The sequence below is a fragment of the Coptis chinensis genome, chromosome 5, assembly GCF_015680905.1.
Source record: "Coptis chinensis isolate HL-2020 chromosome 5, ASM1568090v1, whole genome shotgun sequence".
NCBI classification, from domain to species: Eukaryota; Viridiplantae; Streptophyta; class Magnoliopsida; order Ranunculales; family Ranunculaceae; genus Coptis; species Coptis chinensis.
In genome coordinates, this window is record NC_141460.1 from 69,531,483 (window position 1) to 69,603,571 (window position 72,089).

The 72,089-nt window shown below is 37.4% G+C and overlaps 2 protein-coding genes, 1 long non-coding RNA gene and 1 pseudogene across 3 annotated transcripts; 2 read left to right on the plus strand and 2 right to left on the minus strand.

Annotated features, from left to right (window-relative positions):
• Nucleotides 1–4,823: 4,823 nt before the first annotated feature.
• LOC147498603 (uncharacterized) lies at nt 4,824–5,585 on the minus strand. Its single transcript, XM_086563283.1, has one exon. The coding sequence runs from the start codon at nt 5,583–5,585 to the stop codon at nt 4,824–4,826; it is 762 nt and encodes a 253-aa protein (XP_086419409.1).
• A 2,252-nt stretch (nt 5,586–7,837) lies between these two features.
• LOC147498604 (eukaryotic translation initiation factor-like) lies at nt 7,838–15,949 on the minus strand (annotated as a pseudogene).
• Nucleotides 15,950–16,133: 184 nt separating this feature from the next.
• On the plus strand, nt 16,134–18,057 carry LOC147498605 (uncharacterized). The gene is made up of 3 exons (XM_086563284.1): nt 16,134–16,184; nt 16,522–16,867; nt 17,714–18,057. The coding sequence occupies exons 1-3, from the start codon at nt 16,134–16,136 to the stop codon at nt 17,791–17,793; spliced, it is 477 nt and encodes a 158-aa protein (XP_086419410.1). The 3' UTR covers nt 17,794–18,057.
• Nucleotides 18,058–25,118: 7,061 nt separating this feature from the next.
• LOC147498606 (uncharacterized) lies at nt 25,119–40,065 on the plus strand. The gene is made up of 3 exons (XR_015195525.1): nt 25,119–25,870; nt 31,012–31,110; nt 39,878–40,065. It is a non-coding gene; the product is annotated as an uncharacterized LOC147498606 (long non-coding RNA).
• Nucleotides 40,066–72,089: the final 32,024 nt, after the last annotated feature.

Consider the following 72,089-nt stretch of genomic DNA (forward strand, 5'->3'; position numbering starts at 1 on the left):
TAGGAAGGATCAAATAACCTTTTTCAAATCAACAACTAATGATAGTTTCACATGAGTAGGATTAACTCTCCACCTTTTCTTTCAAATTTCTATTTTGGTATTAAGTGCATGTTTTCAAACTTTAATGTCTTTCTTAATATTTGTGTAGGAAGGAAAACTTAGTATCAATATTATAACCTTACTCCTTAGTTCCCTTTATTGTAACATCCAATGTGTAGTTGTTCTAAACTTTAGGTTAGTTCGAATCCTTATTCCAACTCTACGAAACGAAGATCGTGAGTAAGGAACTTTGAGTGCTTTTGCATCAATTTAGAGAGTTCAAACCTCTAAGTAGTAGTAAACAAGCTTATATCAGAAGACTAGGAGCACACGACATTCATCACAGACCAAGGTCTGTATTGCTTTAGAGTCATGCCATTTGGTTTGAAAAATGCAGGTGCCACCTATCAAAGGATGATGAATACAATGTTTGCCGATCTGATTGAGCGTATGATGGAAGTTTACATAGATGACATGGTAGTCAAATCCAAAGAAACGCCCGACCACCTTCCACATTTACAAGAGGTATTCGATAGGCTCATAAGGTACAAACTGAAGTTGAACCCATCAAAATGTTCTTTTGGGTTAGTGTCTGGAAAATTCTTAGGATTCCTGATGACTCGACGGGGTATTAAGGCAAACCCTGAACAGATTTGGGATATTCTCGAAATGCCACCCCCATCGAATAAAAAGGAAATTCAGCAGCTCCCTGGTCATTTGGCAGCCCTGAATAGGTTTATATCAAAGTATTCGGATCAATGCAGACCATTTTTTCAAACTTTGAAAGGTGCCTCAGTTTGGAACGAGGACTATGATATGGCTTTCAAAGAAATTAAAGCTTACTTGGTATCACCCCCCATCCTCATCAGTCCGCAAACTAGCCAATACAATGTAATTTATTTGGCTGTTTCTGAGATCGCAGCAAGCGCAGTATTGTTCGTGGAAAACCCGGAGGAGCGCCCAATATACTTCATTAGCAAAATGTTAACTGGATCAGAGAATATATATTATAAAATCGAGAAAATTGCGCTTGCCCTGGTGCATGCAGCACGCAGGCTTAATCCATATTTTCAAGGACGTGTTATTAAAGTATATACATAATATCCCCTTCACAAGGCACTTGGACGAGCCGAAGAGTCTGGCCGCCTCGCTGATTGGTCTAGCTATCTAAGTGCTTACCACATCTTATATGAGCCTCGCACTGCAGAAAAAGGTCATGCATTAGTTTCTCTGATGGCGGATTTCCCGGTAGAGGATATCGTGGTTTTGCCCAAGTTAGTCAAGGAAGAACGGCTGCAAGATTTTCCCAACCACCAACCTGACTCCGTTGAAGAAAATTTCATTAGAGGCGAGGCGTGGGTTGTGTATACAGATGGTTCAAGTAATTGAAAGGGGTCCGGGATCAGTTGTGTGATAGTCGACCCAAACAGCAACCGAATCGAAAGGTCTGTCCGACTTTGCTTTCCTGCTTCCAACAATGAAGCCGAATATGAAGCCGCAATATTTGGAATGAGAGCGGCGCTCAAAATGGGCCGGGCAAAGGAAATCAATATGGTAACGGATTCTAAGCTAGTTGCTTGTCAGTTTGGAGGGTCATATCAAGCACGAGATGAGCGCATGGCGGCTTATTTAGATGTTATATGCGATCTCGCTGCAAAATTCTAGTGCATCTCAATTTTGCAATGACCAAGGAATGATGTTTGGCACGCCGATGCATTATTGGTCTACCTTTCAGTAGCAGTTGATTCAATTGAACCTCGAAATATCAGGGCAGAGGTCCAGTTAATGCCTAGCATCGATCTCCCATTGCCCGATACGACTGACGTCTACGCTGCAGAATGCAAGGCATTCACGCAGATTTACGCAGTCATAATGCGCAGTAGAGCGCGGGACAAGCCCCAGGAGCATCCCACTCAGGACTCTCCACTCTACCATGAGCAGGACACTGACATCTCTCCCACTATGGATACTGACTCTGCAACGGCGGAAAGTGAGGTTGTATCGGAGGAAGACTCCGCAGCTGAGTCTGAACCAGATCTTGCTGACAATACTTATGAAATACCAGATTGACGATTAGTTTTCCGACATCGAGGCAATGAAACTTCTACTTCCTAATTGGCGTCGGAATTTGGTTGAATTCTTAACAACTGGAGAACTCCCCATAGACAAGGCTTTATCTGACAAAGTCAAATGGGATGCATGGCAGTTTGTGTTGTTACCTACTTCGGAGGGGGGGATCTTGCCTTTACAAAAAACCCATGGGTTCAGGCCCACTCCTCCAGTGCCTTACTTCGGAACAGGGACAACAGATTTTAAAGGAAATTCACGAAGGCATCTGTGGAAATCATTCGGGTGGTAGGAGTCTCGCTCACAAAGCTTTCACCCAAGGATATTGGTGGCCATATGTGCAAAAAGATGCCAAACAATTTGTCCAGATATGTGTACCATGCCAGAAACATGCTCGAATCGTTAAGCTTCTTGCAAATGAGCTTCATCCCATACTTAGCCCTTGACCATTTGCTAAGTGGGGACTCGACATTGTGGGTCCTTTACCTAAGGCCCCAGATAATGTAAGGTTTCTCTTGGTCGCAACTGATTACTTCACAAAGTAGGTTGAAGTTGTATCTTTGAGTCAGATTCAGTCTGCAGATGTCAAATGGTTCATCTGGCGCGATATTGTGTGCTGATTTCGAGTCCCAGCTGAAATGGTGTCGGACAACGGCCGACAGTTTGATTCTACTGAGATCCACATCTTCTGTAAATCCCTGAAGATACGGCATAACTTCTATGCGCCCTACTATCCCCAGGGAAATGGACAGGCGAAAGCAACGGATCATGTTATTCTAGATATGTTGAAGAAAAGGCTTGAATCAGCTAAAGGAAACCGAGCAAAATAGTTACCGGGGGTGCTTTGGGCTTACAGGACAATCCCCCATCGTTTAACAGGAATATCACCCTTTTCATTGGCATATAGAGTGGAAGCAGTACTCCCAACTGAAATAATCACTCCAACAGCGCACACCCAAGCCATCTCCACAGAGACGAGTGTTGACATCTTGGCTCGTGACAAAGCCATGGTGGATGAGCTTAGAAATGAAGCCCTGCATAATCTCATGACTTACAAGGACTCTATGAAGTGCAGTTATGATAAGAAGTTGCGCGCACGAGCATTCAAACCAGGCGATTGGGTCTTACGTACAAGGCAAAGGAGCAACGAAGAACCCAACAGAGGGAAACTCGGTGAAAACTGGGAGGGCCCTTTTATCATTGAAAGGCTTGCATCCAAAGGTTCTTATTTTCTCAAGAACTTGACTGGCGATGATTTAACCAAACCCTAGAAATTACTTATCATTAGTTCCACCAATAAATTTCACATACATTGTACTTTTCTTCCATTTATCATCAATAAATTTCATTTCCTTTTCCGGTTGCGTTTTAATTTCAAATTAGTCACTTAAGGTTACACTTATTAATCCCAGGCGGCGAAGGCCATACTGTACTTCAGTTTCAGCTTGCGTAGTGCAATTGGTCTACGCCTGATATCATTGTTCGACGAAGTAAACCCAAGAACGATAATGTGTTGTTCTTGGTTTATGTGGGATTGTTTAGATTACATCAAGCGTATACCCTTGGTGGCGAAATCTGAGCTACACTCAGTTTTAAACCCAAAAAATGGGACACTTCTTGGTTGTCCTTTGGTTTCCCACAAGGATTATCTGCTGGAGCATCTTCGCAATGGAACTATGCTTGCTCTTCAAGTGACTTAGTTGCATTGACATAGTCGCGGCAACGGTAGACCACCGTCTCATATTTTATGAGGATAGTTGGATATTAACCATATCCTAGCTACTTATTGACAGAATTATTATCTCTCCGAATGTCACTCACTAGAGCTAGTGGCAGCTTATCCTAAAGCAGGTCCTCATCTTCTGTGGTACTGACAATAAGGTTCCTTCTTTGTGACGGACCAGATGTTGTTCCTAACAAGTAGTGTATATAGTCAACTTTGAAAGGGAAACGCAGACCAACGAGAAGTTGGTAGTAACTAACACTTCGCCCTGTCTCACTGCACCCATTAACGTTTTTCCCCTCTCACGCGGTTTTCGGATCCCAGTGTAGTCAGGTATGTTGAATCTATTTCGGATATCTTCAGTTGTTAGTACATTCACTGTACGGTCCATTATCACATTGTCTCCTGGTACCCATCATTGCATTGGTGGTGCATATGTCGTACTGCATTCAACAACAAGTTAATACGCTTCATACGGTTATGTTCTAATTCATCTATTTAGCCCATCACCTTAGCCATTTATTCCGTTTCATTTTATTTTTACAAAGCTAAGCCTTTTAAAAAGCCCATTCGGTCCAAATAGATTTCATTATTCATTTTCGAAGAGCCTTTCAAATATTTTCCAAAAGGCCCATCCAAAAAAAAAAAAAAAAAAAAACAGCCCGCTTATCTTATTCTCTTGCTGCCCTATACCACCGGCACCGGTGGCCGCCCGACAACAGTTTTTCATCAACCTTCAAGCACCGTGAGGGGGAAAATCTGTCTTAAGGATATAGTGTATCTACACTAGGCTCGAATTTAACTAAGAAGTACAAGACACGTACAAGACAATATGTTTGTATAGTTTGGTAATTGGTAAAGATAAGTACAATTAAGTTGTATATTCCTAACTACTTAAGACAGATTTTTCTTTGGTAAATTAAGTTTATTCGTTGAACTAAATGTGTGTTCATGATATATTTGTTATATCAATTTGATTTTCTAGCTTGTTTAGTTAACAATAAGTATATATTTGGAATAAATTTCCTATAGTATCAGGGACATGCATCATGCCTACAAAATGGTTTATCACACAACCTTTCTTGTCGACATATCGCAAACAAATAGCCATTTGCTCCTTAATCGACGTATCACAAGCTTCGTCAATCAAAACGACAAATAATTCTTCTCCAAGGTCTTTCATAATAGCATTAACAGTTTCAACAGCAGCTGCATTTACTAAAGCCTTCTGAATATCAGGTGATGTAAATTTGAGATTTTTCAGAGCATTGTTAAGAGCGACATTGTCAACAACTTTACTATGAAGAGCTAAGAATATTAAAAGCTTAAGGAAGTTTCCCTTGTTTTTAGAGCTTTCAGATTCATCGTGACCACGAAAAGCTAATCCTTGGCGTAAAAGAAATCGGATAACATCAAGAGAAGCAGTTAAACGAAGTTGATAGTTAATCCGTTTTTGGTCCAAATGCTTGACAATTAAGTTATTGATGTGTTGGTCTTGCTTCATTAGATGCTCACTCTTCATACATGCTTTGTTATGAGCACTATTATGGTTCCCAACATGATCTTCAATCCTTATACAATTTTTCCAACTCCTAAACCCACCATTGATGAAAGTATCCCTATTATCTCCAGACTCTCGGCTCCACGAGTAACAGTGTAAGCAAAAAACAACATCCGTATGTGTGAATGCTATACTCCAACCAATTTCCATACATAGTGAAAAAGTCTTTATTGAAACGCCAAACCTTATTTCCATCTTGTGTTGGTAGATAGTGAGCTTGAAATGGTTGACTAGGCCCTCTTAGCAAGTTCACCCTTCTAACAGCTTCTTGATCTTTGGATGATAATCAGAAACTTTAGGTCATAACCCAAGGTCGGATTCAAGATTCGACACATCAACCTCAATACAAGTTAGACTTATCTTTTTCGATCTAGGCTCCATCTACACTTCCTCATTGTTATGAATATTTTGAATAGGAGCCACCAGATTAGACACATCTTCACAATTTCTTTTTTGAAACAATAAACTATCGATTTTCTGATTTTCATTATTGAAAAAAAAAAAAAAAAAAAAAAAAAAAAAAAAAAAACGTTTACTCTGAGACAGAGAGAGAGAGACCACTGTAGAAAATAAAAAATGGAGAATGAAGGTTGAAGAGAAGAAGCTTTGAATAAGTGTAGCAGTAGCAGGCTAGCAGCACCTGGTTTGAATTTTTAAAATCAAAATGTTTAAAAGTAAAAACCCCATTTTTTTTACAAGAAATTGGTCCCAAGGCCCAATTTTGGGGAAAATGAAGTCTAGAGGACACATTTTTTTGTGAGTAACTCACAAGGACAAATTTTGGGGAAAAGTAACTCACGAACCCACTATTTTAAAATTAGTAACCCTCAAGGACAAAATAAGTTGGCCTCGCCTTTTTACATTTTTTTAAATGCCAGTTATACCCTTCCGTGAAAATAACCCTCAAGGACAAATGGCTCGAATTTAAAATAAATATTTTCCAATTTTACCCTTTCTGTTATTTTACTATGAACAATGAGTGTTCATACCTTCTGCTGGTGTATGAACAATGATTGTTCATATCCAAATAGGTGAATGTACCTTATACAATATATTGATGTATGAACATTGAATGTTCATGGATGAACATTGAATGTTTATACCCAAAGGACTATGAACATTCAATGTTCACACCCAATCAATGTTCATACCCAAAGACTATGAACACTGAATGTTCATACCCAAAGGACCAAGGACTATGAACATCGAATGTTCATACCCAAAGGACTATGAACTTTGAATGTTCATACCCAATCAATGTTCATACCCAAGGACTATGAACATTAAATGTTCACTATGAACATCGAATGTTCATACCCAAAGGACTATGAACATTGAATGTTTATACCCAATCAATGTCCATACCCAAGGACTATGAACATTGAATGTTCATAGTCATTCAATGTTCATACCCAAAGGACTATGAACATTGAATGTTCATACCCAATCAATGTTTATAGTCCTTGGGTATGAACATTCAATGTTCATAGTGAACATTCAATGTTCATAGTCCTTGGGTATGGACATTGATTGGGTATAAACATTCAATGTTCATAGTCCTTTGGGTATGAACATTCGCTGAAAACAAATTAAAAGTAGTCATGAACAATGATTGTTCATGTTTGATGTATGAACACTTTTAATGTATGAACAGTGATTTTTCATACTCCCAAATAGGTATGAACAATCCATGTTCATAACTTGATCAATGTTCATACCTATTAGATCATTGTTCATAGCTCCAATAGGTATGAACACTCATTGTTCATAGCTAATGTTTGTAATTGGGGGTATAAACAATGAGTGTTCACACCTGCTTAAAGGTATGAACAATGATTGCTCATACTAAATACACCAAGTCGTTTCGTCTGGGCCGGGCCGTTAATTATTTCGCATCAGGGGTATACTTGATATTTCATCTACCCGATCCATTTTTTATTTCGCATCAAGGGTATACTTGACCTTTCATCTACCCGATCCTTGTGAGTTACAAAAAAAAAAAAGGTGTCCTTGAGAGTTACGTTTTCGGCAGTTTTGTCCTTGAGAGTCCCTCCCTGTTTTTTTTATCTGTACGAGGAGGCGAGAAAGTAAGAAACCCTTTTTATTTTATGTTCGGTTCAATCGGTTGGGCTTGGGTGTTTTGTTCTCGCCCACACATCCCACACTACTTGATTAATGATTTATTATATTATAAAAAGTCAAGGTGTTGGACGTACTATTGGGATTGGCCTACAGTGATTAAGTGATGCACTGATGCATAGTATTTTTTTTTTGGGACAATTTCACCTGGGGCATGTGCCCCATGTCACTACAACGTGGCTCCGCCAATGGCGATGTGTGGGTAATTTATATGTACTAGCATCATGCATGTGTGATGCACATAATAACAATACAAATTTACTAAGGTTGAACGCACTTGCGCACAAAACAAATGCCCAACGAAAGGCCTATCTATCTCAAGAGAGAAGGCTCTTGCAAGCCTGGATCTCTTCGGCTTGTGCCTCCAACACTACCTGACCAGAAGGATCTGCACTAATGCACTCGATGGTGCCATCAAATATATCCTTCTGGATGAAATCATCTTCAACCTTCTTCAAAACCTCCTTCACCACTTTAAAGTCCAAACACCCAGAAAGGACCAGCTTCTCCATGATCTCACCAAAATTGTTGGGTGCTTTGGGTAAATCAATGCCAATCTCATTCAACTAAAACCCATATAGTAGACATCTAGTACCAATGTCACTGCCAATTAAAATAATCCTTGTGAACAAATACTCAAGGAGTTTCATAATAGGTTCTACCATGCGAGGGCTCATATCCAGTCCAACCAAAAAGGCCTCCTTTAATTTATAACATCCAGGTGGAATTTCGTAGCATTCAGCTCCTCCACACATTGTAGAGCTTCATATAGAATGCGAATGCCAAAGTATTCCTTGAGAAGAGAGACTGTTTTCTTACGAAGTTCATCTGGGATTATTTTTGCAACCGGAGCTGGTCGTTTCTCTGCCGACAATACAGGTGCTACTGAAGTGACAGGCTTAGTAGGAGGACTGTATGTAATAGGATCAATAGTAGTAGCTGTATTGGAAGGACGACCAGGCGAACCTGCACCACTACCTTGCAACAATAGACTTGTTCTCCCAATTATTATGCCACCACAACCCTGAGTTAGAAGCTTTGAGTTGACGACTGTTGGCTTGTTGGTAAAGGGAGCCTGGACACACACAACAGACTGCATAGCTGAAAGATCACCCCTTGGCATCGAATGATTGCGTTGGACCTCCCAATTGTCATTATTATCAATTCCTGGCATCCCAGGCATCTTCCTCGCTCCAGGCATTCCTAGCATTATACCCCCTGTGCCAGGTCGGTTGGGGGAAACCTCCTGTGCTCAAACCCCTAATTGCATCCACACCAGTACCACGATTAACCCTCATGCTAGCAGTTGCACCTGGACACAACCCAAGAGTCTTTTCTACGTCAAAATGAATTTTAGTGATGGTCTTAGCTTTGATATGTCAAAACAAATTGGGTAGAGTAAGTAAAGAAAGATGGACTCAAGTATGTAAGACTTTCATGAGGAAAGGGAATTGAGGAAGTATACCTCCTTGTGGCTGGGGACCCACTTGTTTGCTCACAGATTCAGAACATCACGAACCATGAATTTCAGCCGTTGTGCCAGTTGGGGGTGCGTGGTAAGATCCTTCATTCGGTTGAAGCAAGCATCATTAACACGTCGAGACTTGGGGCTTTCATCCAGCTGCTTGTCAATGGTGTTGAGAAACTGACATAGTCTCAACATTTCCCTCATTCAGACAAATCTTAGGATCTTGTCCCAACAACTCCTGTAATCAATCATCATAATAGCTCATTAGAACAGCTTAAGAAACTTACACAAAAAACACATCATCAAAAAAATATGGAAAAAGGAGGAGTGACTAAAATGTAGAGGGTTCTGATAACAACCTGAACAATGTGGTGTATAATCGATCTTCTCGGGCACCATCTTCTATTTTAAAAGTTCACCTATATGACGGATGTTTCCAAGAGTGCGCAGCTTCAATTTTCAGCACCTTCAAATGCTTATTGACAATTATTCAAGAGGACACGCTTGAAGTTATATCCTTCTCACCAGGCTCATCATAAGGGAATGGTGGGAGTTTTTCATTGAGATTGGAACAAAGAATTGTACATGTAACATTTAGATGTCACCTACATAGGAACAGAGAAGGTTACATTTACATAATGAATCAAATCCACAACAACAAAAAAGAACTCTAAAAAAAAAGGAAGAAAAATGAAAAAGAAAGAGGAGATGATGGTGAAATCCAAGAACAGAGGGTAGTACTCTATTCACTAACCCCAACTTTCTACAGTCGCTTCCTTAAGTGAAACAAAGGAGTCTATCTCATCTTTAGTATAGAAAATAGCATGATTTTGAATAGGCGGATAAAGTATGAAAATACTTTTCCCTTTCTCCTGGTTTTTGATCAGTTACAGATCAATTTATTTGCTTCTTTTTGGATTGACAGATATAAACAATGTCAACTATTTCAAGATTGCAAAGTGTTTGTTATTATAGCTAACCATCTTTTTTAAATGCATGATTTTTTGTACAAAACAATGCATGAGTTGCATAATCCTGTTCTGCAATTAACTTTAGAAATAAACATATCCAGTAGTATAAGATGTACGAACTATACATAACATAATTCAACAACAACAACAATGTCCATATATATATAAGAAATAAAAACATAATTTTATCAATAATGAATTAATATCAATATTAAATTGACAATAATGACATAATAAATTAATAAACAAATAAAATAAATTATAATTGTAAAACATTACAAACCAATGTTTACCCGAAACGTGTGACCATCGACATCCAGTGTGATTGGCAAATAATCACCAGTGAATCTACTAAATTCCGACTCAATATGCTGCCTTAGTAGAGAGAGCAAATGGTTTACATCTACGCCATACCCAACAACAGTGACACCTAAAGCAAAAAATTCAACGTGCATAAGTAACGAAAGCTAACAATACAAACCTAAATATATCAAAGTCTAAATAGATATTTACATGAATGCTAAAGGTACTAATGTTTAATCAAATACAAACAATAGAACTCAAGTAATTAATTACCTGAAGGCTGTGAACTTTGAGTGTCAGCTTGGATAGATTTTTCTTGGGGCTGAAATTGGCTTGATTCTTCAACATTAACTATATATATATAGTAAGATATAAATAGACAACTATATGAATGCAAATGGTAATTATAAATAATAAAATACAACATAAACTAAGTAATCAATTACCTGAATGCTGCCAAACCTGATTACTTGGAATGTATTCTCTTTGGGAATGTAGTTGGCTTAGCCCTTTGACGTTGGTAGGTCCTTCTTGTAGTGTACCATGATCGTGTTGAATTCGGTCACCAGTCAAAGCATTCTTTCGACGTCTATAGTATTCACGATATCGTTCCCATTCAACTGATCATTGCTCATCAGTCATTCGCCGTCTTCTCTCTCACTGATGCAAACATTCGCATTCTTTGTGTCCAGAAAATTGTTCTTCAGTCATGTATTGTCGTCAGTTTTTTTGTCTCAGTCGCTGCGGCTCTCGACGATAATGAATTGTGTTAAGTACCAATGCGTTTTCTTGGACAGAGTTATACGTACATTCGAAGTGCAAATGAATTAAGCTGTGGCCAAAATAACACACACAACTCGATCATTAAGTACAAACACCACTAAAATTAAAATCAATATACAATCGCATTTCACATTGTTTCCTAAAATCTATAACACGTAACCCATGTTACATCCAGAAAAAATAGAGAAACTCTTTATTGTCAACTCCTCATTACATTTTCTTAGTCAAAGTTGCTCTAGATTATCTGTTTGTTCCGGCATTCAAACTACCATTCTACCAACAACACATCTAATCGCAAAGTAATATGGTATACTTACGTATTGTAATTTCACTATCGGGATATAGTTTTACAATGCTATTATGTGTCTTGTAACTTTTTGAAATACAACTATAAGATCAGTTCTGAAATGAAACTAATTAGAACTAACCATTAGTTTTCAAGTTTGTCTAGTGGCAAGCACAGATAAAATCTGATGATAAGGACCATCAGTTTCCAAGTGTATAATAATTAGATAGAATAGGAGATATATATATTATAATAACGGCATCTTAGATATGATGCGAAGAAGCGATCACTTTTTCCCTTTATGTACATACATTTCTTAGTTCTCCTACATTTGGCTAAAGCCTTTTGTCTCTGGTCATCAATTTTATTATTGTTAAATGATACACTACTTAGATCTCTATTTCCTCATAAGTTCTATTAGTTTATTGGAAAGGGTTTTAGTTTGATTGTACTAAAGCTGTGTTCGGCTTATTGTGAGTTGAATCTTGTTTCTCATAGTCAACTATTCATCAACAAAGAAATAATGAGTCCATTGTAAAATTTAACCACCAACCCAATAAAACTCAGAACATTGAAATTTGGAACTAACACAACAACAAACATAATATGGACGAAAAGAAAACAAATCAACAAACAGGGAGAATGATCGACAGGACGAACCTTCGATTAACTTCTTTTGTTGAAAGCTTCGTATTGATCTTCTCTACAAATCAGGACTGGATAATCTGGATTGAATATTGTGTATGCATTCATTTAAAAGCAGTGGCGGAGTCAGGAAATTAAGTGAGGGTGAGCCACCACAACCAAGCATACATTTTTTTTAAACTAATATTTCAAACCCAATCACAAAATTTATTATTTCTTTTAACTAATATTTCAACCACCATCTTCAGTTTCTTGGTGACTTCGTTTTGAGGAGGATCTTATTTTAGCATTACTAACATCTTCTTATGATCGAGTTCAGCATTGGTTGAGTTAGCAATGACTTTTCTTTGATCAAATACTTTAACATAGTTATTTTGGCTGAGTCCAATGGTTTGGACCACTAAAACAGCAAACTACAATAGCACAGTATATGCGGTTAGCGGGATAGTGTTGTTTGGCCCAATGGTTTTTCTTTTGTAGCTGCCACTCTAGAGAAAAAAATTCTTTTGTAACCGTCATTCACACTGGCGTGTGACTCTTTGTTTTTTCACGCCTTTCCCATTTTACCCTTTCTCCCATCTCTCTTCCTCTTCTAACCGCCACAGTGATAGACGTGTATATTTATTTCGAAATTAAGTTGAATTCTACCCGCTACCCACAGAGGCGTGTAGATTTATTTTGAATTTTTTCTGTGGCCGCCACTCGTTCTGGCGTATGTTATATCGTTAAAATTGGCTGTAACGAAATTTATACCGATAGCGTTAGCGGTTGGCGATTTCACGCACCATTGGATCACAATTTACGTGATATTTGGTGTTTTGCCGCACCATTGGACTTAGCCTTCAACAATACTTAAGTAGCAATTAATCAATGCAATCTATTACTTTAAATTTCAAGATAAATAAAACATCAAGTTTAAACCTACAAAATACTAAATAAAAAAAAACCCCAATAGTTTAGAAAATTTATTTAAAACTTACCACAACATTCTCAAGAGAGTGAGAGAGCGAATCACCAAAAGAGAGAGTACGTTAGGGGTTTTTGGTTTTTATTTATATATTTATTTTAAATAAGAGAGAGAGTGCCTGAGGTTAATATTTGGGGTTTCTATTTTCAAATTATTATTTTTGGGGAGTGAGAAAGAGTACGTGTAAGGGGGTTAGTGGGTTACTGTTCTTGGGGGCTGGGTTTGCTTTGCTTTTTTCTTTTTTTCTTTTTCTATTTGCTTGGATTTTGGCTACGAGGGAATAGTGACTAACAAATAATATTTTTTTTTTGGTGGAAACTGGAAAGTGAGGATCGCCAGGGCGTACCCTAGCCCCCCTGGCTCTGCCACTGTCTAGAAGATGTGGGGGTTTATTTTTTTTATCAGGCCAGGCGAGAAGAAGAGAGAGTTGGGTTTCCTTCCCTTCGTACTCTCGCTCTCTCTAGAATTTTCTTTTTTTCGTTATATCCGTTTGCGAACTGACAATTATGCCCCAACATTAGACAGTGAAAAGACGACAATACCCCTGTGACGTGTGTGAAAAATATTGTTCATCAACCCCCATATTTTTCTATATATATATATATATATATATATATATATATATATATATATATATATATATATATATATATATATATATATATATGATCCGGGAAACAAACACTTGCATATATCTTCATTTCGGTCTCATATAGTTGCATGCTTTTTCATCTGATTTAAGGCTTGATATATGGGTGGGAAGTGAAAGTCTCGGTATCATTTGATTTGGGTGTGTGGTATGTAGCTTGATGCATTGCTACGTATTTGTGGCTGTGATTTATGAGGACCTCCTTCATTGCTTTTCTCTCACACAGGTGGGGTGTGGCGATCCTAGGGGTGTCTCTTTTTGCCGAATTTCCGATTTTTCCGAAATCCGACCCGAAATTGGTCTGGCTTTGGGTGTAGTTTTCATGGGCCGATTTTCCGATTTCCGAAAATTCCAAAAAAAAATTGGATCGGATTTGGATATAATTCTAAAATCCGATCCGATCCGAAATTTCCGATATTATTGCCAATTTATTCTGAAAATATATACTTCTCTCACTATCCACTTGATTAGATCTCGACCGTTCATTCATTTTTTAGTTTTTACTTCCAAAACAAAACAAAAACATAATAACTAGCCGCTACTTCCCCACTTGAATTGGACCACTCTACTGTCATTACACCGTCTGCTATAACAACAATGATATGAAAAAAAATGTTATTGAGTCATACAATGACTTCCAGACCAATCCAAAAGCCAAATTCCAATAGATAGAATATTATGTAAAGCTATTTTGAGTCCAAGACCATAATCCATTATTTATGCAGACACTTCACGCTTCAATTTCCACACACGAAAAAAGATTGAAACATTACAAATACCCAGACCTCAACAGAATACAATGCTTGCTATTGGTGGCTGCAGGTTCTTTTTCTGGTTTTTTCTTGGATCACTTGTTTGAATGAAAATGGGTTTTCTCAATAAACAAGTGCGTATTGTTGTTGGTACATTGGTGTTGTGGACATGGTTTTCTCTCCCTACAATGAACATTGGCGATGATATTCCAAAATAATAATGAAAAGTAAAGACATCTTTGAAAATTTACCAAGTATTCAAATTTCCGAAGTTATTCGAAATTTCGAAAGTTCAAATTGGAAATATATTTTGAATCTGAAAAAAAATTGGATCGGATTTGGCTAGCATATTAGGTTCCGAATTTTTTTTGGAAAAATTCCGAAGGAGGTTAATCCAATCCGATCCGATCCGAAGTCACCCCTAGGGGATCCTAATATCATGTTTTAGGTCATAGTCAGTGGCTCCCATAGGTAAACATTCCTGGACAAGTGTGGCTAGTCCTTTTTGTTATGATAGAAAGGAGTCAATGTCCGTAATGTTATTTCAAGACATTAATAAAATCTCAATTTTACTGATAAAAAAACAAATCTGGGGAAACACTAATCCATCAGATGACACCTCTCGATGTGATATACAAGCCTCCTAAGTTTTGCGATGAACATAATATTGGCAGACTGAAAATCCAATATTTTCATATAAATTTAACACATTTAAAAATAATATTTGGCACTTTTTGTACATTGTTATGCTTTTCAATAAGCTAGATCCTGAAAACTTGGTCTAAATTGGCCCCTCCGTGCGACTAATATTACACAACACACTATTGAATGCGCCTGGGATCGATGCACATTCAGTAGAACATTCAAAGTTGATCTCAGCTATTCTACGTTTCTATGCACAATCAGTGGTATGTAACTATGTACTATGTAGTAAATGTAGCATATTCTTTGTTGTAAATAAAGAAAGGATTTTTTGTGCTATTAATTAAAGCAGAAACACACATAACTAATTTTTTATCCTGGTGCAGATGATCCAATTAAACTCCAGCCTCCTCACCAAAATTGATGCTATACATACTGCTAGCAATAGTGCTTTTGAAATTTTAATTAAGTTGGCAACAGTAAACCATAGACAGATGCACCAACGAATTGATCGACAATTGTAGCAACATTGAGAATGTAAAATGGAAACTACATTATGAAGTGATTAAAGGGTATTTATAATCATTTAACATAAATACAGGACAAGAAGAAAAGAAAACTAAATAAGGACTCATGCGAAAACCTTGTAATGATACAGGACAGATTTTGTCCAACAAAATGAAACATTCCTGCTCCCTGCCCCAGTCTCATTTCTCACGTTTAGAAGCCATGAACAATCTGAGAGCATTTGTTCTTAATCCAACGAAACCCATTTCTGAAAGAAGATTTAACTTTCCCTTCAACAGAATAAAATTTGTACTGAGCAATTCTCTTTTTTCTCTTCGCTTCAGGATTCTTGAGGCTCCATGAAGAAGGTTTCTTCGTCTTGGAAATGCGCTTCAGCTGTACTGGGTTCGGACGAGCAGCATCATTAGAAGAATGTGATAGAGCCATTTTAAACGTCTGCTTCGCGCTATATTCTTTTCCTTTTACAATTTCTATCTTCCGGCTTAGCCCATACGCTTCGTAACCCGCTCGGAAGTCGACCATAGCGGTCGACCAGCTAGCGTGACAAAACGATGATACACCAAGCAATGAGGAATGAGAGAGAGGGAGAGGTTTATGGTTAGTTTAGGGAATGAGGGGTGGAGAGAAAGTGAGCTGGAATGAGGGTGGTGTGGTGGACAAAGTTTGTGGTGAACCTCGACTTTCTGTCTCCGTGTTTTTGGGGGGATTTATTTATGGGGACGACTATAACACATCGCCCAGCACCAAAAATAGTTACGAAATCGGCAAGAAAATATAGTGAAAATAGGAAAATAATACAAATACCAAGATATATGGGCGTGAACAGGAATAGAAATGAAAACAAAAGACTCGACCAAAACAGGCTCTCTAAACAGCACACTTCTCTTTTCTCTCTCGATGGTGATCGACGTTGATAGTTTCCGACTAAATCACATCACAGGCGCTTCACAAATTAAAGACATTTTCCCAATGACATCAGAGAAAACTGTCTATTTTAGAACTATGATGAGAAATCTGTAACAGAAGAAGAAGATCATGATGGTTCAGGGTCAGGGTCATCTTCAAAAGGAGTATCCAGAACAGTGAGTTTAACAGATGAAGATTTTGATGACTTAAAAGGGTGTGTGGATCTTGGGTTTGGTTTCAGTTATGATGAAATTCCTGAACTATGTAATACTTTACCTGCTCTTGAACTTTGTTATTCTTTAAGCCAGAGGTTTTTGGAAGATCAGAATCATTTGAAGCCAAATGAAGGTGCTGGTTCTGAGAATGGGAATGAGTCTAGTTCTAATTCGTCCAATGCGTATGCGGCGCCCATTGCTAATTGGAAGATTTCTAGCCCTGGTAAGGAATTTCACTTCATTTCTTTGTTTTTGGTAAAAAAAATGAATCTTTTTTTTGTTTAATGTTAGCTAGTTTTTGTAAATTATGATTGAATTCAGTAGTAGATTGGTATGATGGACATTGTATTGGAATCTTCTTGTTTTGATTCCTGAATATGATAATAATGATGAATATTGTTTGAATCAGTCAGGCTTCATGAATAATGTGAGGCAGTGGATTTGGTTTAAAATAGTGAAAATGTTGGTGTTCTGAAGGTTGTAGGAACTAGGAAGGCCCCCTTGTGTCTTCACTTCAACGGAATTGAGATGTTCTGCTCGTTTTGTCTTTTCCGTTAGATCATGCCTGCTTTTGCGTTTATGTTTACAAAACTCTTTTCATAAAACTCTCTGTGCATGTTATCAATTTGCGTTCTAGTTTGATTCTCAATGACTCAATTCTGAGTTCAATTAGAGTACGTAAAAAGTGGAGTCGTCGTCTATTGATCTATTGATGTTGACTCACTTGCTTTGCTTGATGAACTTCTTTAGCGTCTTTGTTTAAGAGAGAATTGCGCATTGTCTGGTTTACTTGCAAAGAACGCGTAAGAGCATAGAAGGCTGTCTTTTTAAAATTGTTGATGACCAAGAACATAACCAAATGAAGTGTTCATTACTGGAGAATTTCTCCACCTCTATAATATTTCCACTTCCGTTTCTAATGTTAGGACATAATTGACATATTGCGTTGGGTCCTGTAAACAGAATTTCTTATTTGCATTATGCAGTTTGTAACAGTATACTAAACAAGGCTTGCCGATCATTGAATCTCCAATGTACATCTGTTAAATTTTTTGTTTACTTTTTTCAGGGAACCATCCAGAGGAAGTCAAGGCAAGGTTGAAATTCTGGGCACAGGCAGTTGCATGCACTGTTAAGCTGTGCAGCTGAACGTCATTATGGAGCATTGGTTGGTGAAGAACGGCAAACTTTATTCTCTTTGGGAGATTGCTGACCTTGATCTGATCCATCTTGGTATAGCGGGGTTCTCAATCCATGATTTCAACACCAAATCATACTGGAATTTGATGTATTTTATTTGCTTGAGAATTTGCAACAATACTTCAGGGGAAATGTTGTTTGAGAATTTGCTTGAGAATTAATAAAGCAATAGTGCTATTCAACATGATTAAATAAGAATTATTTTTTTCTTTAGGGACTGATGGAAGCTACAAGAAAATGAGATTAAAAGTAGGAAGTCCACGCAACTTACCCCTTAAAAATATACCTACTTTTCAACTGCAATGGTTGAGTAGCTGCAAAGACTGAATTCATTTGAAAGTTCTTTTTATCATACTGAAATCTTTGAGATCTCCGTTTGATGGTTTCTTGCAAAAGGTTGAACCAACTTGTTTTGTCAGACTGGGATATATCTGATATCTCTAAGACTAACGGCAAACCGCATTGCGTGCGCTTTCGCGGTGTTAAAATCGATAAGTTTCCTGCACATTCGTAGAGTATACGAGAGCTGCTTTAAAGAACTCATCGTGGTTCTAAAGTAGACAAGTAGACAGTTTTCTCTGATGTCATTGTGAAAATGTCTTTAATTTGTGAAGGCAGTGTAGAGCGAGAACCTCTTGCCTTTTAGGTTTCTCAAAGGAGTTGTGTGTCCTCCTACTCATATATGTATTTAAGCTCTGTGTTTTTTTTACTGGTGGTTCTCTTTCTCTTTGATATTCAGTGCGTGTGAAGTGAGCAACTCTTTCACAACTTTTTGATAAGTTGTTACCAAGAAGACTTACTCTGGAGTCTGGATATTGTCATCTTCATAGAAGAGAACCACAAAAACCTTTGCAGTTTGCGTTGGCAAATCGTATAATTAAGAGAAATTTAATTCACTAGGCAAAATATTACAATTGTCATATTGAATCACTAATACTCTTTTGAAAAAATATACTCAGACAACATCAAGTATGAAACAAAAATTGTCATGAGTACAGTTAGCCCTTTCCATTCATTTACAAAAAAAAAAAAAAAAAAAAAAAAAAAAATATGAACAAAATGTTATATTTTAATCCATGATGAAGTTAGCTGGCTTTTTCGCCAAAATTAATTCCAAGTCATTTCCGCCATTTACACGTGAAAATAATAGAATCAAAGTCATAGATACACCAGATTACACTAGCTATTGCGGTAATAGAAAAAAACACATACCAAACAAAAAGAATTTGATTCTTCTAGTTTTAAGTCAAGTGATTACTAATTACAAAGTCACAACAATGAATCCTGAAAGACGAAAAAAAAATGGCGTAAGTAGAGTTATAGTGTTATAATATGAACAAGTTTTACTGTAGAATACTAATATAATCACTTGCAACGTAACATATTGTTGAGATCAATACTTGCAATTCCATGAGGTTGTTGAGGCCTCAAGAAAAGATGTTCAAAAGTTCCCTGTATAATAACAAAAAAAAAATAGTTACATATATGTTTGTATTAAAAACTTTGCCACATGCAAAGGTTTATTGGTAACAAGAACTTCAAATACTTGATAAAGTTGGTGAATTCCTCTAGTGGATGTCGCATTATGTTGTATCTCAAAATTATTTCCGACCAGAAAAGACTCCTATATATAGTCACCATGAAACCATTTATGTATCTAGCTATTATGTCAATACTTAACTGTTTTATCTATTTAAGTGAGAAGGTTGCATTGCATGGTACCTGACTCAAATGGAAAGGTTGATGACTAAGCAGAAAACTACGAGTACCAGTCCCAAAATACTCCTAGTAACAACAAACAAATTTCAATATAATAACGTGTACAAATGCAACAACAACTACCGGCAAAAAAAAACAATTATAACACTAACCTGATTAAAAGAGGGAGCATGAAGTCATGAGTGTATCGAGATTGTTATTCAGTATCCATCATAAGGTCCAACGAAATCCAGAAGAATATTGTTGAATCAAAACAATAGCGAATGCTACTAAATAAAGTTGAACACAATTTTAGTTACCTGATTGAAGGTGTGGAAATCTGAATCTCTTTCGGTAGCCCCTCCATATGAGATTTCCTTTCCTTGAGCTTTCTTCTTTTTGGCATTTGGCTTTGCTTGACTACATTTCTTACTGCTTTTCTTCATCCCATTTTTCCCTTATCAAGAAACAATGTAAAATCCTTGGGTCGACATTTGGGCTTCACAAAAGGTGGATCAAGTAATGGCTTATGAATATGGGCAACTTGTTTGATTAATTTGCTCCTTTTCAGTTTCTTCATTATGCTCCTCCAAAAGTAATTAATGATATATTCCTAAGTGTAGCTTCAACATCTCGTAAGGTATTGCGTAAACCTTTCATTGCCACTTCATCAAACGGTGAAGCCTTACACACAATATTGACTCCCAATTTGCAAAGTCTGCAATATTTACTTGTTTTACTTTCTTGATGACTCACTTGAATTTCTTCATATCCAAACACCACCGAACCAGATTTTGCTTCTCTTGTCCATCTTTTGAGTACATGATGTTTTGGGAGAGTTTGAACATCTTCAACTAAAAAAATCTTCAAGATATGCCTACGCAAATAACCTGCAAATTCATACAATTGACAGCTACACTTTGCACTCATTGTAGAAGGCTCAAACAGGACAGTGCGCGCTACCTGATCGTGTCCTTCCATCCACACTTTGTAGACACATTCTGTTCTATGCTCCTTAACTTTCCTATGGCGGTAAGAAAGACCTTGATATAACTGCTCTTGAAACTTACAAAAGATAGTTATTGTATAAACTCCAGCTGCCTCCTTCTCAATTTTAACGTTAAGTCTTAAAACTGGCCTTGCATAAATGGTGGCATAATCTTCCTTGTGTTCTTCCTCCTGCCCATCCAAGACAGCTAATACATATTGTTTAACAAACTTAGAAAGAGCCATACCTTTTGTCAGGTATTTATCAAAATAAGAGTTGATGCTTTCACTCCGTTGGGTCGTGTACATACCTGCAAATTTATAATTAGACCACAAAGAAATTATTCAAAACAAAGTGTAACTAAGCCATTGAGATAACCAACATGGAAAAAAAAAGACAAAAGACAAATACAAGAAATGATATACCTGTTGAAAATAGGTCACGTCTGTAAGCTGATGCCCACTTTTCTCACTTAATTTCCAAATAAATTTTCTAGCCACTTATTCTCTTTTAGGTTGTACTTTTCAAGCATTACCTCTCAATTATGCTCAAACTCTGCAATAGTCTCATAACCATATAAACACTTGTAGAAATTAATCCCTAAACAGATTTTCTTTTGAGACAAACTCATGAGCCAAATGTTTCCTTGCGTTTCTAGTTATATGTCACAAACAATATCTATGATGAGTACCAAGTAAAACTTTCTCAATAGCCCCTACAATGGTTGAATCTTGATCAGTGAGGATAACTTATGTTGTTTTCCATCCATTGATGCCATCAATTTTTCATTACCCACATAAAAGACTCTTCCGATCCGTCTCAGAATACAGCAAGGCACCACGAAGTAATATTGTTTGGAAAGGATGATTTATACCAACAATATGAGCAAATGGCAAATCAAACTTATTTATTCTATACGTATGATCAAAACAAAGAACATCTCCAACATAATAGTAATCTATCCTCAACTTAGCATCTGTCCAAAAAAAATTTGTCATACGCCCTTCTAAGTCAATTTGTATCGAATAACAAAAAGCAGGATTATCCATTTGTTGTTGCTAAAGATGATCAAGCACAGCTTATGCATCGCCATTGGCAAGGTCCGATCCCTTTGGCGTTTTGTACTCAAATAATTACTCAAGTCTTTCTTAGTAAATCCCATATTCTAAATCCCACCGGTAGCCATAAAGCTAGCCATCAAACTTCCTCTAATTCCTATTGAGTCCATGGTATCCACGATAATCTGTTGGCTCGAGTCAATTTGTCTCTGCGATCGAAGCAGGTGCTTTTTACTTAGAGTGACGACATTATGGTTATGATTTTCAACAACTTTAGACACGATCTATTTTTCTTCATCTTTTTTTTTTGTGAACAACCATCATTGCCTTACAACCTGTCCTCGTATCAACTTTGTTCCGCTTTCTCTCTTCAAATCGCTTGGCTCGAGAATCTCGCATCCCCTCAAATGAACAGCAAAATGTCCGACCATTAATTTCTCTGGTTACTCTTGATCTATTCACGGTGTTCTTCCGAACACTAAAACCAATGTGACCAGCGTAATTATTGTAAAACACATGCTTCTTTGAGGGAATCAAACTCCATTCCTTCACATGGACGATATATATTCATGTCTTTTTCAATTTCATAGACTTCATCACCAATAACACCACCGTGATGTTCATCATCTTCACGTACATCACTCCATTCAACTTGTTCATTTTTAGTCATATTTTCTTCACATGCATCACCCCATTCAACTTGTTCATTTTCAGTCATATCGTCCTCACTTGCAGATGATAAAACTACAAGAATTAATTACAAAAAAAAAAAAAAAAAAAAAAAAAAAAAAAAAATCAAAACTTGCAACTGAATAATAAATTCAAAGCACAAAAGCATATTTTATCATTTAGGAAGAAAGAGACAAACTGTCTAAGTAGTTAAATTGATACTAAAGTTATCTCAATTAAACTATCGTTAGATAGAGATGGGGAGATTTGGTTGGAAACCTTAAATGACGATCACCATGTCAATTAAAGAAGGCTAGAGAGAGAGAGAGGGAGAGGGAGAGAGGGAAAAAGATTTAGTCGAAAACTACCAACATCAATCACCATTGAGAGAGAAAAGAGAGATGTGTTGTTTAGAGTGACTGTTTTAGTTGAGTCTTTTGGTTTTCATTTCTATTCTTGTTCGTATTTGTTTTATTTCTCTATTTTCACTATATTTTCTTGCCGATTATGATTTTTTTTCTTACGGTTTTTTTTATTTTGCCACATCACCCAAACCCACCCATAAGCATCGACTTCATAACTATTTTTGGTGCTAGGCCATGTGTTATAGTCGTCCCCTTTATTTATCGTCTCAATGTTGTACATTTTTTAGTTAGTTATTACTTGTTGGGAATACTTATTAGTCGTGAATCGTGATAGATTATGCATGAGCTTTGGTTTTGATCATGTGCCTGTCAGCCTGTGTAGGCGTGTAGCTGGCTTAATCTTCCCATGGACTTGGTTGTAGGCTTTCTAAGGAATGGGACCAGCCCATAAGGCCATGCATCGCAGAACATTCTGCTTCACTCTCTCTGCAAATTGCATCCATTTCTATTTAACATTTGAGCACTGCCCCAAAGGTTGATTAGTTATCTTGATTGAAGTAAAATGGAACGTTTTGATTCAGGCGCAACTAATTGATGGAAATATAAATGTCCTTCTAAATGGAGATTAAAAATCCCAGTACCCATGATCTCCATTCACTGATTCACCACTTGACTGGCCACTTGTGCCGGGGCAAATCTGAAAATGTCAACGGTGTGTGGTGTGGTGGTGGTAAGTTAACTTTCCATATCCTGGCCGGTCAAGCAGAAAACACAATCGAATGGCTTCTTTGAACTTTTGAACATGACCACATGGGCCGAAGTGTTGGACCCCCAAATACAGACTGGTTTGGTACAAATTGCGGTCATACTTGGTGTACAATTAATATTTGCAGTGTTATCAGACCTGGCCCGGCTCTGCGGTTTGACCCGGTAAACCGACGAACCGGTCTCCTAACCGGGCTGGGTTTATGATTAGATAGTTTAAGCAATTGATTCAGTGTGGAACCGGTTAGCTCGGGCGGTTTTCTCATAAACCCAATTGAACTGGACGGTTAACCAGTGGGCAGAGCCAATGCCGACTAATTCTGCTATTCTTAGTAAATAAAAAATAAATTGTTTATAAGCAAAGTGTTGTTGATATATGTAGGTATATACATATATTTAGTACAAGTAATGACCCACTGGTCCAACCGGTGACTCACCGGTTGAACCACTAACCCAGTGACCCAGTCCTTTCATTGGATTGACCTCTGGGCTGGGTCTGATAACTATGAATATTTTGGTTAACTAGTATTATCCCCTACTAGATGAGCCAATTAGGATTTTCTTCCCCTACTAGATGGGGAAATTAGGGCTCCCCTTCAAATACAAAAAAAAAAACTTAGATTGATTGTTTTTTTTTTGTGTGTATTGGAGAGGGGGGGGGGGATCCTAGCTAATTGGCTCATCTGGGGGGTAACACTTACTAACCCTGAATATTTTGGTTCATAACCAAGGTACTTCTTCTTGGTATTTTCATTGTGAAAGGAACGTGGTTGCTGATCTTGTGTAGAATCTTTTGCAAGGGGAGCTAGAGGATCAAAGGTGGTCTACTTTTGCTAAATGTGCTTGTACATACTTGCTTGGTCTAGGGCTTGTTGATGATTGTAAGAGCCAAGCGACTAAGCAAGGAATGAATTCTGGTGTAATAATGTTATTGTGTTAGCAGGTCTGCTTAACTTCAAACTTTATTCGAAAAAATAATTAGGTCGTTGAGATGAGAAATGTGCAAGTGCCTAACACACATTTTTTATTTTTTATCATCAAATGAACAATCATTAGTTTATCCGTGAGCAGACTTGAATTCTTGCGTTGAACGTAGGGGGTGCCACTTTTATTTGAAATTCTTATTTTTTGGGAAAACAGATATGATATTTTTCCACAATTGACACATAATATTTGTGTTCCGATATATAAAATTTCGATATCTGACTTTCCAGACAAATAATAAGATTGGATTCCGATGAGTTTTCAAAATCCGATCCGATTTGATTTTTCACGAAAACATGTGGACATAATCACATTTTGACATTCCATTTTATTTACTAAACACATAATCACATTTGGACAAATTGGAAATAAATGTATTCATGTTGAAAATGGTTGCTGAATGAATGCATTAATAAAAGGTTCAATATAGTTGTTGAATGAATTGCAATAACATGTCCAAAATGGTTGTAATAAAAGGATTTTTTTATTTTCCAATTTTTTGCTGAATTTTTTATAGGGGGTAACTACATTTTCTGTATTCAAAAAATATAACCTACTTTGATTTGGTTTCAAATGATACAAGTCATCTAATTTCTCTAACGGTCTGCTAAATCCCCAAATCTAAAATGCCTACGTGACAACCTACAAAACCATGACGTGGCCAATATCAACCGAAAGATCATGATATGGACCGAAAAATAAAATAAACCAAACAATGGACTTTCCCACTCTTTTTCTCCACTTAAAACAATGGCGTCGTTCACGGTTCACCTTTTCTCGTCAAGTCACGCGGCACTGAATCAATTTACCTCATCATTTATAGTTTTATACCTAAACCCACCCCACCACTTTCATCTTAATCCATGTAAAATTTAAAGCAAAAGTCAGTTAGGCCTCAAACCTCAGTTTCTTATTTCACGTACAGTTCTCATTTTCCCAATGAAATTGGTTCAAGTTGCCATTGATCTAAAATGGGTATGCAGTATGCTTGATATTGTTCAATTGAGTTATTTCTGACGCTCCGCGCCGATAATCTCAAAAAATTGGAAGACAAGGAGGAACTCGTACGGTCGAAAAACAACTGCATAGCCCACCCCAACTAATTCCAAACAAGAAAACCCATTGAAAAAGGAGAAATTATAGTTATGATTTGAACTTCGGTTGAGAACAGTTGACGACATTGACAGTGTATCGAAGCTTTGCCTTTTCAGATTCATTTTTCTTCTTATTGATTATCTCATTGCCTTTTGATTTTGACTTAAAGTTCGGTGCCGCTGAATACCGGATTCGAACTGCAGCCAATTTCGTGGACACATGTCTTTGTCAGGATGGGTGTTGGGAATGCATTGTTGGGGTTTCTTCAGTTGGATTTGTAGGTGTTATCTTTGGTTGGTGTGAATTGAAGTGGTGGTGTTGGTGTGGTACTGCGGCAATGGTGATGGCTCGATCAGCTGCTGTACATGAGGAAGATGACCTATAAGAACACTAGTCTGAAGCAGGTGCCTCTACCCCATTCTATAAAATAATCTACAAAAATTGAATTACTTATTTAATTATTATTATTATTATTATTATTATTATTATTTTATTATTATTATTATTTTTTATTTTTTATTTTTTTTCTCTCTCGATGCAATTCATACTACTTTATATCATAAATTTAAATGTAGACATTAAAGGTAGACAGGAACACAATTCATATTTAACATATAACTTGGAAGAGCTGAATTCCCTAGCTGTTGGTTAGTCCAAACTGCATCCCCATTAAACTCCCTATTGATCCACCTAAAAGCACAGGAACTGAAACTCAAAACTAAGTTTATATTGGTTTTTAAATCTTCCCAATCCCATCTGCAAGATTGGCTCTCTAAAGCTTTTATCACCTCCATGTTATCTCCTTCAAAAAAAATGTTGGAAACTGAGTTGCTAGCTTTGCCAGCAAGACTGCAACTTCTGCTGCTTCCAACTCTGCTTCCTCAGCCTCATGCGCTTTGAATCTTCTGACAGCAGCTTCCATAATGCACCCTTCACAGTCACAAGCTATAGCCCCAGCCCCCATCCCATCTAGTCTGTCTGTAGAAAGAAGCATCAAATCTAATTACTATACCTTTATTTGGAATAATAGGAAAGAAACTTTCAATAGTATTACCTATTGTATTGAAAGAAGGTATAGGAGCGAGATATTCTTCTCTATATGCCAAATAGCATTTGTCTGCCAGAACTCTGCTTTCTCTAATAAGCCTTTCCCTATTTGCCTTTCTGTTTTCAATCAAACTTCAGCTCATTTCGGGTTTTCCAAATTTGCTGTAGCAAGAAAGCTATATGTGTGCCAGCTAGGTTTTTTTCCCTATCTGTGCTAAGGCACCAAGACGTATAGAGGTCCAGCCTTTCTCTCAAAGTAGATTGCTGGTGTTGGTGTATTCTCATACCTACTTGGGAACTAAACCACACAGTTCTGGTCCAGTCACAAGTAAAGAAAAGGTGCTCTGTTGATTCAATCTCCTTGTAGCAAAAGGGGTATGAAAAATCCCCCTTAAGCCTCCTCTCTGCTAGCATATCACCCATAGGCAATATATACATGAACATCTTCCAAATAAACATTTGGAGGTAAGTTGGTAGAGGAGTTTTTCAGATATGTTTGATAATAAGGGGATTGAAACTTGAGCTCTACCTTACTTCATCCTTAGGCTTAAGGAATTTGTAAGTAGATTTTACTGTTAAGATACCAAACTTATCCATGCCCTATTTCATCTGGTCAGCAGAAGCTGCCTGTGGTCTAATTTTAACCTCCAGAATTTTTTGACAGATAAAAGGGTCGAAATGTTGGCTGATCTTTGCCACATCCTAGCCACTCTTATCTTGCATGAACAGGTCAGAAACTACAAGATTCTGGATAGAGGATCCTGCCACCCCTAGTTCTTCCAAAGTGACTAGCTTGTTTTGGCACTTAAGCCAAGGATCATTTAAGACTGAGGTAGTATCCCTTTCTTAATTCTCCATATCAAACCTCCACTTATAGCATTGAAAGTTTTATGTATACCTTTCCTAAAGTAGGAGGCTTGATCAGGAGGTTTTTCCACATCTCCAATCTAATATTTGCCATATATACTGAACATAGTTTTGGTCCAGAGAGACATAATGTATGTGACAGCTTTCCAAGGTAATTTGGCCAACATAGCCACATTCATATCTCTAGCTTTTCTTAACCCTAAACCTCCTGTTTGCTTAGGTTGACATATGTGACCCCACCCAATGGTATGGACACATTTCGTTTTTTCCTTTCCAAACCACCAGAACTCTCTGCATGCTTTGTCAATCTTATTGCAAGTGGAAATAGGCAGCAAATAAGTTGACATGACATGTAAAGGGGTAGCCTGAATGACAGCTTGAAGGGTTGTCCTCCCAGCCTGCAGGGACATCACCTTAGCCTTCCAGCCCTTAATCTTGTTATGGATCTCATCAACAAGATAGTCAAAGTCCTCAGACTTTTTCCTGGATAACATAATAGGAACCCCTAGATACTTCTCCTTGGGAGGAAAGTTTGTAATCTTCCAAAATCTCTTGAGCTTGATTTTTTGTCTATAAGTGACATTCCTACTGAAGAACACACTGGATTTCTCATAATTAATCATTTGCCCAGAGGCCAAACAATAGTCATCCAATATCTTCTTGAGATTTTCACTCTCAACCACATTTGCTTTAGAGAATAAGATCAAGTCATCAACATAAAGTAAATGGGTTAGAGCAGGGGATTGTCTTTTTATCTTTATACCATGCAAGTCCTCATTTTGCTCTGCTTTTGCCACCATTCTAGACAAAGCCTCAGAAACCAAGATAAAGAGATAAGGGGACAGAGGGTCCCTTGCCTTAACCCTCTTTCAGGGAAAAACTTCTCTAGAGGTGATCCATTAAGCATCACTTAGAAGGACACAGTGGAGATACATTGCTAAATAATACTTCTCCACTTATTATTGAACCCAAGTTTCTCAAAAATATTATCTAGAAATGACCACTCAATCCTGTAATATGCTTTAGCCATATCCAACTTAAGGGCAGTCCATCCCTAATTTTTATTTCTCATATTTTTCATATTGTGAAAGACTTCACAAGCTAGGCCAATATTGTCTCCTATGCTTCTGCCCTTGATAAAAACCCCTTGGAAATGGGACACAATTTTATTGATAAGCCCTTTAAGCCTATTTGCCAGTAGCTTGGAGATAATCTTATACCCAAAGTTACATAGGCTTATAGGCCTAAACTTAGAAGCATGGTCAGGATTCACAATCTTGGGAATCAATGCTATATAAGTCTCATTAAACCCAGGATTGAGGAACCCATGGGTGAAGAAATCTTGAACAAAAGTAGTCACAGAAGGACCTATAATGTCCTAACACTTTTGGTAGAAAATCCCCTAGAAACCATCAGGTCCAGGAGATTTTAGGTTACCCATCTTTTTAACCATAAACCATATATCCTTTTTATTTGGTATAACAGTGAGGATATCATTTTCTTTGGTAGTAACACAAGGTTGGAACAGATCCAGAATTTGCTCATTTTTCCCAGGGTGATCAGAGGTAAAAATCTCAGTAAAATACTAATTTAAAGAGACCCCCACTTCAGTCCTACCCTCTTGCCAATCATCTTCATTGTTCTTTATTTTGCCAATGGTATTCTTCTTCCTTCTTCTATAGATGGTGGAAAGATGAAAAATCTTAGTATTTCTGCCACTATCCTTAAGCCAGGAATTTGAGGATTTTTGTTTCCAAAAATTCTCCTCTTTAGTATACCAATCCAGCAACTTTTCTTTCAAAACCTTAGCCTTATTATAATTTACAATGCTAAAAGGTTTAGACAAAACAGAGTCTAGCTTGTCCTGTGTAGCTTTAATATTGGTAAAAATGTTCCCAAAAACATGTTTATTCTACATAGTCAGATCATTTTTTGTTTTGGCTAGTTTATGCATAAGATTTCTATCAGGAAAATCATGAGTTATAGAGTTCTAAGCCTTATCAATGACAGATATGCAAGTATCATCAGTAAGCCACATGTCAAAAAACTTAAAAGGTCTAGGGTTCTTTTCCTCCATCTTAGCCAGATTTATAAACAAAGAGATATGATCAGAAATGGCATTTGCAAAAGTTTTTATCTGAACATTAGGAAAAGCAACAAGCTATTCAAGGGTAGCCACGGCTCTATCAAGCCTTTCCAGAATATGGTCACTAGGTCTTCTGTTATTGCTCAAAGTATATTTTAGACCTCTAAAACCCAAATCCATTAACCCCAGATCATTGATCAAACTGTTGAACTCATTCATGTTTTTTGTAATCCTACTTCTACCACCTATCTTTTCATCAAGGCTAGAGATCGCATTAAAATCCCCAAACAGGCACCAAGGGCCAGGGACAAGAGGGGCAATATCCCTCAGCTCATTCTAAACTTTATTTCTAGTGTGAGTAACAAGTTCACCATAGATAAACAAGAAAAACCAAGGATATTTATGAAAGTAATTTGAAATTTTACCTGTCACTTGGTTTTGTGATGCCCCAAGAATCTCCAGGTCCCCTTCCTTCCATAGGACTGCCAAACCTCCACTTAGCCCTATAGTTGGTATTGCAAAGTATCCACTGAATTTGAGCTGCTTACTCAGACTGCCAATATTTTCTTTGCTTGCTTTTGTTTTCGAGAGACAAACTATATTTATATCAAACTTCCCAATTAGGCCCTTTAGTTGTTGAACTATCGTGGTAGTACCAATCCCCCGACAATTCCAGACGTGTATTGTCATGGGGACGAAGGCAGCTATGAAGGGACAACAACCATGAACTTAACCCTGGAGGAGAAATATACAGATCCCCACTGCTTGATTCTCCAGCATACTCTGCATAGTTTATGTTGACTCCTAAACTTTCTTCCTCATGATTTCCTTACCTTGTGCTGCCTTGGCCTTCCTCTTGGGTGCTCTGATTCTGAACCCTTTTCACCACTGTTGAATCATCCATAACTAGTGGTTCTGGTTGGAATTCATATCCTTCACTATAATTTTCCAGCCCAACCATATCCTGAATATTATAGTTGATCACTTCCTGACCTTGATTTATTATTTCATTTGGATTGTAAGCAGCCAGTGGTGCATCACCCAACTCCTCTGAGCCATCGGAGTCAGTATCAAGAGCCTCTGAATCAGTTGATAATGGTTCCAAGGATTTATCTGATCCATTATCTGCTAAGGAAGCTTGGGAATCTGTTGAGTCGCTTGAGATGGGAATGATATTTGCTTTAGTTGGAATCAACATATATCCTTCCCCTCTACTTCTCATTGCATCAACTTGTCTCTTCACCTTCTTTGATCTTTTTACAATAACTCGAACACTTCTGCGCACCCATCCATGACCCCCAATATCTGCCATTTCTAAATCCTCTATATCTTCCAAGCACTCCTATAACATCCCATTTTTTTTTGTTTATATTTTCCTAATACAATAAATAATAATAATAATAAGAATAGATAAAATAAAAAAGGATAAAGATTAGTGGAAATAGGAAAGGTAAAGAGATAAACCTTCATCCCTGTTTTACGGGGGGTTTTTAAAAAAAAAGGACACATAGAGGAGTTTACACAGAGAGTTTTTTTTTTACACAGAGGGAGTTTTACACAGAGAAGAAAAAAGAGAGTTTTACGCATAGAGGAAAAAAGGAGGCTTATTGCTGGAGATCTACTGATAGCAGGAGCGTATCACGAGTGAGTAGATATTTTTATCTTTCATGGAACCTAGATATTTACTCTGTATAGAAAACTTTGCTGTCAAATATATAAAGTTTATGCTCATTATTCTTCTGCTCGTTTCTATGCTATATGCTGTCGAATTTGGAATACATACTGTTAATCGTATTATCGAATACTAATTGATTTGTATGGTTTACCTACTGCCCCTATTACCATTTTCGAATTGTTTTAAATTGTTAATGGAGATATACTGCCCCAAAATTTGTTATATTATATGAATTTCATAGGTTATTATACTACTTTTGTTCTTGGTTGTGTGAACCAAATTGTTTGGATGATCAAATGGGTTGTTAATTTACGTTAGTTGGTCGTTGGTTGTTGATTGAGTTGGGTATGTTGAGTTTTGTTTTGATTGAACTGTTGAAGCTCTGTAAAGGTGTTAATGGAGTCGAACTCAATTTTGGGCAAGTGAGGGGAATCAAATTTTTTAGTATATCATAGTGTTGGGTTTTGTTGGTGATCAAAACCTAACTATTTCGGTAGGTTGTATGGGTGCTGTTGAAGCTCCCAAGGTTGTTAATGGCGTCAAAAGCAATTTGTGAGGAGTGAGGGAATCGAGTTTTGATTGTATTGAAAGATTGGGTTTTTGGTGAGGGTTAAAACCAATGGGTTTAGAGGGGACTAAGGTTGGTGGTTGATGGTGGCTGATCGGTGGAGGTGGTGAGCTGTTGAGGATGAAGAAGAAGGAGGTGGTGGCAATTCTGTTTCTTTTAGTTGGGTTGGGCCGAAATAAGACTTGTGGGCTTGAGTTGTTTTTTTTAGATATTAACATGTGGGCTTAAGTTTATTTAAGTTGGGCTTGAGAAAGGCTAAAGATTTTTGGGCCTTAGTCTTTGGGTTTTTGGTTAGATAAGTTTAGAACTGGTTGACTGCTGTTGACCCTTGGCAGGTTGACTGCTATTGACCAGTCAACACGTTGACTAGTTGACCAAATTTAACCTTTGACTTGCCTAAGATTAGGTCTATTAGGATAGGTCTAGGGCTATTAGTGTGCTTGGCTTTAGGCTAAGACTTTTTATATATACGTGTGTATTTGTATTAACTACTATGTGAAATTTCATTCTTACTATAATTCTTTTGTGATATACGACGCTATGACACTTAGACATCGATATAATTAATAATGTGTAAACAATGATACACGAAACAAGATACTCCTCTTTACTCTGAAAGAATATATGCAATAAAGTTCAATAATGTTCTCAACAAATTTACCACACTATTTTAGAACTTTCCACGCCTCAAGATTTGGAAATGAAATTTTATGATTGATGATGTCATGTGATAGGTGGGCATTCATTAAATGTGCCATGAATGACCCAATAGTTTGGACTGTCTTAGAGAGGAACTAAGGTATTTTGCCTTGTGGATCGGGCGTATTCCTTGAGTGTATGGGAATGTAGGGCTGGGTATTCCTTGAATGTGGCAGGAATGACCCAGGGCATTCATTGAATGTGGCATGAATGGTCCGTTAGTGTTATGATGGGTATTCCTTGAATGTGGCGGGAATGACCTAAAGTATTCATTGAATGTGCCATGAATAATCTGAGATTATATGCCCAAAGAGGCTGTGAATATGTGTATGAAAGCCTAAAGATGGCTATAATATCGTGGTACTCGGCGGGAGAGAGGCACACATGAATGTGTGATTTGGCAAATGTGTGGAGTGCAAATCGTGGAGTAGGTACTAAAGGGTGGGAGTATAAAAAGTAATCGATTAATTAATAAGAGAAATTGATTTGGTTGTGCGAGTGTGCTTGGACTTGCATTTGAATACTTATAGAATAGCTACATATGTTTTTAGCCAAATGTATCAATCAAATGAATAAAATTTCATCAGCATTTTATATATAAATGTTATCCTTGCATTACATGAATACCACGCATCTTACACTCGCTACCTGATTTGGGATATCAAAGTAACCGACCTAGCACCAATGCCAGGGTTAAGCACGACTCAACTATAATTACCACGCAATGGTTAATTATCAATCAAATTCAATCTACGGTCCCCCAAAAGGACCACAAATCAACTTAACACCAATGTCAGGGTTAAGCATGATTCAACTGTAATTGCCACGCAAAGGCTAATTATCAGTCAAATACAATCCAAGGTATCCCCAAAAGGCCCACAAGTCAACTTAAGACCTTTTAAAGGGTTAAGTTTGACTCAACTATAATTACCACTCAAAGGCTAATTATCAATCAACAATCAATAAGAAGTTCCCTCAAAAGGAACCACTCAATTAATACACACACCTAAGGACACGAAGTAACCTAGGTGCTAACTATGCGCATCTATCAGGTCGTACACAAACACCTATGACCTACAAGCATTAGATGGCCTAGCAAGGTACGACAAGTCGTTGAATCTACTAATATGCAGCACAGGTCGTCAAATAACAAAACAAAAAGCAGGAGGAACAATCACATTCATATGAAATTCAAGGACAATCTCAATTCAAAACAAGTAAGTAATTTAAATATTTTTACTTATTACAAATTCGGTTTGATACTAGAGGCTCCCAGGTTATCCTGGGAAAACGACCTCAGCATCCCCATAAAAAATAGAAGTATCAGTATCAACAACAAAAGAGAATATAGTTCAAAAAGCTTCATCCAACATCAAATCAAATTACAAGAAGAACAAGATCAGTTGACACAAGGAAGATTCTTCACATTCAAGGGGTCCAGTTGGCAGCCCTCTTCACCAATAGGGCCACTGGACGGTTGGTAGAGCAGATCGTCTACTAGCATCTGTAATAGTACTTTCTACAATTACTGTTGTAACCACACTTTCAACAGATCTCTTAAGGGTTTTGTACTTACGTTCTAGCTCCATGTAATCATCCATCAGAACGTAAGCGTCACAGTCTCTAACAAGTCGACCAGGTTATTATATTCATTCTAAGCTCGCTCAGCAACGGCCTGCAATTGTTTACTCTCAGCAACCCAATGCGCTACCTCCACCCTTGAAGCATGAAGAGACGGCTGCAACAAAGCAACCTTCCCAACCAGATCCCTGACCTAAGCCCTCAGCCCCACCACTTCAGCCCGTTCAACCTCTTGCACAACCAACAGCTTGTTATAAGCTTCCTTCGCAACCTCCAGCTCCTTCTTGTACAGTCGGAGATAGTTGCCATCTCCCTTAGCTTCCTATACATCGCCAAAACTTGACAAGATAACAAAGTAAGTCAGGAGTCAACTCAGAAAATACAAAACAAAAACTCAGATCGGAAGGACACTTACAAAACACAGCGAGCAATCCATGTATTTCAAGTTTGCCTCCAAGTCTTTCCCCGTCTCCAGCTGGTGCCTATCACCATCTAGGGCAATACTTTCCAGCAGCCAATTCGTAACTAGTGAATACTTGAAACTATAGTCCCTATTCTTCACTAGCCACATCAACCCAGAACTCCCTATCACCAGAACGTTATAATCACCAGCCTTGTCACCTGGGGCCGCACTCCCTGACCCTTCTTTCAGATTCATCTTCTTTAAAGGAGCCCGACCTAATGAAGAACGACCTTCCACCAAAGCAGGTCGTTCCTCAGACTCAGTTCGGGTCCTCTTAAATTCGCCCCCTCAGCCTCACCGACTTCAGCTCGCCTTATTCAGTTAAGGCCTACAAAAGGGAGCAGGAGCAATCACCACCTCCCCCAGCACTCCCACCTCCACGACCAGCCCTATCACCTTCACCCCCCTCAGGTCGTCTAGACATAGAACGACTACTAGAGCCTCCTCCAGCTGCTTTCACTCTAGAAACAGGTGCCCTCCTTTGATCCTCTCTTTCCATCTCAGTATCCGAGTTAGAATCAGAGATGTTAAAGACTAGCTTTCGAGCATTTTTCTTCTGCTCATCTTTCTTCAAGTTTATCTTTGCACCACCTCATCTTTTGAAGTAATGTGCAACCTCCTTCAACAAAAACGCCTTTTCTTCCCAACTCAGCCTCGCAAACTCTTCAATAGCCCCCATAGAAGTACAACCACAAATTACGACCTCTGCAAAACAAACAAATGTCAGAATGTAATCATATCAACTCGTAACAAAAAAAAACGACCTACATAAGTAAACGACCCACACAAACAAACAACCTACACAAGTAAACGACCTACACATGAAAATGACCCACACATGAAAATGGCCCACACAGATAACAACCTACAATCAGTTTTCACACAATGATTCTCCAATTCACATCTAGGAGGACAATAACTCCCCACAATCAACAAAGGCCTACGCCACCATTCCTCCTTACTCACACTAACAATCACCGATGATTTACCTCTCATCACTTGGAAACCAAAGTTCATAGCAAAAGAAATCTTCACAGTAAAATGCTCTAGCACATCAAACAAACAAATATTGTAACCCCTCTGTCTCAACAGATCTAGAACATGCAACACCCTCCAACTATTACCCATAAATTGCAAATGTGCCTTCCTACAAAAGTTCAGAACGTCCAAGGTCAGTCGTGAGAACGACAATCTCAACCCTGCCTTTAGTTGGCCATACGTAACTACAACCCCACCATCTTGAGGAACATAGTCTGAACCAAAAACGTTCTTCTCACCACTCAGGTCATATATCATCAAATCGGGACTATCAATCCCAAACTCCCTTCTTAAGTCCCTAAAGTTATCAAACACCGACCTAGACACCGCCTCCTCAGTCATCGTCTCCAATGAAGAGGGCGATGACGCCTCACCTCCACTACATGCCCTAACACCATTATCTCCATCACTTACAGTTCTCTCTCTCTACTGATCCAACTCAACTTCCCCACTCAAACTATCACTAGTAATTGACATTACAAAAGCAAAAGGAAACAAAATATCAAATTTTTGAGATTGAAAGAGATGCACCTGAAGACGAAAAGACGAAAAGATTTTGGTATTCTTTTTTTTTTCTCTGCTTTTAATTTTCTCTTCTGTTGTGTTGATAGATTGAAGAAATGAAACACCTTCACACGCAAAAACCCTTCAGCTGCACAAATCTCGAAAACAGACAAAACGTTTTGCCTTCCCACAGAAAGCAATCATAACCTCGCCCACAAACCGCTGGGATCTGGGCCCATGGATCAGATCCAGCAGTTCCCGCACATTTTCCAAACTTGTTTAAATAAACCAACTATCTGACACGTGTAAAAAGCTTTCTTTTATCATTTCTTTTCACACCATAGTTGTCTAAAAAAATAAATAAAATAAAGGGGGCTGTGTAAGTACCCTCCATTCTCAAATATATCATTACAACACACGTGTCCACACACCAGGTCGTATCTTCACAGCTCGTACATCACCAACTCGTACCACGCCACCAGGACGTGACAATGAACTAAACTCAGGTCGTTCCAAATATCAAGCACATCCATATATGGAAGCAAATGATCCACCGCGATCCTGAAGCTCAGTTAACGCACTAATCAAAGAGACATTTACTTTGTAACATCAGAAATAATGACAAATCATCAAGATAGCACAAAATATGGATCTACACTTGACAACGGCCTGGAGCATATAAGAAAAGTCAGCTCAAACATCTATAAGTAGAGAGAGATGAACTACGTAAGGCTTGATTCAAGTTTACCCAAGGAACTTGATACGTAGGCAACTCTTGTCCAAAGAAAGAGTGCAGCCATTCCCTATCAAACTCAACATCAGGTTGTAGACACAAAATCCACACCTCTACATGGTGCTTTAATATACTCCAACAGTCCAACGTGATGGAGATGAACTTAATTCGAACTTGTATCCACAATTTCACATATGGCAGACACATCAAATGAAAACTATTAGCATCACAAATAATAGCACAGAAGATAGAACTAATAGTAATAGCATAGCTAATTATTTATTGAAAGTTTGAAACTAATAGTTATTTAATAATTTAAAAAAACTGTCTAGCGCCTAGCCCGTCTAGGCACTGTTGAGAAGGCCTAGGTGCTCTCCCACCGCTCGACTACTGCCTAGCATTTTTTAGAACACTGATTGTACAAAGACGTGCTGTAGGAGTAACCCATTACCTTATGGGTGGAATTGTCACAACATGAGCGTTCTTCTTAGCAAGGTACACGTAAGTATTCTGTTAGAGAAAAATTGGATGGTGTGCATGAATTGAAATCAATGTTGCATGGACGCGGACACAGACGCGACGACTCGGTTATATCTCAAACAAGTAGGACGCAAAAATTAATTAATATTTATAATTTTATTTGATATAAATTAAACGTAAAAAACTAAATTAAATGTATCAACATTTATAAATTCAAAACTATTCAAAATAAATAGCCACAAAATTAAGTTTAATATTTCCTAATCAAACTTTAAAAACATGTGAAGTCTTAACAAAACAAAAACTAGAAAAAAATGAGTCTTTCAACATTATTTTGATTTATTATTTATTATTTTTTTGAGTCAAAATCCACATTCTTATTATGTTGACTGTGTCTTGACCCATGTCCAGTTTAGTTGATTGTGTCCATGTTCTACGTAGACAGCCCTTTGGTAGGTATGTCTATGCTTTAGAGATTGAAACAATCATAATAAGTTGCATTTTTTAAATAAAAAAATAAGTACATTGTATCGTTTGAAACAAAAACCAAAGTACATTGTATTTTTTGGTTGTTAACTTGTTATCCCTTATTATAATTCCAAAATTTCCAATTATTTTTCTAATTTCTAATTTCTAATTTCTAATTTCGATAGTTTTTTCAGATCTAAAAATAATTGAACAAGCGGAGCAAGTGACCTTTGTGTTAGATAGAAAAAACCAACTTGTTTGTCGCCCAAAAAATTCCGTCGGTCTACCAAAAAAAGAGTGATGTTTTGCTCCCAGCGATATTGCTCCAAGGGCTCCAAGCGGACTCTAGAACCAACCACCTGTCAGTAAAATCAGAAAGCCAGCTAGGCAAAAACCATGGAAAATCTTGACTTCCTATATTACCCTTATAAAATACAAAATGAAAAAGAGATAACGTACGGTGCTGGGTTTCCACTACCCCTTGTTATTTCATCGAGAGGAAAATCAACAATGTTCTAGCCATAGCCCACAGTTTTGAGCAACACTACAAATTTTGATTTAGTTAGAAATACAAGTAGTCTTTTATTAATCACTGTTATTAGTAGTAGTTGAAATAACTCAAATAAGATTGAAATTTTGGAATGGTTATCAGTGGTAGCTTTTCATTACCACCGATTTCAAAGCCGGAATCACGTACTCAGCGGAGAAGATAAGGAGAAATTTCATTTTGTTTTGATATATAAGGTAAAAGACAAATTAGGAAGTCGAAAATAAGGTCAGTTACTGCTAGGCTGGTTTTCAAATGATGTTGAACAGGTGGTTGGCTGTAGAGTCCCCTGGGAGGCCTTGGAGCAATATTGCTAGGAGCGAAAAATCACTCCCAAAAAAATACGACAAAAAATAAAATAAAACCCCTCTTTCTTCGCCTCTCATCATCTCTTCCTCGTTTTTTCTTCAGTTCTTCAAAACTCTTTCGTTCCTTTCTGTCTCCCTTCTCTTCTCTTCCCTCCTTGCTCCAAATCTTAATTTCAACTTTCCAGTGACACTTGGCGAGTTCCCCCACAGTTATACGGTATACTAGTTTGTTCGGGATTGGAAAGGATTTTTTTTCAAAAGTCCTTTATCTCTGAGCTAATGTCACCGGTTCAAATGTCTGTCTTTCTATCTCGCTTTTTCTCTCTTTTCACCCTCAACAAAATTTTGGTGTCTCTCTTCCTTCGCTCCTTGCCTTCAGTTTTCTTTTGCCGCGCGCAACAAGTCTTGATGAAACAACCGTCTTCTTCTACTAACGTCCTCACGTCTCTTCTTCTTCTTATTCTTCACTTCACCGTCTCTCCCAATCTCATCTTTTGTAGTTGTATTGTTGTATTATTAGAGACCAATGAGAAAGCAGAAGGAATCAGAAACTTCCTTGTGGTGCTTCTGTAGAAAGTACCATCAAGTATAAAAGTATATTTCATTGAAGGGGGTAGAATTGGGACTTCCTAGTCGAAAGAAAAGAAGATGTACTTGCCCTGTGTCTAAATATTCCGTTTCTTTTGCCCTTTTCTTTTAAAAGAAATCAAAGCCAGAAAGTAGAAACAAAAAAAAAAAAAAAAGCAACTTCACTAGAACGTACAAATACCGCTCACTCTAAGTACCTCGATCAAATGAAAGAACCTAATAAAATGTAAGAAAAAAGAAAGACATTGAAGTAAACAATATATTCACATGATAAACACACTGCCGGCTACTAAGGACTAGATGAAGGTGCAAGACTCAGTTGCAGATCAACATCAACATCACTCATTCTCCCTGAAAATTGATCTCTAGAAGAGAAGTTACTTGGACCCAATGTAGAATTAGCCACAAGATAATTCCCTGGTCGTGGTACATAAAACCAAGAAGTATCTCCAGGAGAAATAGACGGCAAAATAGGTGGTGATGGTGGCGATGGATAATAATTAGAAGCACTATGGAACCGAGCAGCAACACCATTGGCACTATTGGTGTGTCCACTTGAATAAATGAACGGTCCTGATCGCATTGAGTGTGGGCTAAGAATTGGCGCAGAAGCTGTGAACCGTCGATTATTAGTTTGAAACTGTACTCGTTTAGCTCTTTGACGTTCTTTCTTATGTGCATTTTGATGACCACCTAGTGCTTGTGAATTTGCGAATTCTCTATGACAAAATTGACACTCAAATTTTTTGACTTCACTAGTTTGATCAGATGTTGCAGTATCATGTTGCTGGGTTACTGAAAAGCCAAAGAGTCTTAATGTTGATGTAGCCTTTTGATCTGATGGTTTTCTTGATGATACTTCTTCATTAAAGGACTTCGTTGGAGATGAGCCTTCTTCCATGTTAAGAAAGAGAGATAAAACTGGCTTGAGCTATGCAAGTTGGTGTGGGTTTCTCCTGGAGTGAGTGTTGCTCTTTATATGTTACAAAAGTGTACTAAAACCCAAGTAATGTTACACTACTACTGCCCATGTTTGTAAGGAAGTATTGTGTGCAATGGAGTTGGACAAGGATTTGAATTTGTGAGGGACACAAGTACTAATAGCACCTATAGTGATGAAGTTCTCCACTTTTTCCTGTAATTAGCTGGCAAACCACAACATTGTAGCAAATTTACAAATTATTAGAGCATTTTTTTATTGAGCGCTCTTTTTTATTTGGGGATGGAAACTTACAATTGTAACTTGGTTTGGCTATTATGTGTCTTGAAATCAACCAATCTAGACTTATCCACCCCAATGGACTATGGAAACTTAACTAGAAGAAAACCCTGCTTCTAAGAAGGCATGATCAACCAAAACGCTCTTCAGTTGAAGACAAACCAACAAAGGCTTATTTGTGGGAAGTGTTCTGTGTTTTCTTGAACGTAGTTGTAAACTTGTAATACAAAGGACAAACGTTAAAATTATTTTGTAAGTATCTTATGGTGGCTCCGAATACGACCAAAATGGACGGTTGGAACTAGTTCATGCTAAATTTAGGGCTGATAATTTTTCCCACATTCTTCCAAATTGTTTCCGATCCTTTTCCATTTTCATACGTTTTCCCAATTTTTGAGTTCAAAACGTGAACCACAACGTTTAAAGTGCCGAAACAAATACGTTAGCACTAGGCGTTTGACATCGTATGTCAACTGCCTAAGGCACTTTTAAGTATAGGGATCTGCATCCAATGAACGCTACCAAAAAATTTGCATATCAAAAGGCCAATGCAAACTAAACTTGATACGATCATCATCTTTACACACTCAAGTTAGCGTAACCCATCAATTTGGTGTTCTGTACTTCTATCTGATTGTTCAATTGGCAGGAAATTGCGTAAAATACACAGAATTTATGATTATTTTCGTTTTATGGAAAAATAGTTGTGATGTTTCCCAGAGAAAATTCTCATACAGGGAGAGAGTAGGAGAAGTATATATCTGAAGAAAATAAAATAAAATTCTCCTGGACATATGTAAGTAAATGATCTCTTGATTACCAAAAAAAAGTAAATGATCTCAATCATTTGCTCGATGAGGATAACTGTCTGCCACTCTAAAAATTGTAATTGTACCCCCATTCGATGATGACCATGTTTCCCACAATCACAGCGTGATTGACGTTTATCTTCCTTCTAACCTTACTAACTTCAATGAGAAACCATTGAAAGTGTTGAGGAGATCTTTGGCAATCTCATTCCTTACTCAAAATAGTCAAATCTATAAAGCTGTTATCGTTATAAGACTGCTTATCACCATGTTCCCTTAGAATCTTTGCTCTCACTCTCATTTCATTCACATGCATCCTCATAGTAAATTTGAACGCCCAAACACTTATACCCTACCACTAACTAATGGAGTGTCCCATCATTGTGAGTTCCATTGATAAGTCAAGAGTTCATTGGGGATCTTTAGTTTATTTGATCAAATTTATTTATTCAAGAGTACATGTGGATGTGGCACTTTACGACACTATGGCCGGGGTATATATATGGTCTCTATTTGAGAGGGAGAACATTTATTTTTTAGGCCACACAATTTTTAGCTCGCAGTACTCATGACTGACCCATGCATAGCCCTGAGGCTAAACATCCCCCAATTATATTACCTGGCCTCCCCAAGAGACTCGCAATTGGGACCTCCATGAGAGTGTCGTGGAGCTGTTGCACAGAGGAAGAACTGTTGCCAAGGGCATTCGGACCTAATTAATAGTGAATGTGGGTTATTGACATTATTTCCTTGTGGGGTTTGAAGTACATAGATAAGGTGTGACCTGTGAGTGTTTTCAGTAGCAATTCAAGGTGCATGTTTTTTACAAGTCTTTTCAACATCGAAGTACACATGTAGCCCCCATTCATGTTGGTGTGGTTTTTCCTTGCACTTTGAAAAGCAAACCATACTTCTAGTTGGTGAACTTTTCAGATGGTCCTTTTTTCTCTTGGAAGTATGATTGATGGTGCGGCAGTAGGTTCATAGCTTAGACAAAAGACATTACTTGCTTTAACATGACGAAACCTGAAAAGAAAAGTCCGGCGGGTGGGAGCTCATCCTAGGATATATGGCTCGACTAAACGACAATCCAACTAATGTAATCCAATATTTAATAGATCTTCACTTCTATGAGTATGTACCACTATTTGAAACCAACATTATTGTTTGGAAGTCGTACCTCTACTTGAAACCAACATTACTGTTCTGAAGTTGTATATAGACACAAATCAACAGTTCAATTTGATTGTTAAAAATTTAGTTGCATGTTCATTATTAGGTTGTAATTAACTCTAGTTTATGCGTTTCGAATCTCTCGATTTTCAAATGTTAATGTTTAATAAACTATTTAATTCAATTGGAAATGAACTCAATTAGCTTGGAGATTATAAATCCCAGTGTTTCAAGCCTGAAGTGATTTATGAGTTGAGCATAGGAAATAAATGCCCATGGTATTTCATTTTGGAAGTTGTTTAGATTATGAATTATATGTTTTCCCTGTTTTTGGGTAATCATCATGTGAAAACAAAAATATACCCATAATGATTTGGTGTACCCTACGTATAATAAAAGAACATCTCTACACTATTAGATTGTCGACTTTTCAGAAACCGCTCTCACCAGCCGAATAGTGTAAGCACTTCCTTTTATTTAATTATTATTTGATACTACCTCCCCGAGTTTCTTTTATTCAATTATTATTTGATAATACCTCCCCGAGTTATTGTAGGCCACCTCATTCCTACTTCATTATTTTGTAATACCTCCTTGTTACTATATTTTTTGATGTGGGGAGTTTTTATTGGGATTGTATAAATTCACAAGATGGTTTTTCGAGTCTCTCATGGATTTTTCAAATAATATAACTTTACAAGAACCGGTGCACGCTAGTTGATCCAATATATATAAACTGTAGCTAGCCAAATAGGAAAGGGTACATGCGTGATAATAAAAGGTCTAAAACCCAGTTCCTAGAGCAACTTCTAGAGCTTAATATATGATTGAGATTTGTTTAAGAGCACTGTGAGTCTGTGAGGGTGGATGAGTGCTTTGAGCTTAGCTTTTCAGCCATACAAATTTCGTTGTGGGTCTAATTATAAATAATGTAACTTTAACGATAGGTCATACCTTACATGCTTCCTGCTTCTTGTTAAGCACTTGAGCTAAACTTGCAAATAACTCTACTAGATATGATGAGATATGTCCCTAGAGTTGAGAGTTAAATATACTACTTGTCGTCTGACCTCAGAGATAGTAACATCTAAAGATTTGCTGAATCTCAAGGATGACCCGCCAAACCCTACAGCCAACTCATTCTTGTCTAAAGGGACTAATAAAGCTCATCTTATGCACTAATATGATGCAACACTAAAGACTTGGTTCATGCTCATGGATTTGTTTCAAATGGAAGTTAAGGTCAACCATACCTATCAGATGAACTTATTAGATTGTTTTGAACTAGTTCATGCGATCCACTCATTAAGCACTTTTGTAATCATAGAAAGTTAAGTATATAAAGTGCAAAAATGAGGTGATATGTTTACATTGTACATGTAATATAAGACATGTTGCTTCATAGATTTAGATAAGCTTGAGGTACTTTAAATCATAGACAAGGATTATCAAATGTTATAATTGCACAACCATATACTGCTAAAATTTGGACAGAAAAAGACTTGTTGCAAGCAATGATCCATAATTTTGTATTTTGCAATTAAGTGGACTAGTCGAGTATACACCACACACTTCACCATTCTAGCACAGAATGCCGACTTTACCCAAGAAAAGGAAAATGAAGAACAGAAAATATGACCAATATATGGGCTGGTCTGTCGGGATGATAAAGAAAGATTGGGCCAATTGAGCGAGAAAAAAATGATGCCGACAGAATACTCTGCCAATTCAAGAGCTGTATACTATCAAATGTAACATTAACTTACCTCTGGTGGATCTTGTTTCGATTTATGAAATACATCATCAGTGTATTTGTTGGAGTTATCCCTCACATAAGGAAAAAGAGAAAACAGATACTGTTCGTGTGAAGAAGCCAAAGCGCGCACGTACTTAGATTGGCCGTGCCCAAGGCGTGCCTGCGCTCTTGCCGTGAAAAAGAAGATAGTTTTTTTTTCCAAGCATCCCATGAAACATGTCTACTGGAGTTTTGGGATGGAAAAATAAGAGGGCGCGCGTGCGCTCAGATTGGCCTTGCCAAAAGTGCCTGCGCTCATGCCTGAATATGTTGGGTTTTGATTTTTCTACAGTAAGTACGAAATTTCGCAAACACGCCGAAATTTCAGATTACTATAAAAACAAAAGTTAGGTTTTAGAAAACAAAGTTTTGAATAGAAACCCAATTTTAAGAGCAATCAAAATTGAGAGAAAAAAGCTTGTAAGGAGAGAAGAGTGATCTAATAAGTTGGAGAGACTTGAGAGGACTGATTGTAATCTTCATTTCCATACTTATAAAAGGATTAGCTCTTATGAAAGTAGGCATCATTGGCCGAACCATGGTATATTTTTGTGTTATGGTATGTTTTACTTGGTTTATATTTCTATTGCTTGTTTGTGATAGTTATATCCATAGTTTAGGTTTGTGGTTGTTGGTTGTAGTGAAATATTATATTTTTGATTGGAGCAGTATATTGTCCTAGTGCAAGCTATCTTAGTGAGGATCAATTGGTATCGTTTTCCCCAACAAGTGGTATCATAGACAAGTTGGATTTTATTCAAATCTTGCCCAAAAGGTGTTTGATAAAATTCATGAGAGGAGATTTGAGTTGAAATAGCTTGTAGAGATGGACCATTCTGTAAACACTCGCATGACTAGTCTGAATAGAGGTAACTACACTATTTGGAAAACCAAGATGGAAGACTTGCTCTATTGCAAGGACTTGGCACAACCCATTAAGAATGGATGAGTAAAACTAGACGCAATAACGGCGGCTGAGTAGAGCAAGCTTGATAGAAAAGCTATTGGGTACATTCGACAGTGGATTGACGACAGAGTTTTCTACCATGTATCCCAAGAGACTACCGTTTTTGGCTTGTGGAAGAAACTCGAAGACCTCTATGAAAAGAAGTCGATCGGAAACAATGTACTACTCATTAAGAAGTTTGCTAACACGAGCTACAAAGAAGGTTCTTCAATGTCTGAGCATCTTAATGAAGTACATAATATCATTAATCAGTTGCATTTGATGAAGATTTATATGGGTGACGAAGTTGAGGCTTTGTTACTATTAAACTCTCTACCCGACAATTGGGAGACGTTAGCAATTTCTCTTGGCGAAGCCGCATCGGATGAAATAGTTACCATGGAGATGGCTACAAGGGCATTATTGAATGAGGAGACAAGAAAGGGTTCACGAAGCAGCTCCTCTCACTCAGAGATCCTTGTCACAGAGAAGCGGGGGAGACGTAAAAGTAGAAAACCATCTCATTCTAGAGGTAATGACAGAAGCAAATCTAAGGGCAAAACTAGAACTCCTAAGGCAGAGAGTCAATGTTACTATTGTGCCACCAAGAGTCACTTCAGATATGAGTGTAGAACACTGAAGAGGGATGAGAAGAATAACTGTGTACATGAAGACCTGATAAATTAAGAGGAACAGAAGCACAGGCAGAGATACTATCGCACTAGTCGACGATGGTCTAGTGGGAATTATGTCAGATTATGATAAGTGTTATGTTAGTACCTCATGTCAGGATACATAGTAGGTGATTGATACAGGAGCATCCTATCACGTCACACCACACAGGGGATTCTTCACTACCTACAGTTGTGGTGGATTTGGTGAGGTAAAGATGGGTAACAGTGGCATCTTGAAGATTATAGGCATTGGGGATGTTCATGTAGAAACTAATGTTGGCTACACCTTGACACTCAAGGATGTAAGACATGTCCCTGACATTCGGCTAAGCCTAATTTCGGTTGGGAAGTTAGATGATGATGGCTTTCTAAACTCGTTTGGTAACGGGGTATGGAAACTGAGCAGAGGTTCCATTGTAGTAGCTAGAGGAAAGAAAACTTACTCGCTTTACAAGACACCGGCTAGTTTGTGTAAAACAGAGTTAAATGCGGCACAAGAAGAAGCTTCCTTCGACCTATGACATAAGAGACTGTATCATATGAGAGAAAAATGCATGAAAGTTCTTGCCAAGAAAAGGCCTTGCCAAACATAAAATGTATGCATTTAAATAGATGTACTCATTGTTTGGTTAGAAAGCAACACATGGTGTCTTTCCAGAGATTCCCCTCTCACAGAAAGGACAATGTCCTTGAGCTAGCTAGTACATACATATTTATGTAGTCCTATGAAAGTGAAGTCCCACAGGGGAGGTTTGTACTTCTTGACTTTCATTGATGATACGTCAAGAAAGATATGGGCATATAGTCTGAAGACCAAAGATGAAGTACTTGGCGTGTTCAAGACTTTTCATAGCATAGTGAAAAGAGAGATAGGGAAGCCTTGGAAGTTTATTCGCTCAGATAATGGGGGAGAGTATATTGGGCCATTTGAAGAGTATTGTAAGAGTTATGTGATTCGTCATGAGCAGACTGTTCCTAAGACACTGCAACACAATGGTATAGCCGAGAGGATGAACTGGACCATTGGAGAGAGGATGAGATGTATGTTGTCTCACTCTAAGTTACATAGAAGTTACTAGGTAGAAGCAATGCGCATAGCTGTACATGTGATCATCTTATCGCCTTCGAAGCCTCTAAATAGTGACTATCCAGATAGAGTATGGTCAGGCAGAGATGTTGACTATGGATACTTGAGGGTATTTAGGTGCAGAGCATTTGTTCATATTCCCAAGGATGAGAGATCCAAGCTTGATGACAAAGCCAAGCAGTGCATTTTTCTAGGTTATGGGGATGAGAAGTTTGGCTACAAACTTTATGATCCGATCAACAAGAAGGTGATCCAAAGTCGAGATATTGTATTCTTGGAAGACCAAACAATATCAAACTTTGTGAATGGTGAGAAGCTAAAAGTTTTCACAAATGATCTTGTTGATTTAGAACCAGAAGTTCCTACTGTGGAACGTGCAGAAAGCATTGAGAATGCAAAGAACCATGAGTTTGAAACTCATGATGAGATAGAACCTATTGATATAGAAGATGCAGATGAAGTGCATGAACCACCACCTGAGAAAGCAGAAGTGTATCCTCCTGAGCCACAAGAAGATGGGGGTAAGGAGATCCGACAGAGAGAGATATGCTCTAACCAGGTATCCAACACAAACATATGTTTTACTATCTGATGGTGGAGAACCAAGCTATCAAGATGCTCTTGAACGAAGGTACAAACAAAGAGAAGTGGTTGAAGACCATGCATGATGAGATGAGTTCTTTGCATAAGAATCACACTTATGACTTAGTTGAGAAATCGAAAGGAAGAAAAGTTCTCAAGAATAAGTGGATCTTCAAAGTCAAATATGAGGAGAATAATCCACACCCAAGGCATAAAGCTTGCCTTATTGTGAAGGGATTCGGTCAAAGGAAAGGTATTGACTTTGATAAAATTTTCTCTCCTATAGTTAAGATGACTTCTATCAGGGTCATATTAGGTCTGACCATAAGGATGAACCTAGAGGTTGAGCAACTAGATGTTAAGACAATCTTTCTTCATGGAGACCTTGAAGAAGATGTCTACATGAATCAACAAGAGGGGTTTGAGCTCAAAGGCAAGGAGCACCTGGTATGCAAGCTAAGAAAGAGTTTGTATGGGTTGAAGTAGGCACTGAGATAGTGGTACATGAAGTTTGAGTCCTTTATGGTGAAGCATGGATACAAGAAGTCTGCTTCCGATAATTATGTGTTTGTTCAGAAATTTCCAGATAGGGATTTCATAGTACTTTTGTTATATGTGGATGATATGTTGATAGTGTCCAAAACATCAATAAGATATCTAAGCTAAAGAAAGACTTGAGTAAGTCCTTTGAGATGAATGATTTGGGTCAAGCAAAGCAGATACTTGGTATGTGGATCACTCGTGACAGAGAGAGTGGAAAGTTGTGGCTTTCTCAAGAAAGCTACATTGAGAAGGTGTTAAAGAGATTCAACATGGACCAAGCGAAGCCAGTCAGTTGTCCGCTTGGTGGCCAGTTGCGCATGACCAAAGATATGTGTCCAAAGGGTGAGCATGAGCAGAGTTAAATGGAAAAGATTCCTTATGCATCCACAATGGGGAGCTTGATGTAAGCAATGGTGTGTACAATACCGGATATTGCTTTTGCTATTGGTATTGTAAGCCTTTTTTGTCAAATCTGGGTAAAGAGCATTGGGAAGGTGTTAAGTGGATATTGAGATATCTCAAGGGCACTTCTAAGGTGGGGTTGTGTTTTGGTGGAAGTAAGACCTTGCTTGAAGGCTACATAGATGCCGACATGACAGGTGATATTGACTCTATGAAGTCTACTTCCGGTTATTTGTTTATTTTTGTAGGGGGAGCAATTTCTTGGCAATCTAAGTTGCAAAAATGTGTTGCCCTCTCCACTACAGAAGCCGAGTATATTGCAGCCACTGAGTCTTGCAAAGAGATGCTATGGATGAAGAGGTTCTTCGATGAACTAAAGCTAATGCAGAAACAGTGTTTGTAGTTCTATATGACAGTCAGAGCGCCAACTATTTGAGGAAGAATCCGAGTTTTCATTCTAGATCCAAGCACATACATGTGCGTTATCATTGGATTAGAGAAGTTCTCGAAGACAAACATTTGTGCATTGAGAAGATCCATACCGACAAGAATAGGTCGGATATGATGACCAAAGTTTTACCGAAAGGTAAGTTTGATGTTTGTTATGCTACCGCCGGAATGGTAGCGCGCACATTCCTATTGTTGATTTGGGAATGTATAGAAGTATCCCCCCTCATTGTTTTGGAGGGGGAGATTGTAGGAATTATCCCTCACATGAGGAAGAAGAGAAAACAGGTACTGTTCATGTGAAGAAGCTAGAGCGCGCACGTGTTCAGATTGGTTGTGCCCAAGGCGCGCCCGCCCCCTTACCGTGAAAAAGAAGATAGTTTTTTTTTAGCTTCCCACGAAACATGTCTACTGGAGTTTTGGGATGGAAAAATAAGAGGGAGCTCACGCGCTCAGATTGGCCTTGCCAAGAGCGCGCCTGCACTCATGCTTAAATATGTCAGATTCTGATTTTTCTACAGTAAGCATGAAATTTCACAGACGCGCTGAAATTTCAGATTACTATAAAAACAAAAGTTAGGTTTTGGAAAACCAAGTCTTGAATAGAAATCCAATTTTGAGAGCAATCAAAATTGAGAAAAATCTTGTAAGGAGAGAGGAGTGATCTAGTAAGTTGGAGAGACTTGAGAGGAGTAATTGTAATCTTCCTTTCCATACTTATAAAATGATTAGCTCTTGTGGAAGTATGCATCATTGGCTAAACCATGGTACATCTTTGTATTGTGGTATGTTTTATTTGCTTTATATTTCTATTGCTTATTTGTGATAGTTATATCCATAGTTTAGGTTTGTGGTTATTGGTTGTAGTGAAATATTAGATTTTAGATTGGAGTAGTAGATTGTCCAAGTGCAAGCTATCTTAGTGAGGATCGATTGGTATCATTTTCTCCAACAATATTTATATTTTTAGATCACTACATTGAGACTCTCAACATTTTATCTTATACCATTTCGACCCATCTTCACTCAATCACTAAAGATCATTAAGATACCAGACTGTATATGTCTCTGAAATCAGATTTAGACGACCTAAAGTGGGATGGTGTAGAACATATATAATAACATGCAATGCTAGCATCTAACCTCAGTCCTCAGACAGGCAGTACAACTTGCAAGTTACGCATTATTTTTGCGGCCATTGAATATGCCTGCAGCTCAAAGGACTTAAAAGAGCTCCAAAGTTTACCTTGGTTTGAAGTAGGGATGTAAATATTACCCATGGGGACCCAACCCCAATGGGGCGGGGGGAGATAAATGGGGATGGGGGGTAGGTATGGGGAATCCACGACTCCTTCCAAGTTTATGGGGGCGGGTGTGGGGATTGGGTCCCCTACCCGACCCCGCCCCAATTAAGTATGTATTGTATATAATTTGCATGTATTATTTATATTATATACATTTATCAAAATGTTGCAAGAGAATAAATTAAACTCAATACCTCATTCTTATAACCATGACCATTTTTTCCCTGGGCTAATGCAAAATCTATGAATGGTCTTTAATATAAAGAAGAAAAATAGTTTAGTTAGGCGATTATAAGTATAAAATTTTCTTTTGTGAAGTTGGTTAATGGGGGGTGGGGCGGGTATGGAAAATCTGGTAGCCTAGTGATCGAGGTGGGTATGGGGAATCCTCGATTACCTCTTGAGTGGGGATGGGGCTGGTATAGAGAGTGAAATTGAAGTCAGGGATCGGGATGGGATGACAAACCCGCCCTCGACCCGCCCCATTTACATCCCTAGTTTGAAGAAATAGTTTACAGACCACTTCTTCCAGACCATAAAGGTCTATAGTGTCTAATAAACTATAATGAAACATTGAAACTCTTATTGGACGCTGCATTAGTAAGAGGATTGTTTTTTGTCTCAAAACATAGTGATTGAGTTGTTTCGGTGATGTACGTGAATCCTAATATGGTTTTCCAAAAGAATGCTCTACAAATACATCATAATACAAAATTAAATGCAAGGCTATCTAGGGACAATATGAGGAATGGCATTCACTACTTGGTGGTTCGCTAAGGGTTAGGTGTTCAAGCAAGACAAAAAAAGAGCCAGAAGGGTGCAGAAATGTCACCGGTGGCCGCTTGGTTGTAACAACGTTAAACTTTTTTGATTTAGCATCTAGACGCAACCCTGGCATTGCAGATCTGGACATATTATTGGGGAAAATGATATCAATCGATCTCCACTAAGATAGCTTGAATATGAACACTCTATATTCCAATTGAAAATCTAAGCTTTTACTACAACCAACAACCATAAACCAAAGCTATGAAATTAACTATCACAAACAAGCAATAGCAATGTAAAGTAAAACTTACCATAATGAGACACAAAATATAACATGGTTTGGCTAATGATGCCTACTTCCACAAGAGCAAATCCTTTTATAAATTTGGGAAGGAGGATTACAATTACTCCTCTCAAGTCTCTCCAAACTTACTAGATCTCTATTCGCTAATCTATCACAAACAACCCTAGCTCCATATATATAGGATTCTAAAATTTTGATGTGAAACGAAATTCCAAAATAACACGGTTTGTCTGCTGAAAACCATATTCCTGACTGTGCACGGCAAGGGGGCGTGAGCCCCTTAGGCTACGAATATTAGGGTGAGTGCGCCCTTTATGTAAACTTGACCAACAACATCAGTTTCAAATGATGTGATCAGATCGTTTAAACTTCTTAGAGTCGATCCCATGTCGTCCATCTTCATTTCACGAGGGCGTGCGCCCTTTATCCAAGGCAAAGCAGGGGGCTTACAACACCTTCCCAATGCTCTTTACCCGGATTTGACAGAAATCGGCTTACAACACCAATGGCGAAAGCAATATCCAGCCTTGTACACACCATTGCATACATCAAGCTGCCCACTACGGATGCATAAATAATCTTTTGCATTTATTTTTTCTGATGCTCACCCTTCGGACATATATCTTTGGTCATACAAAATTTGCAACCAAGCAGACAACTTACTGGCTTCACTTAATCCATGTTGAATCTCTTCAACACCTTCTCAATATAGCTTTCTTGAGAAAACCATAACTTCTCACTCTTTCTATCACGGGTGATCTGCACACCAAGTATCTGCTTTGTTTGACCCAAATCCTTCATCTCAAAGGACTTACTCAAGTCTTTCTTCAACTTGAATTTATTGTCGATGTTTTGGCCAACTACCAACATATCATCCACATACAACAAGAGCACTATGAAATCCCCATTTGGAAACTTCTGAACAAACACACAATGATTGGATGTAGATTTCTTATAGCCTTGTTTCACTATAAATGACTTAAACTTCATGTACTACTGTCTCGGTGCCTACTTCAAACCATACAAACTCTTTCTCAGTTTGCATACCAAATACTCCTTGCCTTTGACTGGTCCATGTAGACATCTTCTTTAAGATCATCATGAAGAAAAATTATCTTGACATTTAGTTACTTAACCTCTAGGTTCATACTTGTAACCGAACCTAATACCACTATGATAGAAGTCATCTTAACTACAGGAGAGAAAATTTCATCAAAGTCAATGCCTTTCCTTTGACTGAATCCCTTCATAACAAGGCGAGATTTGTGCCTTGGATGCGGATTATTCTCTTCATACTTGATTTTCAAAATCCACTTATTTTTTAGAACTTTTCTTCCTTTCGGTTTCTCAACTAAGTCATAAGTGTGATTCTTATGTGAAGAACACATCTCATCTTGCATGCCCTTCAACCACTTCTCTTTGTTTATACCTTCAAGAGCCTCTTGATAGTACATAGCTTATCCACCATCATATAGTAACACATACATATTTGGTGGGTACCTAGTTGAAACTTGTCTCTCTCTCAGATCTCCTTACCTCATCTTCTTATGGCTCAGGAGGATGTACTTCTTCTTGTTTAGGTTGTGGTTCATGAACTTCATCTGCATCTTCTATCTCAATAGGTTCAATCCCATCATGAACATTATGATCATCATCATTAGCCTCAAACCCATGCTTCTTTACATTCTCAATGCCTTATGCAACTCGTTCCATAGTAGGAACTTCTAGTTCTAAATCAACAAGATCATTAGTGAAAGTTTCTAGCTTCTCACCATTCTCAAAATCTTCTATTGTTTGGTCTTCCAAAAACGCAACATCTCGACTTCAGATTACCTTCTTGTTGATCGGATCATAAAGTTTGTAACCAAACTTCTCATCCCCATAACCCAGAAAAATGCACTTCTTGGCTTTGTTATCAAGCTTTGATCTCTCATCCTTAGGAATATGAACAAATGCTCTGCACCCAAATACCCTCAGGTATACATAATCAACATCTCTGCCTGACCATACTCTCTCTAGATAATCACTATTTAGAGGCTTCATAGGTGATAGGTTGATCACATGTATGGCTGTGCGCAATGCTTTTACCCTGTAACTCCATGGTAACTTAGAGTGAGACAACATGCATCTCATCTTCTCTATAATGGTACGGTTCATCCTCTCGGCTATACCATTATGCTGTGGTGTCTTGGGTACTATCTGCTCATGACAAATCTCATGACTCTTGTAATACTCTTCAAATGGCCCAATGTACTCTCTGCCATTATCTTAACGAATACACTTCAAAGACTTCACTGTCTTTCTTTCTACCATGCTATGGAAAGTCTTGAACACACTAAGAAATTCATCCTTGGTCTTCAGACTCTATATGCCCATATCTTTTTTGACGCATCATTAATGAAAGTCAAGAAGTATAAAGCTTCCCCGTGGGACTTCACTTTTATGGGACCACATAAATCCGAGTGTACTAGCTCAAAGATATTCTCCTTTTAGTGAGAGGGGAATCTTTGGGAAGATACCCTATGGTGCTTTCTAACCAAACAATGAGTACATCTATTTAAATGCGTACCTTTGATGTTTGACAATGTCTTTTACTTAGCAAGAACTTACATGCCTTTCTCTCCCATATGACACAATCTCTTATGCTATAGTTCGGTGGAAGCTTCTTCTTGTGCCGCATTTCACTTTGTTTTACATAAACTAGCTTGTGTCTTGTAACGCGAACCACCCTTCTTTCCTTTGGTTACCACAAAGGAACATTTGCTTAGTTTCCATACCCCATTACCAAACGAGCTTTGGAAACCATCACCATCTAACTTTCCAACATAAATTAGGCTTAGTCCAATGTCAGGGACATGTCTTACATCTTTGAATGTTAATGTGTAGTCAACATTAGTTTCTACATAAACATCACTAATGTCTGTAATTTTTGAGACTCCACTGTTACCCATCTTCACCTCACCAAAATCATCACATCTATAGGTAGTGATAAACACCCAAAAGTGTAGTTTAAACCCCTTAATAGTATTCTACTTAGGCCAATTATATTTATAATAAATAAGAATTAGTATTGTTTACGTGTTTTCGTGTATTTCCGGTCTTAAAGTTGATTAGGTGACTAAAGACACCATTTTTGTATGGAAAATGAGTCAAGAAGATTTTTGAGAAAGTTATATGTTTAAAGCCCAAGAATCAAGAAGAAAAAAATCTTTTCAAGCCTAGTCAAAGCCAATTCGGGAAGAAAAAAGATAAAAAAATATCAAAACTTCAAATTGGCGTATGTTTGGACTCGAGCCTCAGAAGTGGGCCTACTTTATGTCAAAAAGATCGACTCGGAACCAGCTTTCCAATGGTACTAGCCTTACCCCAATCAGAGCTGTAAAAGTGGACAAAAAGATAACTAAAGTAATTTCCAACAACATTGGCCCCTTTAGACTTAAATGGACTTTGGGCTCACATTAAAGGCCCAAAATCTCCCTTTTTGGCCCATGCACGAAAATATAACCCTAATCCTTTCCTGTATAAAGAAGGTTAAGGTTAAACATTAACATCTCCTCAACCCCTTAGTAGTTTAGTTTTAATTACGTTTTCTTTCTCTCTTTCTTTAGTTTAGAATTAGTTTGTAGTGTAGCCTCCATTAAACACCTTATCAATAAAGCTTAGTTTAATTCAATTTGATATCTTCTTTACTTTATGTCTTCTATTTATTGTTTAGTTGATTTCAATCCGATGACACAAGACTAAACCTCCATTAGAGGGAGTTTATGACGCCATATGATGATGATTAGTAATTAGTTTTATTATTGTTTTGTATAAGAGTTTCAAGTTCTTTGTTGTGAGTTTCTAGAGATAGAACTTATAACAGAGAACTAGAGGTTTCTGTTATACTAGTTAAACAATGACTATAGAGATATATGTTGTTTACTAGGGATAAAAAAAGCGATTCGATGACTAAACTAATAGCCAATTAACAATCTATATTGAATCGCGTGGTGGAATTTCCCCTCTCTAATATCTTCTCTCATAAATTAAATCACTATTTAAGTACTGTTTTCACATCATATTACTCTCATTAGTGAAGTAGTTTAAGTAGTCTAAATAAATATTCAAGTACGTGCAAGCAAGAGTGGATCGAACACGACTACTCCTCTTTATCACATAATTTAGAGAGTATTCAATTTACTGTTTTCCCATAAATTATCTAATGTTCAAACCTATTATTCTACTGTTCATCAATTTAACAAACGATTATTATCAAATGGCACCACTGGCCATCTTGTTTGCTTTCGAATCGCATGTTTATAATACACTAAAATGTTCACTGCTTTCAAAACAAAACATTATTTTTACTGTTCAAGTTTTTTTCGAAATATTTCTGCTACTGTTTGAGTGCATACGAGTTGAGAAACCAACTCCGTGGCCTGACCCTAAAAGTTTAAACCTACTCTTTTTAGTCACAAGCGCGCACGTGCCCTCATTTTGCATGTATACAACGCGCCCCGCGCTCTCTCTCTCCTAAGCACGACATGCACCCAATTTAGCTTATTTTCAAGCACGCCCGCGCCATTCTTTAAATAAAATTTAATTATTTTTTTTTAATATTAACTGCAATATTACCTCACGAGTACAGTACAGTACTCGTATGCCCAACAACTTTCGTAATTTAAAATTAATTTTTCATACTATACGGTGTCTAGAAAACTTAAAGAATTCTAAAAATGTGCGTGCACGGACAACCTCCCTCAATTCTTAAGTGGCCTGGCCGTTGGTTTGATACAAAAAAATAAAAAAAAAAAAAAAAAATAATAATAATAATAATAATAATAACATTAGTTAAATTAGTAACCCACCCACTACCAAAGCCCGTTTCACAGGCCTGACATCTAGGCCCAACACGAAGCCCATAGTAAAAAGCCTAAACCTTATTCTTAAATTCTAGCACTAATTAGGTTAAACTTTTTATAGGAATTCACAATCCACCTCGTGTACTGGGACCAATACTCGTATAATTGTTCAAGTAACATAGACGTGCTTCAAGGCTGTTGAAGGCACTATTTATACACGTAGTAAGGACACTCTAGGTAACACCTCTTTACATCCTTGAATCTACTATCAGAGGATTCTATTTATAGTAATAATCAGGCTATTTTTGCATGCTCGTTAGGAATTGCCTATTAGACTTAAAATTTGCATGAGATTAATATCTAGTATGCATAAACCTGCCATATTAGTTTCTTGTAGATGCAGAAATAATCGCCTATCTAGAAATTCACATATCACCACACACACACACACAACCTACACCCACCAACACTACATATGTAGTAATGGGTGAAGAAATAGCAGAGAGACCCCTCTCTAATATCCATAAGGCTTTAAACGATGGACCTTAGTCCTGCATCATTCTTGCAGATACTACGAGAGATTTTAGAATCCTCCACCCCCAATATATTTAACTAGCTACTTGTTTTCCATGGCTTAGACCATGAGAAGCCTTATCAACACTTACGTAGGATACAACAAGTTCTTACTATATTTCATCATCCTAACGTAAGTCCTGAACAAGTAAAGCTTAGGGTGTTTTCTTTTACCCTAGGTGACAAAGTGGCTGCTTGGCTAACAGCACAAAAGCCGAACTCTGTCGACACATGGGAAAAACTAGTTGAATTATTTATGAAACAATTTTACCCACCACAAAAGACTGATAAGAAGCTACAAAATATTCACTTCTTTTGCCAAAAGCCTTAAGAATCCTTTTCTGACTTGGAATTGTTTCATTGATATTCTAGTAGAATGTCCCCATCATAATCTTGGTAAAGACACACTAGTTCGTGATTTCTTCAAAGGCTTATCCCAACACCATAAGGAGACTTTAGATATCATGAATAGAGGTAATTTCTTAAGTAAAAGAGCCACAGATAGATGCATATAACTTCTTAGATAATCAATCCAAGAAAAGTAACAACTGGGGAGGTAACAATTACTCCCGCTCTATCCCTTCTTCTTGTTTGAGGTAAAACCAGACCCTGAACTTAAAACTTTAATTGAATCCCTCACTCGTAAGGTAGATGTCCTCTATGTACATAAACAAGAAGCGAAACCTACTCCAGTCATGAATATAAACTCTCCTCGATGTAATTTCTATTTTAGTCTTGAGCATTCTGATTTTTATTATCTTCTGTCTGCGCTTTTAATATTCCTAATGCACCTTGGAGGCAAAATCCCAATTTTAGTTGGCAAAATAATCACCATCAAGCTGCACCTCCAAGTTTTAATAATCAAAATATTAGGCCCACCAACAACTATAACCAATTTCAACCAAGGCAAGGACAAGGGCAATGTAATTATTATAATAATAAAAGTCTAGTCCCAGTAAATAACAATTATCAAAATCCACTCATTAATAATCAACGTGAGATAGTTCTTGTTACACAACCCATGGCCGCTCAACCTTCCTAACCTGATAGATTTGATGCATACATGCAAGCTCAACAACAGATTTTACTATCCATTCAACAATCCATCTAATAGTTAGCCTAAGAAAAAACCCAACAAAAAGGCGTGTTTCCAGGTCAGCCTGTACCTAATCCAAAATTAACAAACACAGCCTTCGAAGTAACCGATAATACTAGTAATGAAAATTTAATCTAGAGAGAATTAAAAGTCGTAACTACTCTTCGTTAAGGGAGAGTGGTTGACAACAAAGTGATTATGCCAGAAGATTCCCAAACTGAAAAAGATAATGGAACCTTACTAGATACCATAGTTGAAACTACAAATCCTACAACTATAGAAGTACTAGTTAAATCTCAACCTAAGGGGAAAATAACAAAAGTTAAAGAAAAGGGCAATACTCCTATTGACCCTTATGCTAAATATAAGGAAAAACCCCTGTTTCCCCAGAGACTAGCCATGATAAAGAAAGACGATAACTTTGACGAGATTAGGGAAATTTTTAAAAATCTAACTATAAACCTACCTTTCCTCGATGCCATTAAACGTCTTCCAAAACACGCTAAGTTTCTTAAAGATTTGTGCACCACAAAGAGGAAAACAAACATACCTAAGGAAGCCTTTTTAACATAATAGTTTCCTTTTTATCTGAACATAACAAAATTGTTAAGTACAAGGACCCTGGTCGTCCCACTATACAATGCACCTTAGGCGATACTTTCACCACAATTGCTCTTCTAGATCTAGGGGAGAGTGTTAACTTACTTCCATTTTACCTTTATAAACAACTAGGTATACATGATCTAAAACCGACTAAAATGACTTTGCAGTTAGCCGATCGTTCGATTAAGTATCCTAAAAGCATAGTTGAAAATATTCTTGTTAAAGTTCAAAACTTCTACTATCTAGCCGACTTCGTCATTCTCGACACAAAAGTCGCTCATGACTCTGTCCTTATCATCTTAGGGCATCATTTCTTGGCAACTGCCAATGCCCTCATTAACTGCCGTGATAGTTCGATGTCCATTTCCTTTGGAAACCTTGCTATTGAGATAAATATTTTTAAAATGATGCAATAGACACCAGACTCAACTATAGATGGAGAAGTTAGCATGATTGAGAGCCTTGCTCAAGATTATTTCAATAAAACATTCCCAGAAAACCAGATGCACCAATTCCTTTCCTTTGGCAGTACTGAGGATTCTTACATCCAAGAAGTACATGCCCTTTTAGAGTGTATTCCTATCCATGACCCCTCAATTAATAGATCTGGCTCCTGAGTTTGAAGAACTCATTCCTGAACAAATCTGCACTGTAGAGGAGGAAAACCCCCCTGAATTCCTCCCACCCCTGAGCTTAAACATCTTCCCACTGAGTTAAAGTACATTCATCTCGATACGGATGGCACTCATCTGATTATTATCTCATCTCAGTTAACTGCTACTGAATAGGCAAATTTGATTAGGGTTATTCGTGAACATCGTTCTGCGATTGGTTGGTCTCTAGACGACATCAAGGGTATTGACCCCAGTGTATGCAAACATCACATACATTTGGAGGATAATGCGAAAACCTCCCGTAAGCCACAACGTTGTTTGAACCCTGCCATGAAAGAGGTAGTTAGAGCGGAAGTTTTGAGATTACTCGATGCTGGCATTATATACCCCATCTTAGATAGTGAATGGGTGAGCCCAGTTCATGTAGTCCCTAAGAAAATCAGGTGTTACAGTCATCGTAATGAAGATGGCAAGTTAGTTTCCACCCGAGTTCCTATAACATGGCGGATTTGTATCAATTATAGGAAGTTAAACGCCATGACACGTAAAAACTATTTTCCTTTACCTTTTATAGACCAAATGCTTGAACGTCTAGCCGGCCATGCTTATTACTATTTTTTAGATGGCTACTCAGGTTACTTTCAAATTGTTATTGATCATGACGACCAAGAGAAGACTACATTCACATGTCCCTTTAGTACGTATGCCTATAAATGAATGCCCTTTGGCCTTTGTAACGTGCCTGATACTTTTCAGCGATGTATGCTACATATTTTTAGTGACATGGTAGAGAAATTCATGGAAGTATTTATGGATGATTTTTCCATTCATGTTCATTCCTTTGAAGATTATCTTTCAAATCTTGCTAAAGTTTTGAAAAGGTGTCAGGAAAAGAACTTAGTCTTAAATTGGGGAAAATGTCACTTTATGGTCACAAGAGGCATAATATTAGGTCATATTGTATCTAAGGATGATATAGAAGTAGACAAAGCTAAATTAGATAAGATAGTGTCTCTGCCTATACCACGCACTGTCCGTGACATTAGGGCCTTTTTAGGCCATGCAGGTTTCTATAGATGTTTCATAAAATATTTTTCGAAAACATCTAAAACGTTAAAAGATGTTGTTTTTTATTTTAATCATGACTGTAAATAGGTTTTTGAAACTTTAAAAGCCGCTTTAACCTCTGCACCTATCATACAACCATCAAACTGGTCTAAACCTTTTGAACTTATGTGTGATGCTAGTGATTATGATGTTGGTGCAGTGCTAGGGCAGAAGTTAGTTGATAACTCCACCGTAATTTTTTATGTTAGTAAAATCTTAAATGATGCTCAACGTAATTACAGTACTACTGAAAAGGAATTTCTAGTTATTGTTTATGCCTTAGATAAGTTTTGTCCCTACTTAGTTGGTTCCATGACCATCGTCTACAAAGACCATGCAACGCTTAGGTACTATAACACCCCGTGTTTTATTTGCTTTTCCTATAAATAATAATAATAAATAAATAAAAATAGATAATGGATAGAGGATAATTATCAGTTACGGATAAAGCCCGTAGATAATAGATAAGGGTTGTCCTTGTCTTTCGGTGAGTTTTCTCACGTAAAGTTTTTGGAAAAAAAAAACACAGCGAGGGTTTTAGAAAAAAAAAATGGGAGTTTTAATCGACAAAAAAAAGGAAGGTTTTTCCCGTAGTCGGTTGATAATCGGAGAGCGCTACAGGTGAGTAGAGTTAACTCTCATCACTACTAGAACTATGATTTTCGCCCCTGCTTTTAATATTTCTGTTTTTACCGTCCATTATATTGTTTTGATTCGACGTCGTTTGTCGAAGTTGTTAAAACTTCGAAAGTGAAACTTCGGAGTTGATTTAGAACCGCCGCAACTCCTGTTGAAGCGATTTGGGCTGTCAATGGAGCTGAAGCCCTCGCTACCAAACAAAACAATGGTTCCCGTGATATGATTAGTACCTGTTGTGTTTTATTTTTTTCGGTTATACACCGATTGTGGGTTTTTGAAATCGCATCGATTGGGGATTAGTGGGGATTAAATGCCGGATTTTGGGGGGGATCATTTGAAGCTCTTAACAGGGGTTAATGGAGGCGTCGCCATAATCGCTTTTTTTTGTAATTTTATCTTGGATTGTTGTTTTGTTTGGGATGTTGGGTGTTGGGTTGTGTAGTGGGATTATGATGATGGTTGAGTGGGGGTCATTGAAGCTCCCAAGAGGCGCCAATGCATTCTATCGCCATTATCGAGAAATTTGTTTTGTGTATTTATTTTTGTGTTTGAGCTGTTTTGTATGGAGGATTGTTGGTTGAATGAGTGGTGGTAGGGGGAAAGTTTGAGAGTGGTTGAGAGCTCCAAGAACATTAATGGCGGTCGGATCCGGGATTTGAGGGGGGTCATAAAAAACCGAAAATTTGTGGTCGATTGGTGAAGTAAAGTTGTGGGGTTTTTCACCCACACAATTTTCGCCGAAGTTATTGATGGGTGGTGTGTGAAGGATTTTCGGTGGTGGCGGAAGCTAGCGGTACGGTGCCGCTGGGCGGGATGATCGGAGAACGATCCAAAGGTTCCTCGGTCGGTGTGTAACTGTTTAGACTTGTGTCTAATTAAGTTGGGCCCACCATATTAGTTTTGGTTTTGGGGCGGGTTTTAAAGGTTTGTGTGGGCTGGTCCGTGAGAATGTTAAGTGGACCGGATAGTATTCTCCCTATTCTAAGATTTGTTGAGTCTAGATAAGTTCAAGTTGGGCCAGTTTCTTTTGTTTTGATTGGGTCCAGTTTTGTTTTAATTTATGGACCATTTTAATTTAAAGTTTTCGGGCCGAACTCAGTTGTGTTTTGGGCCTGTTTAGTATAAGTTTTTGGGCTCGTTTCTAATATTGCTTGGGCCAGTCCATAGGACTTAAAATAGATCTAATTGGGTATTTAAATGTTTAGATTTCCGGGTTCTAAGGTTTGGGCTTGGCCAGTTGGGTCCGAACATGGCCTTAACCATGAGCCCATGAGTCATACACTTTTGACCTTAGTCATGAACCATGGCTATGACCATGAACCTGTTGAACTTGGAAACGACAGTTTGACTTCGACCATGATGGTTGACTTTGACTTTGACTAGGGGTTGACTTTTGACTAGGGTTGACTTTGACCAGTTGACCCAATTTGACCTTTTAACTCGGATTATGATTTGGGTTATTAAGATAGGTCTAGGGCTATTAGCATACTTGACTTTAGGTTAAGACCTCTATATATACGTGTGTATGTGTATTAACTACTATGTGATTTTGCAGTATTTTATGATATGCAACGTTATGACACTAAGACATCCCCAAATTAATAACGCCAGAAATAAAAAATACAGAATCAAGATACTCAATCGTTCTCCTAAAAATGATACATGAAATAAAGTTCAATAATGCGTAAATAAAGTTACCGCACTCTTTTAGAACTCCACGACTCAAGTTTTGGAATTTTAGTTTATGACTGTTGATGTCATATGTTAGGTGAGCATTTATTGAATGTGTCAAAATGGCCCGTTAAGCGTTATATAGGGGTATTCATTGAATGTGCCATGAATGACCCGGTATTCATTGAATGTGCCATGAATGACCATTGTTTGTACTACCCTGAGAGGAACTAAGGTATTCGCCTTGGGTTAGTTGTATTCCTTGAGTGTACAGAATGTAAGGTTGGGTATTCCTTGAATGTGAATGACCTGACCTAAGGTACATAGGTTGTGAAATATGTGTATAAGAAAAGTAATTGATTAATTAATAAGAGAAATTAATTTGATTATGTGAGTGTTTGGGTTTTCTTTTGAATACCTAATATAATATCTACATATGATATATAGAATTTCTAACTTTCTTTTGTAGGAGGGTAGGACTTAATAACATTTTGTGCGGGACGCCGGGTCCTACCCTTTATACAAAAAAAGATATCGGTAAGTGTAATTCAATTATTTAAAAGATTATTAAAAGGAGTTATTAGAATGAAGTTAATAAGATGGAAGTTAATAAAATGGAAGTTTTGCTTGGGAAGAAATTATGCCGTTTAAAATGACTAACCACCGCCTTCCAAGTCGTGAATGATTGAAGTTATGGGATAAAATAAAGGGATTGTTTGAATAATTAAAGTATGATAATGGTTATATGTGTTTAGTCTACTCATACCAAAGAAATTCAATTTGTCAACCCATGTTTGCTTTGTTTTGGCAACGTGGGTGTGTTCTTGGGAACATAGGTGGAAGGCAAAGGAACCGCCAGGCGTGTGATTTGGATTCTTGCCCGAGCAAATCACAGGAGTTTAAATTATTAGGTCTGATCTTTTGGAATGATGTAATAACGTAGGTTACATTTTTTTTTATATGACATGAGAATACGATGTTGGAAATTGTTATTCTTAAAGTTTGTTTATGTTTGTATTGGGATGGAAGAAAGTTCTGAATAAAGTGATAGTTGAGGAATTTGGAGATTTTTGTTGTTAAGTTGATCCTGTTGTGATGTGGGTTTTTAGGTTTTGATATGTGTTGTATCACCCGTCATAGCATGGGTTTTTAGACAATTGAACATAATGATGTTTGAGATATTTATATTTCAAATATTCATTTTTTAATTGTTTAGAAATTTAGGCTGTGACATTTTTGGTATCAGAGCTTACGTTAGCCTAGATAGTGAAGGTCTAGGTGATCCTTGGATTGTGGTGAATGGGTAGTAGGAGTGTTTCTTTGTGGTATTTGGTTTGGATTGTTGTTTTGTGTGTACTTTTATAGTGGAATGTTGGGATATGATTAGGAAAAATAAAATGCTGGTTGTTTTAACGGTTAATTTCTTATGAAATTTATAATCGAATTTTTGCATGTTATAGTGTTGTTTTCCTAACGGAGTTTTCTATTTTTAAGTAAGTATTGACTAAAGAAGAAATGGTTATTTTAAAATTTCATAGTTGAGTAAATTGGAATTATCCAAGGAATAAAGAAACCCTTTTGATAAAGGTTGGATTTGAAATATTTGATATTGTCCAAGTTATGTATATCGTTGGTGTGTGATCCAATATACATAACATCTTTCTGTATGCATCGTTGGAGTTTGATCCAGTGTGTACATGTACATCGTTGGAGTGTGATCCAGTGTGCATACCACACATCGTTGGTGTTTGATCCTATGTGATGGTAGAGAGTTAGTATGCATCGTTGGTGTGTGAACCAGTGTATACTTGCATATCGTTGGTGTGTGAGCCAATATGCATGCATCACATTGTAGGTGTTTGATCCTATGTGATAGTGGACATAGTGTAGGCCGTTGATAATATGAATCAGTCTATACATTTTATATTTTTATTTTTCAAACATGTGGTGTTTGTGAGACACTGAGAGAAATGTTGATATATGTGTAAATACTAAGAGTGGAACTAATTGCCTCCTCGGTGTGAGAGGAACTACATTGCCTTCTTAGTATGATTTAACTTGAAAATATGAATCTTGTTGAATTGAGAAATAATGATTTTAATTAAGTGTTGGCATTTGAAGAAACTAATTACATTTATTCTTTTGAGTTGTGAATGCTAGCTAAGATATAATGATTTATTGGGTTCAATATTATATAGACACACTTTCAAAGTATGTGATTTGAATATTAGTATGTCTACCTATATGATATCGTGATATGTGTATTCCTTTTAAGGTGTGTATACTTGCGTATACACGTATGTCTCATTTTTATTGTTTGACGTCCTGTTTGCTTGGTTAATCTACACTCTACCTTGAATCTCGGGACGAGATCCTTTTAAGGTGTGTATATTATAACACCCCGTGTTTTATTTGCTTTTCCTATAAATAATAATAATAATAAATAAAAATAGATAATGGATAGAGGATAATTATCAATTTACGGATAAAGCCCGTAGATAATAGATAAGGGTTGTCCTTGTTTTTCGTGAGTTTTCTCCGCGTAAAGTTTTTGGAAAAAAAAAAACACAATGGGGTTTTAGAAAAAAAAAAATGGGAGTTTTAATCGACGCCAAAAAAGGAAGGTTTTTCCCCGTAGCCGGTTGATAATCGGAGAGCTTTCTGGTGGTGAGTAGAGTAGAGTTAACTCTCACCACTACTAGAACTATGATTTTCGGCCCTGCTTTTAATATTTCTTTTTTACCGTCCATTATATTGTTTTGATTCGACGTCGTGTTTGTCGAAGTTGTTAAAACTTCGAAAGTGAAACTTCGGAGTTGATTTAGAACTGTCCGAAAACTCTGTTGAGGCGATTTGGGCTTTCAATGGAGCGCCGAGCCCTCACATCAAACAAAACAATGGTTCCTGATATGATTAGTACCTGTTGTGTTTTATTTTTTCGGTTATACACTTGATTGTGGGTTTTTTGAAATCGCATTGAATTGGGGATTAGTGGGGATTAAATGCCGATTTGGGGGGGATCATTGAAGCTCTTAACAGGGGGTTAATGGAAACCATACTCGTTTTTTTTGTAATTTTATCTTGGATTGTTGTTTTTGTTTGGGATGTTGGGTGTTGGGTTGTGTAGTGGGATTATGATGGGTTGAGTGGGGGCTGTTGGAAGCTCCCAAGAGGGCGTCAATGGCGCATCGCCATTCTTGAAAATTTGTTTTTGTGTATTTATTTTTGTGTTTGAGCTGTTTTGTATGGAGGATTGTTGGTTGAATGAGTGGTGGTAGGGGGGAAAGTTTGAGAGTGGTTGAGAGCTCCAAGAACATTAATGGCGGTCGGATCTGGGATTTGAGGGGGTCTGAAAAACCAAAATTTGTGGTCGATTGGTGAAGTAAAGTTGTGGGGTTTTTCACCCACACAATTTTCGAAGTTATTGATGGGTGGTGTGTGAAGGATTTTTAGGTGGTGGAAGCTAGCGGCCGGTGCCGCTTCTTGGATGATCGGAGAAACGATCCGGTGCTCCCGGTCGGTGTGTAACTGTTTAGACTTGTGTCTAATTAAGTTGGGCGGACCATATTAGTTTTGGTTTTGGGCGGTTTTAAAAGGTTTGTGTGGGCTGGTCCATGAATGTTAAGTGGCCCGGATAGTATTCTCCTATTCTAAGATCCGTTGAGTCTAGATAAGTTCAAGTTGGGCGGTTTTTTGTTTTGATTGGGTCCAGTTTTGTTTTAATTTATGGACCATTTTAATTTAAAGTTTTCGGGCCGAACTCAGTTGTGTTTTGGGCCTGTTCAGTATAAGTTTTTGGGCCCGTTTCTAATATTGCTTGGGCCAGTCCATAGGACTTAAAATAGATCTAATTGGGTATTTAAATGTTTAGATTTCCGGGTTCTAAGGTTTGGGCTTGGCCATTGGTCCTAACCATGGCCTTTAACCATGAGCCCATGAGTCATACACTTTTGACCTTAGTCATGAACCATGGCTATGACCATGAACCTGTTGAACTTGGAAACGACAGTTTGACTTCGACCATGATGGTTGACTTTGACTTTGACCAGGGGTTGACTTTTGACTAGGGTTGACTTTGACCAGTTGACCCAATTTGACCTTTTAACTCGGATTATGATTTGGGTTATTAAGATAGGTCTAGGGCTATTAGCATACTTGACTTTAGGTTAAGACCTCTATATATACACAGTGTATTAACTACTATGTGATTTTGCAGTATTTTATGATATGCAACGTTATGACACTAAGACATCCCTTAAATTAATAACGCCAATAAAAAAAAAATTGAATCAAGATACTCAATCGTTCTCTGAAATGATACATGAAATAAAAAAGTCAATAATAATGCGTAAATAAAGTTACCACACTCTTTTAGAACTCCACGACTCAAGTTTTGGAATTTTAGTTTATGACTGTTGATGTCATATGTTAGGTGAGCATTTATTGAATGTGTCATAAATGGCCCGTTAGCGTTATATAGGGGTATTCATTGAATGTGCCATGAATGACCCGGTATTCATTGAATGTGCCATGAATGACCAATTGTTTGTACTACCCTAGAGAGGAACTAAGGTATTCGGCCTGGGTTAGTTGTATTCCTTGAAAATGTCTGAGGAATGTAAGGTTAGGTATTCCTTGAATGTGGCGGAATGACCTAAGGTACATAGGTTGTGAAATATGTGTATAAGAAAAGTAATTGATTAATTAATAAGAGAAATTAATTTGATTATGTGAGTGTTTGGGTTTTCTTTTTGAATACCTAATATAATATCTACATATGATATATAGAATTTCTAACTTTCTTTTTGCGGGGAGGTAGGACTTAATAACATTTTGTGCGGGGACGCCAGTCCTACCCTTATACTGTGATGGATATCGGTAAGTGTAATTCAATTATTTAGATATTAAAATGAGTTATTAGAATGAGTTAATAAGATGGAAGTTAATAAGATGGAAGTTAATAAAATGGAAGTTTTGCTTGGGAAGAAATTATGCCGGTTAAAATGGAACTAACTACCGCCTTCCAAGCTGTGAATGATTGAAGTTATGGGATAAAATAAAGGGATTGTTTGAATAATTAAAGTATGATAATGGTTATATGTGTTTAGTCTACTCATACCAGCAAATTCAATTTGCTGACCCATGTTTGCTTTGTTTTGGCAACGTGGGTGTGTTCTTGGGAACATAGGTGGAAGGCAGTGGAACCGCGGCGTGTGATTTGGATTCTTGCCTGGAGCAGTCTGGGAGTTTAAATTATTAGGTCTGATCTTTTGGAATGATGTAATAACGTATGTTATATTTTTTTTTATATGACATGAGAATACGATGTTGGAAATTGTTATTCTTAAAGTTTTTTATGTTTGTATTGGGATGGAAGAAAGTTCTGAATAAAGTGATAGTTGAGGAATTTGGAGATTTTTGTTGTTAAGTTGATCCTGTTGTGATGTGGGTTTTAGGTTTTGATATGTGTTGTATCACCCCGTCATAGCATGGGTTTTTAGACAATTGAACATAATGATGTTTGAGATATTTATATTTCAAATATTCATTTTTTAATTGTTTAGAAATTTAGGCTGTGACATTTTTGGTATCAGAGCTTACGTTAGCCTAGATAGTGAAGGTCTAGGTGATCCTTGGATTGTGGTGAATGGGTAGTAGGAGTGTTTCTTTGTGGTATTTGGTTTGGATTGTTGTTTTGTGTGTACTTTTATAGTGGAATGTTTGGATATGATTAGGAAAAATAAAATGCTGGTTGTTTTAACGGTTAATTTCTTATGAAATTTATAATCGAATTTTTGCATGTTATAGTGTTGTTTTCCTAACGGAGTTTTCTATTTTTAAGTAAGTATTGACTAAAGAAGAAATGGTTATTTTAAAATTTCATAGTTGAGTAAATTGGAATTATCCAAGGAATAAAGAAACCCTTTTGATAAAGGTTGGATTTGAAATATTTGATATTGTCCAAGTTATGTATATCGTTGGTGTGTGATCCAATATACATAACATCTTTCTGTATGCATCGTTGGAGTTTGATCCAGTGTGTACATGTACATCGTTGGAGTGTGATCCAGTGTGCATACCACACATCGTTGGTGTTTGATCCTATGTGATGGTAGAGAGTTAGTATGCATCGTTGGTGTGTGAACCAGTGTATACTTGCATATCGTTGGTGTGTGAGCCAATATGCATGCATCACATTGTAGGTGTTTGATCCTATGTGATAGTGGACATAGTGTAGGCCGTTGATAATATGAATCATCTATACATTTTTATTTTTTTATTTTCAAACATGTGGTGTTTTTTTTTTTTTTTTTTTTTTGTGAGACAATCGAGAAAATGTTGATATATGTGTAAATACTAAGAGTGGAACTAATTGCCTTGCCTCGATTATGAGAGGAACTACATTGCCTTCTTAGTATGATTTAACTCGGAAAATATGAATCTGTTGAATTGAGAAATAATGATTTTAATTAAGTGTTGGCAATTGAAGAAACTAATTACATTTATTCTTTTGAGTTGTGAATGCTAGCATATATATCATTATTTATTGGGTTCAATACGTTATATAGACACACTTTCAAAGTATGTGATTTGAATATTAGTATGTCTACCTATATGATATCGTATATGTGTATTCCTTTTTAAGGTGTGTATACTTGCGATACACGTATGTCTCATTTTTATTGTTTGACGTCCTGTTTGCTTGGTTAATCTACACTCTACCTTGAATCTCGGGACGAGATCCTTTTAAGGTGTGTATATTATAACACCCCGTGTTTTATTTGCTTTTCCTATAAATAATAATAATAATAAATAAAAATAGATAATGGATAGAGGATAATTATCAGTTACGGATAAAGCCCGTAGATAATAGATAAGGGTTGTCCTTGTCTTTCGGTGAGTTTTCTCACGTAAAGTTTTTGGAAAAAAAAAACACAGCGAGGGTTTTAGAAAAAAAAAAATGGAGTTTTCTTGTGACAGAAAAGGAAGGTTTTTCTCGGTAGTAGGTTGATAATCGGAGAGCCTTCTGGTGAGTAGAGTTAACTCTCACCACTACTAGAACTATGATTTTCGTCCTGCTTAATATTTCTGTTTTACCGTCCATTATATTGTTTTTTGATTCGACGTCGTGTTGTCGAAGTTGTTAAAACTCGAAAGTGAAACTTCGGAGTTGATTTAGAACTGTCGAAACTCTGTTGAGGCGATTTGGAGATCATCAATGGAGCTGAGCCCTCGCCAAACAAAACAAAACAATGGTTCCCTGATATGATTAGTACCTGTTGTGTTTTATTTTTCGGTTATATACACTGATTGTGGGTTTTGAAATCGCACCGATTGGGGATTAGTGGGGATTAAATGCCGTTTGGGGTGGGCGTTGGAAGCTCTTAATCGAGGGGTTAATGGAAGCGCCTTGCTCATACTTTTTTTTTTAATTTTATCTTGGATTGTTGTTTTTGTTTGGGATGTTGGGTGTTGGGTTGTGTAGTGGGATTATGATGGGTTGAGTGGAAATTTGGTCATTGGAAGCTCCCAAGAGGGCGCCAATGGCGCATCTTGCCATTCTTGAGAAATTTGTTTTTGTGTATTTATTTTTGTGTTTGAGCTGTTTTGTATGGAGGATTGTTGGTTGAATGAGTGGTGGTAGGGGAAAGTTTGAGAGTGGTTGAGAGCTCCAAGAACATTAATGGCGGTCCGGATCACGGGATTTGAGGGGTTCTGGCCGAAAATTTGTGGTCGATTGGTGAAGTAAAGTTGTGGGGTTTTCACCCACACAATTTCATTGAAAGTTATTGATGGGTGGTGTGTGAAGGATTTTTCGGTGGTGGCCGGAAGCTAGCGGCTGGTGCTCTGAAGGGGATGATTTGTGAGAACGATCCGGTGCTCCCGGTCGGTGTGTAACCGCTATTTAGACTTGTGTCTAATTAAGTTGGGCGGACCATATTAGTTTTGGTTTTGGGCGGTTTTAAAGGTTTGTGTGGGCTGGTCCGAGGAATGTTAAGTGGCCGGATAGTATTCTCCCTATTCTAAGATCTGTTGAGTCTAGATAAGTTCAAGTTGGGCCAGTTTCTTTTGTTTTGATTGGGTCCAGTTTTGTTTTAATTTATGGACCATTTTAATTTAAAGTTTTCGGGCCGAACTCAGTTGTGTTTTGGGCCTGTTCAGTATAAGTTTTTGGGCCCGTTTCTAATATTGCTTGGGCCAGTCCATAGGACTTAAAATAGATCTAATTGGGTATTTAAATGTTTAGATTTCCGGGTTCTAAGGTTTGGGCTTGGCCAGTTGGGTCCGAACCATGGCCTTAACCATGAGCCCATGAGTCATACACTTTTGACCTTAGTCATGAACCATGGCTATGACCATGAACCTGTTGAACTTGGAAATGACAGTTTGACTTCGACCATGATGGTTGGAACTTTGACTTTGACCAGGGGTTGACTTTTGACTAGGGTTGACTTTGACCAGTTGACCCAATTTGACCTTTTAACTCGGATTATGATTTGGGTTATTAAGATAGGTCTAGGGCTATTAGCATACTTGACTTTAGGTTAAGACCTCTATATATACACAGTGTATTAACTACTATGTGATTTTGCAGTATTTTATGATATGCAACGTTATGACACTAAGACATCCCTTAAATTAATAACGCGTAAATAAAAAATACAGGAATCAAGATACTCAATCGTTCTATGAAATGATACATGAAATAAAGTTCAATAATGCGTAAATAATGTTACCACACTCTTTTAGAACTCCACGACTCAAGTTTTGGAATTTTAGTTTATGACTGTTGATGTCATATGTTAGGTGAACATTTATTGAATGTGTCATAAATGGCCCGTTAGCGTTATATAGGGGTATTCATTGAATGTGCCATGAATGACCCGGGTATTCATTGAATGTGCCATGAATGACCAGATTGTTTGGACTACCCTAGAGAGGAACTAAGGTATTAAGCCTTTCCTTGAGTTAGTTGTATTCCTTGAGTGTCTGAGGAATGTAAGGTTAGGTATTCCTTGAATGTGGAATGTGGCGGAATGACCTAAGGTACATAGGTTGTGAAATATGTGTATAAGAAAAGTAATTGATTAATTAATAAGAGAAATTAATTTGATTATGTGAGTGTTTGGGTTTTCTTTTGAATACCTAATATAATATCTACATATGATATATAGAATTTCTAACTTTCTTTTGCAGGAGGGTAGGACTTAATAACATTTTGTGCAGGGACGCGGTCCTACCCTTATACAGCAGTGGATATCGGTAAGTGTAATTCAATTATTTAGATATTAAAAGGAGTTATTAGAATGAGTTAATAAGATGGAAGTTAATAAGATGGAAGTTAATAAAATGGAAGTTTTGCTTGGGAAGAAATTATGCGGTTAAAATGACTAAACTACTTGCTTCCAAGCCTGAATGATTGAGTTATGGGATAAAATAAAGGGATTGTTTGAATAATTAAAGTATGATAATGGTTATATGTGTTTAGTCTACTCATACCAGCAAATTCAATTTGCTGACCCATGTTTGCTTTGTTTTGGCAACGTGGGTGTGTTCTTGGGAACATAGGTGGAAGGCAGTGGAACCACGGCGTGTGATTTGGATTCTTGCCCGGAGGCGATCAGGGAGTTTAAATTATTAGGTCCGATCTTTTGGAATGATGTAATAACGTAGGTTACATTTTTTTTTATATGACATGAGAATACGATGTTGGAAATTGTTATTCTTAAAGTTTGTTTATGTTTGTATTGGGATGGAAGAAAGTTCTGA

Coding starts and splice junctions, on each gene's coding strand:
- LOC147498603 (XM_086563283.1), bottom strand. CDS start 5,585: ATGGAAATAAGGTTTGGCGTTTCAATAAAGACTTTTTCACTATGTATG.
- LOC147498605 (XM_086563284.1), top strand. CDS start 16,134: ATGAGGGGTGGAGAGAAAGTGAGCTGGAATGAGGGTGGTGTGGTGGAC. Junction 16,185..16,521: donor AGGGTGGTGTGGTGGACAAA/GTTTGTGGTGAA, acceptor TGTCTATTTTAG/AACTATGATGAGAAATCTGT. Junction 16,868..17,713: donor TTGGAAGATTTCTAGCCCTG/GTAAGGAATTTC, acceptor TACTTTTTTCAG/GGAACCATCCAGAGGAAGTC.